The sequence below is a fragment of the Gossypium arboreum genome, chromosome 12, assembly GCF_025698485.1.
Source record: "Gossypium arboreum isolate Shixiya-1 chromosome 12, ASM2569848v2, whole genome shotgun sequence".
NCBI lineage: Eukaryota > Viridiplantae > Streptophyta > Magnoliopsida > Malvales > Malvaceae > Gossypium > Gossypium arboreum.
The window spans coordinates 117,746,658-117,818,746 of NC_069081.1; the positions used below are offsets into that span (position 1 = coordinate 117,746,658).

The 72,089-nt window shown below is 29.3% G+C and overlaps 7 protein-coding genes and 2 long non-coding RNA genes across 19 annotated transcripts in view; 3 read left to right on the forward strand and 6 right to left on the reverse strand.

The window, feature by feature from the left end:
- Positions 1-554: 554 nt before the first annotated feature.
- LOC108478418 (ethylene-responsive transcription factor CRF4) lies at positions 555-2,431 on the reverse strand. Its single transcript, XM_017780874.2, has one exon. The coding sequence runs from the start codon at positions 1,891-1,893 to the stop codon at positions 805-807; it is 1,089 nt and encodes a 362-aa protein (XP_017636363.1). The 5' UTR covers positions 1,894-2,431; the 3' UTR covers positions 555-804.
- Positions 2,432-16,911: 14,480 nt separating this feature from the next.
- On the reverse strand, positions 16,912-20,294 carry LOC108479982 (ubiquitin-conjugating enzyme E2 28). Its single transcript, XM_017782866.2, has 5 exons — positions 20,110-20,294; positions 19,946-20,023; positions 18,343-18,470; positions 17,610-17,714; positions 16,912-17,387 (listed from the first exon to the last, which is right to left on the reverse strand). Exons 2-5 carry the CDS (start codon positions 20,013-20,015, stop codon positions 17,244-17,246), a joined length of 447 nt encoding a protein of 148 aa, XP_017638355.1. The 5' UTR covers positions 20,016-20,023; positions 20,110-20,294; the 3' UTR covers positions 16,912-17,243.
- A 2,657-nt stretch (positions 20,295-22,951) lies between these two features.
- Positions 22,952-25,217, forward strand: LOC108480000 (uncharacterized). The gene is made up of 4 exons (XM_017782887.2): positions 22,952-23,372; positions 23,732-24,050; positions 24,724-24,782; positions 24,864-25,217. Exons 1-4 carry the CDS (start codon positions 23,159-23,161, stop codon positions 24,893-24,895), a joined length of 624 nt encoding a protein of 207 aa, XP_017638376.1. The 5' UTR covers positions 22,952-23,158; the 3' UTR covers positions 24,896-25,217.
- Positions 24,876-29,449, reverse strand: LOC108479999 (vicianin hydrolase-like). Of its 2 annotated transcripts, none has more exons than XM_017782886.2 (12): positions 29,270-29,449; positions 28,652-28,721; positions 27,868-27,926; positions 27,691-27,766; positions 27,442-27,607; positions 26,810-27,014; positions 26,602-26,717; positions 26,275-26,483; positions 26,141-26,172; positions 25,937-26,039; positions 25,452-25,560; positions 24,876-25,355 (listed from the first exon to the last, which is right to left on the reverse strand). In XM_017782886.2, the coding sequence occupies exons 1-12, from the start codon at positions 29,414-29,416 to the stop codon at positions 25,187-25,189; spliced, it is 1,461 nt and encodes a 486-aa protein (XP_017638375.1). In that variant the 5' UTR covers positions 29,417-29,449; the 3' UTR covers positions 24,876-25,186. The 2 variants fall into 2 exon arrangements, with proteins under 2 accessions (XP_017638375.1, XP_052878709.1); XM_053022749.1 differs by having other exon boundaries at positions 28,668-28,721; positions 29,270-29,401.
- Positions 29,450-32,275: 2,826 nt separating this feature from the next.
- Positions 32,276-36,094, reverse strand: LOC108479389 (beta-glucosidase 12-like). Its single transcript, XM_017781955.2, is given in 13 exon segments — positions 32,276-32,512; positions 32,612-32,720; positions 33,094-33,196; positions 33,298-33,329; positions 33,432-33,640; positions 33,759-33,874; positions 33,967-34,171; positions 34,602-34,767; positions 34,851-34,926; positions 35,028-35,044; positions 35,047-35,085; positions 35,498-35,567; positions 35,770-36,094. Coding segments are annotated over 13 exon segments (1,458 nt in total). The 5' UTR covers positions 35,917-36,094; the 3' UTR covers positions 32,276-32,343.
- LOC108479390 (uncharacterized) lies at positions 33,065-34,405 on the forward strand. The gene is made up of 3 exons (XR_001870461.2): positions 33,065-33,345; positions 33,736-33,845; positions 33,986-34,405. It is a non-coding gene; the product is annotated as an uncharacterized LOC108479390 (long non-coding RNA).
- Positions 36,095-38,315: 2,221 nt separating the features above from the next.
- On the reverse strand, positions 38,316-42,383 carry LOC108479406 (probable inactive receptor kinase At4g23740). Of its 9 annotated transcripts, none has more exons than XM_053022754.1 (4): positions 42,222-42,383; positions 41,759-41,805; positions 40,000-41,239; positions 38,316-39,905 (listed from the first exon to the last, which is right to left on the reverse strand). In XM_053022754.1, the coding sequence occupies exons 3-4, from the start codon at positions 41,228-41,230 to the stop codon at positions 39,232-39,234; spliced, it is 1,905 nt and encodes a 634-aa protein (XP_052878714.1). In that variant the 5' UTR covers positions 41,231-41,239; positions 41,759-41,805; positions 42,222-42,383; the 3' UTR covers positions 38,316-39,231. The 9 variants fall into 9 exon arrangements, with proteins under 9 accessions (XP_052878714.1, XP_052878710.1, XP_017637469.1 ...); XM_053022750.1 differs by having other exon boundaries at positions 40,000-41,242; XM_017781980.2 differs by lacking the exon at positions 42,222-42,383 and adding an exon at positions 41,973-42,202.
- A 7,068-nt stretch (positions 42,384-49,451) lies between these two features.
- Positions 49,452-52,712, reverse strand: LOC128285255 (uncharacterized). Its single transcript, XR_008275717.1, has 2 exons — positions 52,600-52,712; positions 49,452-49,682 (listed from the first exon to the last, which is right to left on the reverse strand). It is a non-coding gene; the product is annotated as an uncharacterized LOC128285255 (long non-coding RNA).
- A 13,169-nt stretch (positions 52,713-65,881) lies between these two features.
- Positions 65,882-72,089, forward strand: part of LOC108479686 (ABC transporter C family member 10-like) — a 6,842-nt gene continuing 634 nt past the window's right edge. The window contains exons 1-11 of one of the 2 annotated variants that reach the window (XM_017782419.2): positions 65,882-66,271; positions 66,806-68,882; positions 69,012-69,332; positions 69,409-69,495; positions 69,610-70,197; positions 70,287-70,451; positions 70,546-70,840; positions 70,981-71,195; positions 71,270-71,575; positions 71,668-71,731; positions 71,820-72,059. In XM_017782419.2, coding sequence (XP_017637908.1) covers positions 66,825-68,882; positions 69,012-69,332; positions 69,409-69,495; positions 69,610-70,197; positions 70,287-70,451; positions 70,546-70,840; positions 70,981-71,195; positions 71,270-71,575; positions 71,668-71,731; positions 71,820-72,059 — 4,339 coding nt within the window. In that variant the 5' untranslated portion in view covers positions 65,882-66,271; positions 66,806-66,824. Of the gene's footprint in view, positions 68,883-69,011; positions 69,333-69,408; positions 69,496-69,609; positions 70,198-70,286; positions 70,452-70,545; positions 70,841-70,980; positions 71,196-71,269; positions 71,576-71,667; positions 71,732-71,819; positions 72,060-72,089 lie in introns of both variants that reach the window. The other variant, XM_053022685.1, reaches the window with a different exon arrangement.

Sequence of the window (72,089 nt, forward strand, 5' to 3'; positions counted from 1 at the left end):
AACTTTAGACCATATCTAATTAATACTATATAGTAAATGAAATTTGCCCCCAAAATTAAAATAACAACTTTTATTTTATTTCTTTTGCTTTATAGGCTCTATTTTGCTGCAACATAACCATATAAAAAATCGTAAAAAGAAAATTCTCATGTCATGAGTCGATAATTAGAGTGTTCACTATTTTAAATATGACTTGAGTTTAAGTCACATTAATTGTGTTGTTGTTAACGTTTTGTCATCTTCTTATAATTTATTAAAAAATATATAAAACATCGAATTAATTTATGTTTAAAATTAATTAAAATATACAAAGGGAAAGTTTAAAGAACATATATTTCATTAAAAAAACATATGAAAAGTCGAGGGTGGTGGTTTTCAGAAATGAGCGGCCCGATCGGAGTCACATTGGACCGGCAATAACCGTAAATTGCGGCAGAGCGTATGGGGGAGGCAAAAAGAATGCCAGCGTGGCACTTTCAATTTTGCACACGTGACGCACTGCAAGATTTGCCACGTCATAATCAATTCCATTAAGTTAAAAAAAATACAAAATCTTTTAAACATTTTTTTTTATTTTCTCCTGAAAATTATAAGTACACTCTTTCACAACAGTCTATCTAATTATTTAAAATTAAAAAGAAAAAAATCTCAGCAAAACTCCACTCAAGTCTCCGTTTATTTCAACGGAGATATTAATTAAACAAATACTAAGTACTTAACGTTAAAACAAAAAAACTATGGTCGTCGCCGATCCAAAATCTGCCGGAAAATCAGCAAGCAAACGGAGACGACATTAGCCTCTTTTCATAATGCAACTAAAGGATCTGAAAAGAACAAATCGTCGATATCTTCGAAATAGTCGTCGACTTGACAAATAGTGGACGATGAGGAGCAGCCAAAATCTGGAGGACTATGAACTAATAAATCACCAAAACCATCACTGAAAACACTACTATCTGGTAAAACCATATCGGTATCATCGAAAACCGATAATACCGACACCGAGGTGTTGAAAAACTCGTCGACCGAAGGAAAATCGAGCGGCAAATCGTACCTTGAAATGTCGGGCAAGTTCGTTTCGGTTTCGCCTTGACATTCGGTTGGAACCAGATGCTCCTCCTCCTTAAGCGGCGGCAGTTTACTCACTTCTTCTTGGGATTCGTGGGGCTGTTTTTTGGGTTCCACAGCCGTTTCTTCACTTGATTGAGTTCGGAAGTTGAGAACTGAAGTTGGGGAAGAAAGATTGTGAGCAGACTCATCGCCGGACTCGTACCCGGAAACCGAACTGACGTTAAGGTTTTCGGGTTTCTCGTTGTTTTCTTTGGCAGGAGGGGTAACGAAGTTGGTCAAAGCATCGGGTCCTCGGAGTTTGATCGCTGCATTATCATAAACCATAGCCGCTTCTTCCGCAGTATCATAAGTCCCCAACCACAGCCGTACACGTCGAGCAGGATCACGAATCTCCGCCGCCCATTTCCCCCACGGTCTCTGCCGTACACCCCTAAACTTCCTCCCACTCCCGTTAGTCGAAGGGAGCTTAACCGGTCTCCGACACCCCGTCGCAGCTTCAGCAGCCGTCCTTTTCCGGTTACCGTTAACAGCACCGCTCGTAGTAGTAGCCGCCGCGGCGACGACTTCGATATTAATCTCATTGACATAACGCTTCACTCTCTGTCGACCAAAGAAATCAGCATCCTCATCACTAGAAGAATCTGTTGCGTCAGGATCAGTAACGGAAACACGAACTATCCTCCGTACATCACCAACTTCCCTACCGTATGTACGGTCGTAATCGGAACACACCTTCTTCGATTTCACCGCCGGTTTTCGAAATTTCCGAGTAACGTTTTTGTGCTCTGTATATTTGATCGGACATAGGATACTATGCTCCATTCTTTTTTTCTCTTTCTGTGGACTCAGATTCTACCAATAAGCATCGACCCAGAATAAAGTTGAACAAAAAAAAAAAAAGCCAAAAACAAAAAAACGTAAAAATGAAGCTTGAATCAACTCGAAAAGGGTATTAAAGGTCTTAAAAAGAAAAACACTATTGAAATCTTGAACTTGGCACAGGATGGAAAAGGACGACACTTTAAATGGAGAAATTGAAACAACACAAAAGGCAAGTAAATAACTGCTATTGCCTTGTCTGAAAAACACAAGTTCAGTAATTTCTTTTGGAGGACAACTAAGTACCACGAAGTTTCTATACTGGTCACTGGGAAAATTAAGGGAGGAAAATCTGGGTCTTTCACACTTGAGAAAATTGGAAAAAGCAAAAAAAACCACAAAAAGGCTGAGTTTTTTTTTATTTTGAACGAACTGTACGGAGAGGGAAAATATTTCAACAAGAGTAGGCAAGGGAAAAAGAAACGAGTTTGTAGTAACGTTAGTGAAAAAATGTTACGAGTTCTGTTTTTTTTTGGTCGCGGTGGAGTCCCGTACACTGATTTTGCTGTTTTATAGGATCCCAATAGCCGGAATTGGAAAAAAAATCTTCAATATATACTATACAATGTTTTTTGTTTTTATTTGTTTAATATTCGATTTCATCCTTTTGCTCTATGAAAATTTAAAAGTTAATTTTTTCTATGAAATAAATTTTAAAATTATACTCAAGCTTTGATTTAATGTACAATGTCATATATAAATTTTAATTTTGTGTAATTTTATATATGAAAAATAAATTTTATTTCATTTTATAAATAAATAACAATATTATCGAATTACCACCATTTTACGTTAATATATTGTATAAACAAACACTTATATTAATTCAATATGAAAGTAAATATATGTTTTCATTTCTTTAAATGTATACAATTGAATTGAAATGGGAGTTTCATGTATACGTGTGAATCACAGTTCAAGTTTCATATGTATAATTACACCAAATCAAAGTTCATATATCAAATTACATGTTGGATCAAAATTTATGTATAAATTTGATAATTATCATTTTTTATTTATCAAAGTTTAATACTAAAATGAATGTGTTACTTAAGTTTTCGAAAATAAAAAATCCTGAAAAGTGTCGAGTACAATAGAAATACACGTTGTACTCCTAATGAAATGATACGAGGAGATAACATTATTGAAACAACCACAAACCCTGAATAAAAATAAAGATTATACTCCTAATGGGAGAGAATACATACTCAAATATTAAAATATGTATTATTAAAAAATCATAAACCTCAAATAAATTAATTTTTATAAATTTAAAACGAACATGGAGAATACTTTTGTTCTAAAAAATATATGATTTATACTCTTTCACTTAATTGGAAAATTTTTAATACAATTTTTTAACAATGCCCCCAAATAAATTTTATAACTTTGTTACCGACCCCTTAATGTAAAATTTGTAACTCCCTCTTTTTGGTTTTTTTTTTAATAATTTTTCTTTTATTTTAAGCATGTATCTCTTTTATTTTTATTATCACATGCAAATTAAGACGGTAGGTGTAACGAAAATGCAGTTCGATACGGACACGTGGAGTTGTGGGTCCCAAATGTGGAGTTCCAGCCAATGGGATAACAGGGAATGCTGCTGACTCAGCGAGAGACTTTAGACTCTCGAACAGCGTGATGCCGGTCACGTGAGGCCCAAGATACCCGGCCTAGTTAAATCATTTTTAGTCGGTCAAATTGTTTTGATTAGGGCCAAAATACACCTATTCCTCCTATTCTGACCATTTAAAAGCCTCCCAACACGCTGTTAATTGCGCTTTCTAACCCTGATCTGTCACCTTAATTACTAATTAATCTTAGTTTAGCAAGTCAATGAAGTGAGGGTAGCCTAGTCATTTTCACTCATGTAACAACACTTCAGTTCTGGCTGGCTTAGAGTTAATTTTTTAACTATGTACAAAATGTTTCAACTTGAGGGTATTTAAATTTTTTAATTTTTTAAAATTATAGTAAAAAAATTACTATTTAACAGCTAGAATGAACGTGGCGGGCAACCTAGAATTCGCCGCCATTTTATAAAAATCGGTGTTGTACGTCTCTGGGTTCTTTTTCCTGTTCTCTTTGTTTCTACTATAAAGACATGGGATTCTCACACGTTTCTACGGCAGGTGTGTCTCACGCGCTAAAATTACTTACAAATGGTAGAACGGTAATTTTTTGAGTTTGAATTCTCAAAATAAAAATATCGGACAACCACAAAAAAAAGTTATTTTCTATAGAAGATACTTTTTTCTCTTTTACTAAAATTTCCATAAGTCTCTATTCTTTTCATTTGCTATAATTTTTTTTGTAAGTTTACAAGTAAAAATATAATAATAAATACATTTTCAAACAATTTAAAAATTAGAATCAAACTAATACAAATTAAAATTAATTTATCATACTAAAATACACGTGACAAGAAAAGATTCACACCAATATTATTTGAATCATACCAAAACTAATACAAACTTTTGAATTAAACAAAAAAATCAATTAAATCAGATTTTTAATGATTTATTTAATTTAATAAGATAAAACGATTCGACTTAGGGCTAGTTTGGTAACGCTTTTGAAAAATATTTTTATAAGGCGTTGTGAAAAAGTACTTTTGAGAAGTGCTTTTGAAAAATTTGGTTTAAAACTTGAGTGTTTAACATTCTTTGTCAAAAAGTACTTTTAAAAATAAAATGTCCATTTTAAACATGTTATTATCAAGTAATAAATATGCATTTAAATAATATTTAAATTAGTTAATATTATTATATTTTTATAAAAATATAAAAAATATTATAACTAGTTAATATTTTAATATATGAAATATAAATTTTAAATATTTTAAACAATAAATATTAATTATTTATAAAATTTAATTAGAATATATAAACTATATTTTAAATATTTAAATATAACCATTAAATATTTGTAATTAATATTTTTATTTTTAATTAATAATTTTAACACATTTGTAATTAAGTACAAAAAAGGGAAATTACAATGTTATTGTAGTGATGAAAAAGTAATTAAGCACTAAAAGTGCTTTTGGGAGAGAAAAATTAAAATTTTTAGGAAAAAACAGCTTATTTAGCATAGCTTTTCTTCCAAAAATGCTTTTAGAGCCACAAGTGCTTTTTTGAAGCACTACTAAACATGTCTTTATTAGACTAATGAACTAATAAACTAATCAGTTCAACCATAAATTCAATTTTAAAAACATTAATTTGTACATTAAATTTATAAACGATAGGACTCGAACCTGAATATTTAACAACTCAAAATGTAAGGGTTAAATCATTTTAATTAATTTTCTTTTTATATTCAATGCCAATGCAGTTCTTTCCTTCACGTAAAATTAAACCGACATGAGGATTTGATTTAACACAATTCTTGAAATAAGACTACATAGAGAAAAAAATATAAAATTGCATTTAAACATAATTTAAACAAAATTAGCATAAAATTGGACACCCTTTTTTTTTCATTTTTTTTTACCTTTTCCCTTTTAAACATTTTCATTTTCTTTTTTTTGTTTTCTTCTGTTATTACTGGATATAATTATAACGTGAAAATGAAATTGAAACACAAAGAATCGTATATATTCTCTTTGGAATATTAGGAGCAGCAAAGTAAGTCTACTTTTCCATTTTTTTTTGTTTTTATTTGCAGCATTCTATTTCTTTAACATAAAAAATATTTCGAAAAATAATTCAAAATATTCAAATATATATATTTAAATCGATTAAATATTATTCTTATAATGTTTTTTTTCGTGTCTAAATAAGACGGTTGACAATATTTTTTGTGGAAAAATGTTCGTTATAATAATTAAAAAAGCGAACATAAACTAATAAATGTTGGTTTCACAATTTTAGTCTTATTTTTGTGACTAAATAAAAATACAGCTTCCAAGTTACATCTAGTTCTCACCGAATGGCCCTCTCTACATCAACTTAACTTTTAGCATGGATATTTGACCACGAATGGATTGGTTAGGTTAAGTCGCGAATAAGTTGGAATATTGGTTCAAAAAAAGTTTTACACTAGTTTAGTCGCGAATTGGTATAGGATATTGAATGAATTTTTAATGATTTATTTAATTAAATCATTACATTAATAAATTAATGATATGATGGGCTTGACTATTAATTTAATAGGGAAACGTACTCAATTTAATCAGTCGTTTTATTTTTAAACTATTTTTAACATGAGAAAATCGACTCAACTGACCAAACTAAATTGATTTTGATTCGGTTGTTTCGAATTTTTTTCTGGTTAATTGACATTGAGTTATTGGGCTAGGTTTATATGACTTGATATTTATTATGTATATAAATATAAATATATTTCAAATAATTTAAAATTAATCGGTTTTCTATTGAATCGATTCTGAATTTAAAAATAAATAATTGATCGAATTAACCAATTAAACTAAGATAAAAATCAACCCATTTAAACTAAACGTGAAAATTTTAAATGGGTTAATTTTTTTTTGTTAAAATTGAAAATTATTCTCCTTATGATCTAATTTTAATTTAATTAGTGTTTTAGTAAAAGAAGTTTTAACCACGGTTCAAATAACAAATAATATATCTAACCAATTAGAAATAGTATCAGATTAATATAAAATACAATGGATTAAATCGTTTAAAAAATAAAGGATTAAAATTAAAATAAATTTGGATAAAATTATGCACTTAAAAAGCAGAATTTACAGATGATTGAAACCTAAAATAAATTTGGTTTGGTAAAACTATTTTCCTAGTTGCTCCTAAAAAAAGTCAACAAAGTAGAATGTTGCAAGGGATCAAAAGTCAAAATTTGTTTCCAGTCCATGAACAATTGTAAAGTTTGAGATCTTAGTCTATGTTAAAAATTAATTAATTTGTCTTACATTTTGCCATTAAAGAAAAAGTAGTCAATTTGTTGACCATGTTAATATTTTCTTTCTAAATTTGTTTACTATCATTTATATCTACTGGATTCAAGATGATTTAATTCTGAAAAACGTATAATTGCATGGAAGCGTTGCAATTAGTCAACAATAAATTAATCACAGTGGATGGTGGCTCCTCACATCACTGTAGAAGTACGAGCCCACTTACAGTACCTTTTGCCGTATTATTAGCCATTTCATTCAAAGATCTCGGAATGTGATGAATCCTTACTTTCCAATTCATGCTTAGAAGCTAATGTACTAAGTGTAACTCTACCAATCTACTATCAGGATGCCATCCAGCTAAAAGCAACTCGAACAGAAGTGCATTATCACATTCCAATTCAATCTGCTTGGACCCTTGTCCTATGCAATGCACAGACAAAGTAATGTTGATTGTGATAAAATCAACCCTAGGTTTGAATATGAGCTTCTAAAGTTTTATCATTAACATCTAAGCTTATAAAGAAATCAAAAAATTTAGAGGGACTTATTTAGCAATTTATCCGTGACAAAAGCTTTCTAACAAATCCTACTTAATCAAATTCGATCCTTGCATGCACTAAATTGAAAGTCAAAACTTAAATTTAGACACTTAAAGTCCCAAGATCAAGGCTTCATTTGCAAAATATCGATTTTTTTAGAGCTTACAAATACAATATTGTACAATAATAATAGATATAGAATTAAACTACTATAAAGTACAAAACAAAATAAAAACCAGAATAATCTAAATTCATAATTTTAGACAACAATAAATTAAAAAACTTGCAATCTGCGTGAGCTAGAAAAAATAAAACAGCTAAATTTAAAGACAGAAAAATTCAGAATAATTATTCATCGCATTTAAAAAAAAAAAATCTGAAATAATAATAAAAAAAAAAACATAAAATTGCGGTTGAAGGAACATGTTCTTGAATTTGATTGAATGCTTGTTACTGTTACATTACATCAAAATGGATCGATTGTTCCCATAATTCCAGCAATTTGTCACCATCAATTTAACATTTAATTAAAATCCAAAAAAAAAAACCTCCAAATATTGAGGAAGTACCTAACTAAAATTAAATACCAAATGCAAAAAAAAAAAAAAACCATAAGTTTCGATATTATTCTTGTCTTAATATTAAATATAAAGAAGACTAAGATGTTTTACTATTGAAACCTGCTCTAAAATTTGACCTTCAAATAAATATGATAAAGTGATGGACCGTCTAAGCCTTCAAATTGAAGCAAAATACTATTATTGTAAAATTTAAAAAACAATCCCACACCGACCGTTATATATTACATGCAACAAAAAAGCCGACTGTGTTTTGTTTTTTGTTGTATGTTTTATCCAAAACTTTTCTCGCATGGCTTTTCTTCTCTCTTTCTTTTTCTAATATAAATATTCTAACCATTTTAATTCATGAAATTCAAAGAAAATCATATGTAAATTATTATTTTAGATTAATTATGGGAATTTGCCGCTTTGCTTAAATAAATATATATACGTGTGTAATTTTTTTTTGGATTATATATTATCTGTTTGTGGTTAGATATATATAATTTGTAATATTGTAAGAGATTAGCTATGATTTTATTTTATTTTTATTTTTTTGGGGGGTTGTCAGTCAATGTAGTAAAAATCTATGGATATTTTCACGCGTATGGAAGAAAGGGGAAAAAAAAAAACTGAGAAAATTAATGGAGGTCATGATATAGGAAGGTGGGTGATTATGTTTGTTTCAAAGTACACAATTAATGTTACCATTGCTTGTCACATGAAACTTTTGTAACATCATATATATTCATACTTATTGCTAATGTGATGGATGAAATGAAAATATAAGTAATAAAATGAATGAAAGAGTAGAATTTGTTAAAATAATTTTTTTTTTCATGATTCAAGAGTATTCTACAATAACTTAAAAATGTCGATTTAAATGTTGCTTTTATTTTAAGAATAGACCATTTCAACGTAGGTTTAGAATGGGATGGAGTTTGATATGTCCTGCACTTGCTCTTTAATAAATATATAGTAGGTATTTTGTATATATTTAAATGGTCTATTTATTGAAACTAATAAAATGAAATGAATCTTAACCAATATTTTTTGTTATTTAAGTTTGATTTATTCTTTTCATTTGGTCTAATATAAAATTAATGTCTTTATTTCGTTATTTTAAGTATTTACAATACCAAAAATTTTGATCTAATCCAAGAATAAATATGTTAGTTTTCCATTTAAAAGCCGCTCCTATAAATGAATATTCTATTATTCACGTTAAAATTATACATATAAATTTTAATTTAACATATTAATTTTTTAAATTATCAATAATATAAAGAAATTGATATTATTTTATGTTAATATGTTATATACAAAAATAATTATGTTAATATGATATGAAAATATATATTTATTTTTAAATAAATACATTTTATTTAAAATCAAAATTTTATATATATAGGTGTAAACAAGTTTTCTATCACTGAAATCCATGATTCCAATAACGATTTGTGCCATACTCACCGCGACCAAACCCATAGGACCCCCACCACTGCAACAGGGAGGACGCTCCCACACAACATTGAAATTCAATTTTTAATATATCTTCAACCATTTTTTTAATTACAAGATATGACTTAAAAAATAAAGAAAATGAAAAATATAAGTAGAATTATTATTGAGATTTTTGTATTAAGAGTTAGATTAAATTTTGTCTCTTTTACTTAAAAATTGATAAATTAGTCACTGTATATTAGATTAAAAATAAACTAGACATTCTTTTAAAATTTTTATCTAATTTTATTATTAAAATTGATTTCTAGACGTCACATGCAATTGTTTGGTTATTTTGTCAGAACGTTAATTTTAACAGTGAAAATTTTAATTTAATATAAATAGACTAATTTGATATTTTTAAAATAAAGAGAATAAAATATAATCTAATTTTTAAGACATGAGCTTCTATTGTATTTTTATGAAAAAATAATCTGTTAAATATAATTTTTCCTCACCCGAGAGAGAAAAAAACTTGTTTAAAGATCCCATGTTTTTAGAGCAATCGAGATCACACAAAATCTCACACGTATATTTATGGATTAGCAAAGACATCATTCAAAAAAAAAAAGAAGCAAAAATGGAGCTGATTCCTTGGGTTTTGCCCCTCGTTCCTCCCCACACATTTCAATTGATCAGTTCAGTTGAACCAACCCCCAAAAAAATGGCTAATACACAGACACCATAATCGAGACATGAGCAGCAATTTCTGCAATATCAGACCAAAATGTTGTTTGTTTGTGTTTCTTGTGTAGTGTTTCGTGACATAATATGTTCGGGGGGCATTTTTGTTTAGAGACTTAAGGTGGGGGAAAAGTCACTGCAAGGTCATGCCATAGGATCCAGCGTTACCAACTTAACCTACTCATTGACCCCTCCTTATTGTTTGCACCACCAACTCCATTTCTGTATGTTTTCAATCATAGCTCATTGGTAAGTTTAGTATGGTGGGTTTAAAAATTGATTGGATATTAATTTGAAATAAGAGATTAGATCGATTAATTCATAAATTAGTTAAATTTATTAATTGAATTATTTTTTCAATAATTTATTCAATCAAATTTGACAAACTGGTGATCTAATCAATTTGACCACTAGTTTGATTCTAAAATCCTTGATACTTGTTTTGATGCTTAAACCATTAGAAATTAATATTAATTTTAAAAAAAGGGAAAAAAAACTAACATTAGGTATGTCTAGTTGTTTAATGTTGCATTTTAGGGTTTTAGATAACTTATGATTTGTTGATGGAGTATGCTTTGTTTTTTGATATGTTTCATATTTGTTTTATGGTCTTGTTATACATCAAGAATCACAGATTTGAGCCCTACTAGGGATCCAGGTCTCTAACCCATGATCCGGATAGGTCCTACCAAATGATTAAGTGATAAGCGAGCCACGAGAGAGCAGCAAGGCTAGTTCGCAGACTCAGCTCGTAACGCAAGGCTACAGATCCAGGGAAGGCTACTGTCCCAGCTCGCATACACCCAGGGAGCTTGCAGAAAGGGCCGTGTGCTCTGTAGACACATGCCTAACAAACCTAGAGTTTACAGAGGATGCTAGTACTAGAAGCAACAAAATCAAGACAAAATAGTGAGGGCTCTATCCTGAGTTGTAATAGCATTTGTAACAACATGTATAAATACCCGAACACTCCTATCAATAATATACGAGAAAATATTACTCAACATGCCTATATTTGAGATTCGTTACTGTTCTTTTCAATAATATTATCTTCAAATTTTGATCCGATTTTTTCATTCAAATATAATGTATGGAGTACGCGGATTAACGTAAATCATCTTAAGAGATCAATAGAGATAAAGGTCATTAATTTTCCATTTTAATTAGCTGCATTCTTTAATTAATTAATTGTTTTTATTATCCTGCTGCAGAGACAGAAATTAAACAGATTGTCCGTATTCATTTTTTTTAATCCATATATTCAGTGCTTTGAACAATGGCTAGTTCCACAAGCTTGAGAACTTGTGTTGATCAATTAGAACAACAAATCATAATTAATAAATTCACATTTATTAATTCTTTCCTAATTCTCTTACACATATTATAAATGAAAAAATATATTATTACATCCTTTTGTAAGAATTACTACTTTTTTTTTCGTTTACAATTTTAAATAAATACTAGCAATTCAAAAAAAAATACAAAACCAAAATATCTTCTTCTTCTTCTTTTAATGGCAAGAACATGCTTGCAAACAGGTAGCTAGTCTAAATAAAAACTTTTAATGCCCAATTGATTGCCAGAAAAGAATTAATTGCAGAAGATTTAATCTTTTCATGCATTTTTTTTTAATTACCTTACCGAACAATACCTAATGTATTAACATTTTGGTAAAGGTACTATAGTGATTTTTGTATTTAATTTTAAATTATAATTTATCTTTTTACTTAAAAGATAAGTAACTTAATCCTTGCACATTACATCAAAGATTAAACTTATTTTTCTATTAAAAGATCCATTCATTTTTACTATTAAAAGTTGATCCCTGTATATCAACATTAGGTATACGTGTACGCCATGTGTCACTGTCTGGTTATTTCATCGGCCACGCCTGTTTTTAATAGTATAAATGGATGAAATTTTTAATAAAAAATAACCGCTTTTACTCTTTAATATAACATATAAAGACTAATTTGTCAAATTTATAAATAAAAATAGTAAAATACAATTTGACTCGTAATACAAAGATCTCATAATTTTTACCTTAACATTTCCTATTAATTAATGTTATGAGGTGGGGAATAAATGGGTTTTACAACTTGAAAAAGAAAAAGAAAATATTTGAATACCATATAGTAGAACAAGGTAGGGTAAAAAAAAGGGTATTAACAAAGGGATGAAGTGATGATCAATATGTAAATCATAATTTGTTGTACCAATACCCTAAATGACATTGATAAAACTCATGATTTATTAAAAATAATTTTAATGAAAAAATCAAATTTTGAAATATATGATTTTATTATATAGTAGTGTATCAAGAATTCATTATTTGATTTTTTTTGGTGAACTAATGTAGGGTAAAGTCCTACCAAGAATAAAATTAGCGTAATTTAAACTCAAAGCACACTTAAAACGATAAACACTCTAACCATCAAGTCAACGAAATTCATTCACCATCTAATTTAAAACTAGCCAATAAATTTTGAATTTAGTTATAAGTAGAATATTGATAAAACATCAGTTAAAAATCCTAAAATAATGAATACACACCAAAATATAATATTTTATTCATTTAATTAAATGTTTAAAGTTTTATATTATTGAAGATTTTGACTTATGATTGATGTATTTTTATTATTATTTATAAATTAATATATATTTGTTGGATAATTATAGTTAATATAAATTAATGATAGTGTAGTTGAAATGTGAGTGTTTTTGGGGAAGTCGCCAGTTTGTGATTCTCAGTCTTTTGTGTCTTTGTCTTCAGTGAAGACAATGCGGACTTCATTCAAACTAAGATTTTCTTTTCTTTTTTTGAGTTAATTTTTTTAAAAAAATAATTGAAGCTGATTCTCAGGGACCATGCTGGCCTCCACTCGTGGTCACGACCCATCTGCCACAGCTAGGCAACTAGCAACTACATTTATATATATATATATATTTGGAATATCCAAATTTTTTATATTTAATGTTTTTGTAATTAAGAGTGAATTTAGACTGAGATTTTGTGTCAAGTTGATGGGTTAGACATGTGTTGATTTAAATAATAGTAGATAGAAAATATCGGTCCAATGTTAAGAAATTTCGACAAGGACTTCAATCAATATAGTTGATTGCGTGATTAATTTATATTATTGATTCTATAATATTTTTTTATTTAAATGTATAAAGATATTCATTCCATAAAAAAAGTTGATAACAAGAGTGGGATAAGTTTAAAGGTAAACAACATTTAATCAATCGGGCAGATTATAAGTCGAGTGGCTTTAGCTACCCAATATGTAAAATGATTTGTTGAAGGCAACATGCAGAAAGAGATCAATGCCTTGGTTTTCAAAAAAAAAAAAAAAAAAATTCAGTTCAATTTTTTTAAAAATATAAATTAATTCATAATAAAATTATATTTTAATCACTCAAAAGTTTCATAATTTGATTTTGTCCACCTAAAAAATGTATTCCTTCCACTGTGGATGATTGCATTTCCTCCCAATTCCTCTGATTAATTCCCCATAATCTAATTTGAAATTAAAAATGTTTCCTACTCTAAGAGAATTTCAATAATGTTGATTAAGGGTGGATTTGAATGAGCGATTAGTTACGGTGTGGTGCATTTAGTTTACTTTTTGTTTTACGTTATAATATCATTATAATATCTAATTTCACCGTCACTGTTATTTTTACATTAACCGCAAGTAAATACACCACCCATCCAACCCCACCTAAGACTCATTGGATGCAATGGGATAGTTGCACTTGTGTCAAACATCTCATATTTAGGATAAGAACTATATTAGTGCCATTGGAGTTAACTTTTAAAAATTTTAAAAATTTCAATTAGATTTTAAAAATTTTGAAAATTCTCAATAAAATCCTCAAAAATTTTAAAAGTTTTACTTAAGCCACTCAAGACTTTAATGTCAATATCCACCATTGTCCTTAGTGATCATTGGTTCGATGATCGCTAAAACAGGTTGATCGAAAAAAGTGAGTTTAGATGATTTTTTTTTTGATTTTTATCTTTTTTACTATAATACATTCTCTTCATATTAATGAAAGTTCTACAAGTTTGTTAGAATCGGATTAGTTGTTGAACCAGTCAAGTCATTGATTTTTCGGTCCAATCAACCAACCCATTTTGATCAATCAGGATGATTTAATTAAATAAATTAATTAAAATTAATTTTTTAATCTAGTTAAACTGATTTTCAATTCAATCGATTTAAAACTTTATCAGACCGATACTCTAACCAGTTCTCAATTCAATCAAATTGATTACTTAATTCGATCTGATTCAAATAACATTTATTTCCCAAATATCTTGACGGAGTTGTTAAATGATAGAATCAAATCCATACTTTTATACATACTACAAAATTGAATGAGAGAACAAATCACAATTTTTAATGTAATCAAATCCGACCCTAAGATTTTTAAACGATGCACGTAAAGTTCAATGAATTGATTTTTATTTTTAAATTTTGAATAAGAATTGTAATTTTTAAAAAAATTATTTTTAATATTAAAAGATGGGTGCATTCCCAGGCAACACTACTTTCCCCAAGGTTACTTAGAATCTTTCTGGGTGTTGTTGGCTCGCTGACTTGGTGAATTGTGATAGAACCGTTACTGAAAATGTTCACTCCACTCAATAAATAGGCTAGGCCTCCTTTTCATTATTTTCAATACATATTTCATCATTAATAAGTATAAATTAGAGTCAATAAATTAATTCTATATAAAATAATGATGAGTCTATTAACTAAAAGACAATGACAGATAAAATATTAACAATTTTAATTTTTAAAATGAAAGAAAAATTACACCTACTATACAAATTAGAATATATTTTGATTTTTAGTTTTATTTTTCGTTAAAAATAATAAATTTAATATCAAAATGTATTCAAAGTAATTTAAGAGAGAACACATAAGTGATATATATAGATGATTAAACTCAAACGTAAATATTCAAACATCTCAAAACCTCAATTTTTACTAATAATATTAATGCCAGGAACTTTAAAGAACCTCCCTTTGGTGTAAATCAAAACCTCATGTAATCACATTGAATTTTTATTAATATCAAAAATTGAGTTGAGTTGATTTTGAAATAGAAAATAAAATCTTTTCAACGTTCTTCGTTTTCATCTACAAAACTAGAATCCAAAATTTTATGTAAAAACTCTAATTTTAGGTATTAGGATTAGCAGACTTGTGGAACGTCCCATGAATGCAAAAAGTGGGGATAGCATGGGACATGTTTATGCCGATGCGGTGTTGAGAGGTGTTATTTTAAACCTGGAGGAAGGAGGAAGAGGGGTGGGAATTTTAAAGGCTGAGTCATGGCATGAGGTGTTCAACAGACAAAGGCAGCTTCATTTAATGATCTGCCGATATATTTGACTTGGTTTTTTTTTCGTTCCTATGGTCACTTGCTAAACACTACACCCACCACACTAGTATTTTATTTTATTTTTCTTCTCGGTGAAAGTGGGAAGGATGAAGGATCCACGTTAATTCCATAGTAGTATGGTATTTGTGGATGGTGTACGACATAATAAATGAAATTGGATCGGTTTCTATTTATTACACGATTTAATTGCGAGAAAGATATGGTATTTTATTAAGAATTTTAATCATCTATTTAATAAGTATTGAATATAGTAATTTCAAAAGAAAATAAATTTTAAATTTTCAAACGATATTATTAAAAAGAGTAATTATAAATTATAAACAAAAATTATAAAACGGACATAAAAATTATCAAAAAAACCTAAATGACATAAAATAAAAAGAAACGTTAATTTATTCATAAAGTTATGATTTTAAGTGTTAAATTTATGTCTTAACTCGCATGAATTTTACGTTTATTATGTCCAAATTTATGTCTAACTTCAATTACGACATATGTAAATTTTTTAAAATTATTCTAATATAAGATAAACTATGTCTAAATTAAATTTTCCGTATTGAGATAAAAGTATAAAAATTCAACTTAAAACATATTCATTGGGATAGATAATTCAGATGTATAAATATAATTGTCAATCAATTTGATTTGTACGTGGCCTCCCTTCAATACACGTATATACAGTGTTGGGCCAATACCTACAGAGCACTCAATACAACGATGCAAATATTGCAACGAGAATTGCACAATGAACAGTGGACGGAGGAATCGGCCCTACAATGGGCTGGGCTTAGTGGCAAGACAGGCCTATTATCTATTTTGGATTTAGTCGAAATCTTTAACCACGTCTACCTTACATTATTGGCCTGTTTGAAGGAAGAAAATCCAAACGATATTTAACTAGACCGGAAAAAAAGGAAATCATAGAAAATCGAAAACTGATTTAAATCATGATGTTGATTTTGATTTTATTGAATTCAATTTACGTTAGATATTGGATTCAAAACTTCAAAAGTTAATAATTTTTGAACTTTTTTTTTAATTTTCTATTTAAGTAGTAATTTTTTTAAAAAAAATGCTACACATAATTACAATTTTTTTTAAATTTAAAAACCAATGAACTAAACCAGGCAAATTTTAATTTCAGTCATGATACTTCTCATAGTGTATTGGTTAATGAGGTTACAAGTAGAGAAAAATGCATCACAATTCACGACCCCGTATATTGTAAATGGCAAAGAAAATCTGAAAACAAAAAAAAAAATTGGCAGAAATAAAACTTATATAGGCTTGAAGCAGCCATCTTCAGTCGACTATGGTGGCCCTTTACATTCTATTTTTATTCAAGTCACATTTGAATATAAAAACTAAATAAAAATTTGGTATAACATTATTTAATTGTATTGTAAATGCCAAGATTAGGATTTTGAATGTCGATTATAAGGGAGAATAGTGGACATTTTCAGATTCAGGGGCACAACAAGCTTCTTCGTTCCAAGGTTGCATTATCCATACAACAATAGCAAAAGCAGCTTTTTTGCGTTTTCTTCTTTAAGGCCGCTTTATGGACAAGCTTAGTCCAATTTTTAGCCTTAGAAATTGAAGTGACAGAACAGATTTTTTTTTCCAGATTGAACTGATAAACCAAAATAAATATATATACTATATAAGAAAAACATAGGGCCTACCCCCACGTACGGTGAGCTTGTTTCAGCCCATAGCATACTTCTGGGTCCAGCTCCTTGCAGTTGTCTCGTACTTGCTTTTGTCGGTCTTGTACATGTGAGCAATCTCCGGCACCAATGGATCATCGGGATTTGGGTCCGTAAGCAAAGAGCAGATTGATAGCAATACCTGAGAGAACATAATAATGAAGGAAAAAAGTTTAACCAGTTGAAAAGATGAAACATAATACTCAGACTAATAAATTGTGTGCCAAACGACCGGGTTTGTGTTCGGGCGGTTAACTTTTCAATTCAGTAGGTCTTATGATTTGATCATCACTGAGGTTGGAACTGTTTTTATCAACGGTTGATAAACCGAACATGAATATGAGGTGTTCAGAAAATAGATTACCTTGGAAATTGTTAGTGCAGGACTCCATTGCTCCTTCAAGATGTCTAGGCAAATGCTTCCGTTGCTGTTAATATTGGGGTGGAATACCTTTGTTCTAAATGCCACCTGCAAATTCATTATCATTTTGGAAAAACCCTTTAAGAGAGATGGAAATAAGAGAGAAAAGGAAGCAATAAACAACCTGTATAACTTTTAGCCTTGATAATTTTGGGTTAAACCACTTCTTACATTAAGAACGGTCAGACAAATAAAAAAGGGATTGTACCAATGCAGAGCAACATCAATTTTCATTTTACATATATTTTATACCGTTTCAAGCTTATGGGAATATTTATGGCCTCTCAACAGCACTCCAATTTTGTTATGTATTGTATTTTTCATTCTCTGCAGTCAAGCCATTAGGCAGACCAGCATTTGGCAAGTAAAATGACAATGAAGATTTCTATTATGCCTCCATGTGCAATTTAATCTAGTATGAAACAAGTAATGCAAGGAGTATCTACAAAAAAGCAATCGTTAATTTCTTCCAATATTGATAAAAATGGAATGAGAGATGAATGTGGGCAGGATATTTTAAATAAACTGGACCGTAAAGGTTGCTACCCAACACAGAATAGAAGTAAATGATCAGTGTTTTAAAGCATTGAAACAACAGAGAAATTACGTGCCCTTGCAAATGTCAAGAGTAAACACCTGCATCTAATGGTAAACAAAATTTACATATAAAAAGTACCTTGGGAGGCTTAAAGGGATAATCCGGAGGAAAATGAATAGTCACTAGGAAAACACCCCCAGAATAGGGACTGTCTGGTGGACCCATGATTGTGGCCTGCCAATGAAACATGTCTTCAGCAACAGGACCTGCAAATTGTCATATAATCAATGATCGATATATAAGTAATAAAGCTCAACGATACTCCTTGAGCACTTGTAGATACTACAACCAATTACCGAAAAACATCAGCATAAGCAGCATACGAGAGCAATAAGAAATATCATGAACATGCAGATGAGGGACTCAATGTCAAATATGTAATTACAAGCAAAATGGTGATAAGTGCATACCTAGAAAACTGTATAAATTCATAAAATCAGAAAGAAAAAAAAATGCTACTTTGAAGGCACGTAACAAATCAGTCAAAAAACCTTGGGATTCCTCAGGAAGGATAGTCCCAATCAATTAGACAACAGACCTGGTTTCGGAACTACAGTTCATCAAATTGATTTACAGTCCAAAAATTAAAACATTTGCACTCGAATATGATCATATACTACATTTAAATGAAGTAAGGGTCTCCTTCATCGTTTACCCCGTCATGCCTATCTTGCACAGATAGGGTCAAGAATTAGCTGACACAATAATGAATATTATGGTTTTCATGTTCGTTCCTCTTAATCTCTTAATATACCAAAAGGAGAAAAATACCAAACATGGAAAAACCGAATGAAGTCTTTTTCCTTCTTTCCACTACTGAACTCCAAAGTAAAAGACTTTAATTAATAATGCCACCGCATGATGAAATGCTATCTTTGTACAAGTTTCGAACAAAACCATAGATTAGACATGTTATAAACAATGACTCTTAAGACCGAATATAAAAAATGAGCAATTCCAAGTTTAACACATTTAATTCATGAAAAGTTTCATTTGAGCATACTGTAATGTAAACTATTTTTTATCAATGCTTAACATTTTACAATTATTTTGGTTCTTTTTCGATGCTACAATTTATTGGTTCTAAAAAGAATACAAATTGACAAATAGAAGCCACTACGAGGCAGAATACAAACTTAACTCAGCCGTCCAAATCCATATGTTGGCTGACAAAGTTACAACCATTTTCTAAATAATCACCAGTAAACGTAACTAATAATATAACATTTTGTTGCAAAAAAAAAAATCACTAAAAATTATATCAAAAAATGAAATTACAATCATTTCCAATAATCACAAATAAACATTATAGATAATTTAACATCTTTTGAATAAAAATTACTGATAATTATAGAATTTGAATCCTATTTTAAATCCCAAAACATAAATACCAAGAACTGTCTTCTCACACGAGCATTATAACAACAAGACATCAAAATTAGATCCTTTCAATATAATCACAAACAAACATTACTAATAATCTATCATTTTCCGCTGCAAAAATAACTGATAATTACATCAAACCGGTCATTTGTAATCACCCATTCAAATAAAAAATATATATACCTCTAGAAATCTATCGTCTTACACAAAGATTAAATACATCAATACAAGAAAAAAGATAATAAAAAGACACAACGAAAAGAATGAGTTTATAGGCGTATATATATATATTTTATACCAGCACTGCATGATGTAGGAGGGTCCTTCTGCAAATCTTTCAATTCCTTCAAGATCCGCTTTGATGCCATCTCAAAACCTACGATCCATTCACCATTGACAAAAAAAAAATCAAAACAACGCAAAAAATGAACAATCAAATGCAAGAAATCGAACAGATCGAACCTCAAAAAGGTGCTTTTAGTTATTCTGTTTTTAAATATATTGTGTTTTTCGAAAACTTGAAGGAGCTTCAGGTGGATTAGAGAAGAGAAATATTAATCGAAGAAGAAGAAGGCAGGCTTTTAATATGGGGAAGAGCAGAAAAACAAAAACAAATGAGAGGAGAATTTATAATAAGGTGTACTGGCGGTATATTATAAACGGGTGGACCGACCTCTATTGATAGTCTCTGATTGGCTTTGTGTGTGGGTCCCATACTTTTAAAAATGAAAGATCACACCATCTTAGCCGAAAGTTGCCAGTGACTTAAGTCCGTTTATTTATTATTCTGGTTTTCTGTGTTTCCTTTTTCTTTTATTCCTTTTCCTCTATCTTTATTTTTTTTACGTTGGAAAATGAGATTCTTTAAACTGACTAAACGCGTTGCCCGTGGTCGTTCGGGGAAAATACGAAACAGGCACGAGTCTTTTTTAAACATGAGTGTCGCTTTCGGGTTCCTCGATTTGTGATTGGATCCGGTGTCGAACGCGTTTTGTCGATTGAGTTGGCTTGGTCTGGCCGTCTGGGTCAAAACCCGTGAGTTTTGTGTGGGAAAAGACTAAGACCCCGTGGCCCAAGGGATAACTATCAATGAAGTCAATAATTACAACACTACTTACAAAATGATTGTTTTTTTTATGGGTAAACTACATCCAAAGTCACTATACTATTAGTAAATTTATGTTTTGGTCACTTATTTTTAAAAAGTTACAAAATGATTATTAAACTATCCGAAAGTTTTTATTTAAGTTATTGGGTTGTAAAAATCGTTATTGTATGACATTCTCTATTCGTATCGTCTCCACTAATCGAAATCTCTCATTCCCTCCTCTTCTATAGTTTATTTTTTTCATAAAATAACTTTGAATGTCACGAATTTTTAAACCAAAATCCAAACGACTTTCTTTTCTAATCTCTGACACTGATGGTTCCATCAACTTAGATCTAAGATATATTATTCTACTCGTCAATGAGTACTAATCTATTGTATTAATTATCGAATCATTGCTTGGAGCTCGTTAGCTAAACTTTAAAAAAAAAATTACAACATACTTAAATAAAAACTTTTGAATAGTCCAATAAGTATTTTATAACTTTTTTAAGTTCGATAATCAAAATGCAAACTTATTAATAGTTTAGTGACATTAAATGTAATTTACCTTTTTTATTTATACAATGCTTATTTTATAGATAACTCTCTTATAATTTAAAGACGGTTGAACCCACATTCTTATAATTTATTACAATTACAACAACATGAGCTTAGCCAAGATTTAATCAACTTTGCTATTTCTATTCATTATATTTTTATTTATTTAATAAATTTATTCTACTCTTTATGCTTTTTAAAGTTATTTATATTACTTTACTATTTACAAAATCACTAATCGAGTTTGAGAGTACGAGTTAAATTACTCAATTCAACATATTTATTGTTTAGAAAAGAAAAGAAAAAGAAAAGCATTTTTTATAGCAAAGAAAATACCAAAAGTAGAATTGGAAGAATATTGGATTTCGACTTAAAAAAGAAGAAGAATATATCCATGTATTTATATTGGACCGTTTTTATTTAGAAATGGAGATATTGGACCATTAGGAACTTGGAATCATTTTTTTTTCCCGTTGAAAATGCTTGATAGAAATTACAAAAGATCTTCGAGAACAATGCAAGTCCCACCAGACGAATTCAGGGGGCAGCCGGGAAAATGGAAAATTTTAAATTTAAATAAATAATGAAATTATAAATTAATATAAAATAAAATTATACTTATCAATGTCATAATATTAAAAAAGTGAGTGATGAGAGAATAAAGCCTCATTGTAGTATTTATCGTATGATCAAAACAATCTCGTGAATAGATTATCAGTTCATATCAAATAGTTAATAGAGTGTTTTGTTTTTGTCTTAATTAATAAAATTATTCACAATTTTATTATTTTTAAGATAAATTTATTTCTTAAATATTTTTATTATATTTTTATTACACCCAAATGTTGGTGCATGTCATAATATAGACAATAAAAATATTATAGAGATCCTTATACTAGAAGTTAGATTGCATTTAGTCCCTTTTACTAAAAAAATAGACAAATTAGTCCATACACGTTAGATTAGACAGTAAATTAGTTATTTTGTTAAAAAATAATTCATTTCTACAATTAAAAATTAGTCTCTATATATCAGCACGAAGTACATGTGATATCCCATGTGTCACTGTTTGATTATTCCTTTGGACATAACAATTTTTAATAATATAATTAAATGAATTTTTTAAAGTAACATTTGAGAAGTAAGATTTTAGAATTAGAATTTAGTTTTTTAAAATAGTGTAAATTAAGTACTGAACGGGTTGAAAATGCCACAATAATAATTTCTCAAATCCTAGGATTTAATAAATATCTATTTAATAATAAATTTGAAATTCTTAAAAAAATTAGATTTGACAAATTCATGTTTTTATACTTTTTATGATATACATTATGTTGAATCTCAAGAATTTTATCTACATGCATTTTATTTCTACAATTTACCCAATAAATAAAATCTAAATCCATATTCCTAAACGGAACATATAGCTATTGTAGAGTCAGTAAATTGATATATTTTAGTAGAGTAAACAAACCGGAATATAGATAAATGATGAATTTATTTTTAATATAATTTATAGAAATTAATTTACCTATTTTTAAATAAAATAAATGAAATACAATCAGATAATTAAGTATTTTTACCAACGTAGGACTAATAATTTTAAGATTTATTCATTAAAAGTAAAATTAGACCGTCGATAATAAAGAATCTGAACATCCGACGGCTCTGATTCAATGCCATTTCTACCGAGACATTCCCTCAAATGCGGAATCGGTAATATGCACACCCGAACAAAGCTAGCCTCTAGCTCCGCCAGGACCGCCACCACTTCTCTCCCTTTCCCAAAAGCCAAACATTGCTCCGGATTTGGACTCGCCCTGACCGAAAAAGAATCACCACAACCTGCAACGGCGAGTCCAAATGAACGATTCCGATGCCCCCAAGTTCGACGACGATGAACGACAAGAAGACATCAGGATGCGATTGAGGCCGTCGGATAGCAACGTGACGGAAGATCAGGAGCCCTTTATGGGAGTTAAAGTCCGACGAAAAGCCTCCCGCCGTCATGAATATAAAGGAGACTACATGGATATCCCCTCCCGTCCTTACTTAATGAAGATTTTGCAAAAACAAGGTTATTTAACTCTTTTTGTTACTTGCAGCGTTAAATATCATATCAATCAGGTGCTATTGTTCAATATAAGCGTTAAATCTCAGTTCGTATTTGATATGATCAGATTGTGAATGCCTGTTCTTGCTTGAAAAACATTGTTAATACTTTCTTTCTTTTTTAATATGTAAGATCTACGCTAAGGCACACAGGAATTTAGTCTAATAGCTTGACTGAATTGATAGGATCTTTTAGGATTTTATTGGTCTGTGTTGAAGTTCGAATCAATTTAAAATCTAGATCATAATTTGAGGAAGGTTGTTTCTTATTCTTATTTGATTTTAGCGCTTCGATCTAATAATAAAATGATATAAAACCTGCAGGTGACAAGCAAGTTTTCTTTGCTGATAAAGTTCTGAAGTTCACTTCAACGGGAAAGATGAAACGGCGGATTCTTATGGTGACTGATTTTGCGGTTTACTTGGTTGACCCTGACACCGGTACGCTTAAGCGTCGGATAGCTTTAGCCGCTGTAGATAAGATATGTTTGAGTGAACTAAGCGATAATTTCTTTGCAATTATCGTTCCGACGGAATATGATTTACTAATGGCTAGTACTCGCAAAACTGAAATTGTTACCGTCTTGGTCGATGCTACCAAGAATGCTTCTGAATATGAACTCGAGGTGGATTTTTCAAATAGGTATTAGTTATCGATTCAACTGCTATTGGCGTGTTTCAATTTGTTTGTTGCTTTGATTCAATCGTTAAGCTTTGTTTTGAACTAACATGATTGTGCTCAATGTAGATAAAATTTATTAACATTATGCAAACACCTTTGTATTCTAGTATAACTGGTTGATTGGGGCCTTCAATTCGGGGTCTTTTATTTGTTATTTCATTCATTTCTTGATATGTGCATTGGTATCTCCAAAGCTTCCATGTCTGTGAATCATGTTGAAAATGGTTAAATATTAGTTGTTGAGATCATTCACCGACAAGAATCAATGTTCTTGTTGAAGAGGAAATAGAGAAGATAGAGCATATCTGCTTTAGAAGCAAAGAGGCACCCAGAACTTTACTAACAAAGAGAGGGATGTTTTACCTCTACAAGATATAATTTAGCCTAAGACCCTTTATAGTTGTTAGATATCTGCTATATTTTTGCTTATAGATGCCATTTCTAGGATGGCATGAGTTAGTGGCCTAAATTTCATTTACATCAAGCTTCTAGTTGGCGAAAAATATCCTGCATAATAATAGTTGGTTTAGTTGTTAAGAAGGGACATCTTTCCTTTTTTGCAATTTGATCTTTTAATCTTCCATTTGAAGGTAACATTTCCCTGGTTTTATTAAATGTTATATTCTTTTGTTAGGTTTGAATATAATGCTTCAGCTGACCTCGTTAAGGAAGTTCAGTTTGAGGAAGCCGAAGGTACGTGACATGATGCACTTAACACTTGTAGAATACTGGTTTTATGTGTCACTGAAACATGCACATTTATGCAAATCTCAGGGAGTGTTAGGACAAGAATTGTGAAGAAATAAGTAGAAATTGCACTCGTCAAAATCTAAAGGTGAAATGGACTCATCGCACTTTGTGGAAGGTTCTGCTCAGCTTGGAGGCCACCCCCAAAAGTATGTACCATATTCTTGTCCACTTTAATGTATTGTTTTGTAATTTTTATGTGAGAAAAATGGTTGTATAAACTCTTTGCATGTGTGATATCTCCATACTAGGTAGAAATTGTCACAATAGAAGATGGTCTCCTTTGCGTAGCATTAATGAAGTAATACTATTATTCTGTTGTGTTGCAATCCATTGTGACATTGTTGTTGTTAATTAAGGAGAAACTTCTTGAACCAATAAGCTGAATATTTAAGGTATCTTCTCAAGTTGTTCTTGTAATCAGTGTATGTGAACCCGAACCTAAGAGTATATCCAGAAGTCCATTCGAAGTCATCCAAAAACGCCCACATGTAGTGACCCTTCATGTTAACACCCTCCCTGCCAAAAAGTTAAAAAAACATTGAATTCAGCAATAAGTTAAGGTAAAGCTAAAGTTGATTTATGAATTGAGTAAATTTTGTTCTAAGTACTCACTGAATTGCTTTTAGAAGGCACTTTAAGTGGCCGTCAAGGTATCTAATCCTGGTGCTATCTTTGAGTGCCTCTTTTACCGTCAATGAAGCATTTTTTGCTTCAGCCACCCCTGCACCGAATAATCAATAAATAAAATAGCTTATTGGTTCAAATGCATGAAAAAAAAATAGGTTAAAATGTACTCCAAGTCCCTGTACTCAAACATTTGGAATTTAGTCCCTCTTCTTTTCAGATCTCAAATTTTGTGTTCAATTGTTACCACTGTTAAAATTCTTTTGTTAAATTCATGTTCATTGTAATGTCTTTTTATTTTATTTCAAAACATCATACCAATGAATTTAACATAAGAATTTTAATGATGTTAATAATCAAACTTGCATTTTAAAATCCAAAAAGTAGAGGGATTAAATTCCAAATGTATAAAAAGTATAGGGACTTAGAGCATATCTTAACTCAAGATTAAAGACTCAGGCAATGTGGCTAACCATTCTCTGTAATGTAAATGGTCGGACTGTTATATTTCTTCTTTAAATATAGCAGAAGGTCTCTCAAACCCTTTGGATAATTGAAAAGCCAGCTCACATCAGTCTGCAAAATTATTGACACCAATATTTTGGTCATCAAAATGGCTGTTTGAAGAAGGCAGAAACAGGGGGAAAAGTTTTTTTTTCTCGGCTGCAAGAACTTACGGGTGTGCCGATCGGAACTCCATTCTTCTCAGCTGCAAGAACCAAAAGGTATGTTAATGATGATGGAAGTGTTCTATTTTACGGTTCAAATATAATAAGATAATAAGCTGTGGATTGGAAAGTCATTAGCATACTTGTGAGATTTACTCCGGCATCAGTAGGTAGGAAGGGAGTATTCGATGGACCATTTTCTGCATAGTTAGTGGTGTAGTAATTTGCACCAAGGAAATCAATTGACCCTTTTAACAGCTTGGACTCTGCTTCAGTGAATTTGGGCAGTCTATTTCCTACCAATGATTGCATGCTCTTTGGATACTCACCATATATTACTGGATCCATAAACCTACACAAAATTTGGCACGAGTTATCAGCGAGTCGAAATTTTCATTTGCAACACCTTAAATACGATTATAACACGAAAAGTAACATGAATAACGGATCTAGTATTCTTTTCGATTCACCATCCAAAATGGAAATCCCGAGCCCTGGAAGCTGCCTTGCGGTCCGCGGTTGTATCAAATTTTGGTTCAAACCAAGTGGTTACTAAGGTGATTCCAATTTTTCCCTTTTGAGATGCCTGCACTTTCGATCACTATTAGGGGGGTTCTATTATATGTAGATGATTCACTTTTGCCCTTCATTTTTATTTATTTTAAATCGGATTCGAACCTGGTATTTCTTTCTATAGAGATTGGCGGCAGCTGCATGGGAAAGAAGAAAATGATGGGCTAAGATATAAGACTGGGTTGAAGAGGGAGGTAAGCCAGTGGCAAGGCCTAAGCTCCACCCATTGGGTTCATTCATAGTCACCCAGTGCTTGACTCGATCCCCAAATGTTTTAAAGCAAAAATCAGCATAATCTACAAAGTCATCCCTGTCAAGGAAAGAAAAACAAATTAATCTCTCTTTTTAATATATAGATGTTTGAACTAAAATATTTTAGATTAAATGAAAAATCCACCATTTTATTTGAAATGATTAAGAGAATACATATTGTTAAGGGATTTTGACTTTTGTTTGGAGCCGATAGGCTTCTTAACATATATGATATTGTTTTCGGAGTTTTGTTTTTTCAACTTTGTTGAGAATTTGAGAGCCCAAGTGTATAAAAAAGTAGCCTAAAGCGGTTTTAGTTGGTGGGTTTAAAAAGTGAGAGCACCTTATTGAGTGTGAGATAAGACAAATAGTGTGTTGTGTGCTCATGTCTATCCACAAAAAAATATAATATTTGTGCTTTGTGAACTTTAAAAAAAAAAATCTATCAATTCTCGATATATTTTGAAGGAGATTAAAGAACTTACACAATTTTGGGACTTGAAAATCCACCATATTCATCTTCAAGAGCTTGGGGATGATCAAAATGGAGTAAAGTGACAAAGGGCTTTAAACCATTGGCAAGAAGATCATCTATGAGATTGTTGTAAAATTGGACACCCAATCGGTTTATCCCGCCACTAAGTTTCCCCGCTGCAAAATAAAGACCATAAATTTCAATTTTAATATTAAAATAATTAAAATCAAAATGGGTAGATTAAAAAGAATGATCTTACTGGGTAAAATTCTAGTCCATGAAATGGAGAATCTGAAGGAATCCAAACCAATTTTTTTCATAAGCATAATATCTTCCTGTAGAGCATTAAATTAAGTGATTTTTGTTAGATGATATAATGGCCAAAAATGTTAATATAAATCTAAATAATTAAATAATATTTTATTGGACAACAAACCTTGTAACGATGATAAAAATCAACTGCAACATCTCCTGTACTTCTATCAACAATTCTTTCTGTCATAATTAGCCAAATTTAGAATTTTCAATAAAATAAATTGTAATTAATTATAATGGAAATTTATTTTTGAAAATTATTTAGCATATATTATTATTATTATCATTTTGGATATAAATACCGAGAGTTTTATTTTCAATAAAGAAAAACCAAATACAGAGTGAGGGCAAAACAGGAAAGTAAATATCCACCCTTAGCTGTAACACACAAAAGAAAACATAAAGCAAAGCAATAACTCTCGGCAGCTTTGTGGGTAAATGAAAAGACATAAAGCAAACCCACTATCAATTCAAAACACTAAACAGCAGCAGAGAAATTTAAAATTTTCTCTAAAAATTTTGATAAAATTTGGCATATATTATTCCCGTAAAAACAAAGGACATATTTTATAGATAGTTTTTTTTTAAATCATCATATTTTATAGATAGTTATTTGGTAATGAAAGGGATATTATTATTGAAAATCTTGATAGTGTTTTCAATGTCATTGCGCATATATATATTTTCAATTGAATTTTATTAATTTATTATTTTCATGCTTAAATTGTTATTTTCAATATAAAAACTTGAACTTTGGTCTAAAAAACCTCACCTCAAATTTCTGCTTTTGAACTTTTATCGCATTCTATATTTGGTATTGAATATGGAGTATTAATTTGAATTTATTTCAAATAATTAATAATTTATTTTAAGTTTTTAAGTCGTAACATGAAAAATTAGTGAACCTGGATGTTTTCTAACCAGAATGTCCCATACACTTGGTCCTTTTCCATCTTCAAGAGCTGCTCCTTCGATCTGCAATAACGAAATGAGCAAGGAATTAATAATAATAATCATCCCTGTACCACTTTTTCAACTTAGGTATCTAATTTTTTTTTTTAAAAATTAAACACCAGTTTAACAAATTATAACAAAATTAAATATTTAAATTAACATAAATTAAGTTCAAAGTGTTTTTAACTCGCTTTTTACTTGGTTCAATCGATTTTATACCGGTTTATTCTTCCTTTAATTTTATTGTATCGAGTTTCAATTTAACCAGTGAGTTCGGTTCTAACAACCATATGATTAATTTGTTATACAAACTCAATTAAAGATTAAAATTAAGGTTTTTAAAATCTGATTGATGATCAAACCGGTCAGATATCAATTCTCAATCTGATTGGTCTGTCCAGTTTTATTAAATAAGTTATTTAAAAAATATATAGAAAGCCATCTATTCAACTAGTTCAACCCCTTATTTTGAACAATTATTTTTAGATCTAATCATTCCAATCCACTGATCCAATTTAATTCTTAGTCTTAATATATAACTAATTAACTAATAGGGGTTGGAAAGGTACCTGGTAAGCAGCCGACCCAGCACCGAAAATAAAACCAGGTGGAAAACAGCTTCGGTTAAATGGCCTCCATTTATGACTTGCTATTGCACCATCCATGGCTACCATTAGCACCAGCAAGCACAGCAACAACGCCCCCTTCTTTCCCATTTGTCGTATCCCTCTCAACTACTAAATACTGCTAATCATATAAATATATATATATATGGCAACATGATATTAAAAAAGGAAATAAATAATAATGTTCCATTAAAGTTTTTGACACATGGTACTATACATTTGAAGTAATTATTGATAATTTGGATAAATTACTCTTTTACTCCTTGTCTTTTAATTTTAAGTTATTCATGCATTTTGTTTAAATTTTTCCTTTAAAATTTTTATATATCAAATATAAAGTTGATTTTAAATAAATTATCTTTTTATTTTAATATTTTACTTAATCGAATCAACTTTTAATGTTATAATATTAAATTGTTAAGCTTAAAATATAGTTAAAACACATATTAATAACATTTATCAAATTAAATTTATAGATTTTAAATATAATAAAAAATAATTATATTCATTGATTAAAGTAGAGCAAAGATAAATATAAAATTACTAAAAATATATAATATTAGCAGTACTAACATTAAAAATAAATTAACTTAAAAATATATAAAATAAAAACATGTAATAAATTATTAATAATATAATATATTAATATTAATATTGAAACCATGATAAATTTTGTATTATTTTAATATTAAATATTTTAAAATAAATTAACATTAATATAAATTATTCTAAAATAATTAATATTTTAAAAAATTAATATCAAAATATAAAATATAAACATAGTTTTATACATTTTCAAATTTATTTTACTTTTATAAAAAAATTACTTTACAAAACAAAAAGCATTTATTAATGGATAAAATATTATCACCATAAATATAAAAATCGTCAATATAAAACAATATATATATATATGTTGTCAAATGGGATATTGTGACGAAGTATACGTCAATGCTATAATAGTGTGCCGATATAAAATTTTAGCACGGTAAATTTTCACCGGTATGCATCTTCTGATTTATACTAACGGTCTTTTGGATAGTAAAACTCTTGCCGGCAATTTTCTATTCATTATTTTAATACCTTTTACTGATGATTTTTTCACCGTGAATCATTTACCGATGTACTTTTTCATCCTAAAATTTATGATAGAAAATTTAAATTTTATATTTTAAAAATTATAAAAATTATGCATTAATTTAACTAATTTCATGGAATTATCAATTTATAAATATTATTCCAAATAATATAAAAAATCACGCAACAAAATTAAACAATTAATTTACTCCCTTTTGTCGTAATCAAAGACTAAAGAACACTTTAATCAAAGAAGAGGCCATGATCATGTTATAATTCTCTCGGATAGCCTGGATGTCATTCGGGATATCCAATGAAGCAATTCTGCCACCTCAAACTTTACTTTAATCAGGCGAATTCAGAGTATGCTATCTCAGGAGAGTTTATGGTGTCTGTGCTATATTCCTAGAGAACAAAATGAAGCTGCTGATTGCATGACAAAAGAAGCACTATCGTCTAGAACGGATTTGCAATTTTTTGATACTTTTTCTCTTAAGATTCGGAATCTGTTAGATTTAGAACAGTCAAAAGGATTTTTCTCTAGTCCGTTGGATGTAACTAATTAATTTTTTCTTTTTTATTCTTAAAAAAAAAAAAAAAGACCAAAGAACACTTTTTGTAGCTATAGAATAATTCTTGGTTCAACTGTTACCTTAAAGCAAGCATCATGGTGATAAATTATTACCCTTCCTTTGTCAACCATATATAAAAGCAAGCATCATGGTGATAAATTATTACCCTTCCTTTGTCAACCATATATAAAATTATCATATGAAAAACACGTTTTAAAGCCTGTGAGAAAAATAAATTAATAAAGTTAAAAGGAGAAAAAAATGAAATTATTAAAATATGATCGCTTTGAGGTGTGTAGGGTAAGCATTCAATAACTGTACCTTTCTATAAAATATCCTTTCACACAGACGTATCTTTTGATGGGATATTCTTTCATAATATTTTGTTATTTTATAAGATAATTCTACATAAAGTTATAACTTTATAAAATAATTTTGCGTATAAAAGTTACATCTTTACAACACAACTATTCATTAATAATTATAATTTATTAGGCTTTTGTAGATAATAAAATATTATTACCTACCAACGAGACTTGATCATTGGCTGAGTCACTTGCTTAGACCTGAAGGCTCGTTCGAAAAGTGGGAGGGTTTGAGCAAAAACATAGGCCCAAAAATTAAGTTATGATAAAAAAAATAAGATCTGATCTCTAAATGGGCCAGGCCCCAAGTAAGATTTTTTAATTCGGGCCCAGCTCAAATCTAGCTAAATTTTTTTTCTACTACTATTTTGTTGTTGTTTTAATGTTATTTTATTATTATATTACTACTATTTTATTGTTATTGTTTGGATATTGTATAACTCTTATTTTATTATTAATTTTGTTACTATTTTAGTGGCATTTAATTGCTAAGTTGCAACTATTTAAGTATAAAGATTCTTTTTTATGTATTTTTAACTTGTTGGGAAACATTTATTTTAATGTTTTTCGTGTAATTTATGTATTATATTTTTTAAAAATTTTGTATAAAAAATAATACCGATCGACTGGGTTGAGCTCGAGTTTAACATTTTTTTTATTTGAGATGAGCTTACACAAAATTTTAAGCCTATTTTTCGGGTCGAGCAGGGACTAGACCTAAAAAAGGGGCCTAAAATTTTGTATCAGCTCGACCCATAATCAAGTCTACTACCAACATTATAAACTATTAACAATATATGCATTAGAAGTTTAGAGGCACCTAGAACTTTAATGTATGTTTTGTAATTTTTATGTGAGAAAACGGTTTTTATAAACTCTTGCATATGTGACATCTCCGTACGATGTAGAAATTGTCACAATAGAAGATGGTATCCTTTGTGTAACATTAATGAAGTAATATTATTATTCTATTGTGTTGTAATCCATTGTGACATTGTTGTTGTTAATCAAGGAGGAATTTCTTGAACCAATAAGCTGAATACTTAAGGTATCTTCTCAAGTTGTTCTTGTAATCAATGTATGTGAACCCGAACCTAAGTGTATATCCAGAATTCCATTCGAAGTCATCCAAAAAGGCCCACATGTAGTAACCCTTTATGTTAACACCTTCCCTGCCAAAGAGTTAAAAAAAACATTGATTTCAGCAATAAGTTGAAGCTAAAAGCTAAAGTTGATCTATGAATTCAGTAACTTTTGTTCTAAGTACTCACTGGATTGCTTTTAGAAGGTACTTTAAGTGGCCGTCAAGGTATCTAATCCTGGTGCTATCTTTGAGTGCCTCTTTTACCGTCAATGAAGCATTATTTGCTTCAGCCACCCCTGCACCGAATAATCAATAAACAAAATAGCTTATTGGTTCAAATGCATGAAAAAAAAATTAGGTTAAAATATACTCCAAGTCCCTGTATTCAAACGTTTGGAATTTAGTCCCTCTTCTTTTCAGATTTCAGAATTTGAGTTCAATTGTTACCATTGTTAAATTTTTTTTGTTAAATTCATGTCCATTATAATATTTTTTTTATTTCAAAACACCATACTAACGAATTTAACATAAGAATTTTAATGATGTTAATAATCAAACTTGCATTTTAAAATCTAAAAAGTAGAGAGATTAAATTTTAAATGTATAAAAAGTATAGAGACTTAGAGCATATCTTAACTCAAGATTAAAGACTCAGGCAATGTGGCTAACCATTCTCTGTAATGTAAATGGTCGGACTGTTATATTTCTTCTTTAAATATAACAGAAGGTCTCTCAAACCTTTTGGATAATTAAAAAGCCAGCTCACATCAGTCTGTAAAATTATTGACACCAATATTTTGGTCATCAAAATGGCTGTTTGAAGAAGGCAGAAACAGAGGAAAAGTTTTTTTTTTCTCGGCTGCAAGAACTTACGGGTGTGCCGATCGGAACTCCATTCTTCTCAGCTGCAAGAACCAAAAGGTATGTTAATGATGATGGAAGTGTTTTATTTTAGGGTTCAAATATAATAAGATAATAAGCTGTGGATTGGAAAGTCATTAGCATACTTGTGAGATTTACTCTGGCATCAGTGGGTAGGAAGGGACTATTCGATGGACCATTTTCTGCATAGTTAGTGGTGTAGTAATTTGCACCAAGGAAATCAATTGACCCTTTTAACAGCTTGGACTCTGCTTCAGTGAATTTGAACAGTCTATTTCCTACCAATGATTGCATGCTCTTTGGATACTCACCATATATTATTGGATCCATAAACCTACACAAAATTTGCCACGAGTTATCAGTGAGTCGAAATTTTCATATGCAACACCTTAAATACGATTATAACACGAAAAGTAACATGAATAACAGGTCTGGTATTCTTTTCGACTCACCATCCAAAAAGGAAATCCCGAGCCCTGGAAGCTGCCTTGCGGTCCGCGGTTGTATCAAATTTTGGTTCAAACCAAGTGGTTACTAAGGTGATTCCAATTTTTCCCTTTTGAAATGCCTGCACTTTCTATCACTATTAGGGTTGTTCTATTATATGTTGATGATTCACTTTTGTCCTTCATGTTTATTTATTTAAAATCGGATGCGAACCTGGTATTTCTCCCTGTAGAGATTGACGGCGGCTGCATGGGAAAGAAGAAAATGATGGGCTAAGATATAAGGCCGGGTTGAAGAGGGGGGTAAGCCCTGGCCGAAGCCTAAGCTCCACCCATTAGGTTCATTCATGGTCACCCAACGCTTGACTCGATCCCCAAATGTTTTAAAGCAAAAATCAGCATAATCTACAAAGTCATCCCTGTCAAGGAAAAAAAAACAATTTAATCATTCTTTTTAATATATAGATGTTGAACTAAAATATTTTAGATTAAATGAAAAATCCACCATTTTATTTGAAATGACTAAGAGAATACATTTTGTTAAGGGATTTTGACTTCAAAAAATGTTGATTGTTGGGAGCCGATAGGCTTCTTAACATATATGATATTATTTTCGGAGTTTTGTTTTTTTAACTTTGTTGAGAATTTGAGAACCCAAGTGTATAAAAAAGTAGCCTAAAGAGGTGGTGGGTTTGAAAAGTAAGAGCACCTTGTTGAATGTGAGATAAGATAAATAGTGTATTGCTTGCTCATGTTTATCCACAAAAAAATACAATAATTGTGCTTTATGGACTTTAAAAAAAAAATCATCAATGCTCGATATATTTTGAAGGAGATTAAAGAACTTACACAATTTTGGGACTTGCAAATCCACCATATTCATCTTCAAGAGCTTGGGGATGATCAAAATGGAGTAAAGTGACAAAGGGCTTTAAACCATTGGCAAGAAGATCATCTATGAGATTGTTGTAAAATTGGACACCCAATCGGTTTACCCCGCCACTAAGTTTCCCCTCTGCAAAATAAAGACCATAAATTTCAATTTTAATATTAAAATAATTAAAATCAAAATGGGTAGATTAAAAAGAATGATCTTACTGGGTAAAATTCTAGTCCATGAAATGGAGAATCTGAAGGAATCCAAACCAATTTTTTTCATAAGCATAATATCTTCCTGTAGAGCATTAAATTAAGTGATTTTTGTTAGATGATATAATGGCCAAAAATGTTAATATAAATCTAAATAATTAAATAATATTTTATTGGACAACAAACCTTGTAACGATGATAAAATCAACTGCAACATCTCCTGTACTTCTATCAACAATTCTTTCTGTCATAATTAGTTAAATTTAGAATTTTCAATAAAATAAATTGTAATTAATTATAATGGACATTTATTTTATGAAAATTATTTTGGCATATATTATTCCTGTAAAAACAAAGGACATATTTTATATATAATTATTTGGTAATGAAAGGGATATTATTATTGAAAATCTTGATAGTGGTTTCAATGTCATTGTCCATACTTTTTCTTCTATTGAATTTTATTAATTTGTTATTTTCATGCTTAAATTGTTATTTTCAATACAAAAACTTGAACTTTGGTCTCACCTCAATTTTCTCCTTTTTGAATTTTTATCCCATTCTTTCTTTGGTATTGAACGTTTTAATTTGAATTTATTTCAATAAATTAATAATTTTTTTAAGTTTTGAAGTCCTAATATGAAAAATTAGTGAACCTGGATGTTGTCTAACGAGAATGTCCCATATACTTGGTCCTTTTCCATCTTCAAAAGCTGCTCCTTCAATCTGCAATAACGAAATGAGCAAGGAATTAATAATAATAATAATAATAATATAGTTTAATTACAATATCAAAGCCTGAATTAACTTACCTTATATCTCAATTAATTTCTGGTCTAATTTTCAATCTAATCAATCTAACTAACTTAACTTATCCGATTTTAAATCTTAAATATAGTGTACATATTAATAGGAGTAGGTAAGCTACCTGGTAAGCGGCTGATCCGGCACCGAAAATAAAACCAGGTGGAAAACAGCTTCGGTTAAATGGCCTCCATTTATGACTTGCTATTGCACCATCCATGGCTACCATTAGTACCAGCAAGCACAACAGCAAAGCCCTCTTGTTTCCCATTTGCCTTATCCCTCTCAGCTCCTTATCTCTCTATCTATACCTCTGTATATATATATATATCCCACTGTTATAGAGAACGGCAAAAATGGCCGTCCAGGTTTAAAGAAAGATTAATAAAAAACTTGGCATTAAATTAAAGTGTGCGGTCAAGTATGATGAGCACTTGATATTGACTCCCACATTATATTTTATGGGGTTAATATAGTAAAGGTATTATGAAAATTTTGAATTGTATTTTGTCTTTTCTATTAAAAAGATAAATAAATTAGTTCACGAAAGTTAGATTAAAGTACAGATCGGTTTTTATATTTAAAATTTTGTTCATTTTTTACGTTAAAAATTGGTTCTATAAGCTTAAGGTACACATGGCATGCCACGTCTCGTTATATGACTATTTTATTAGTTGCGCCAATTTTTAACAGTACATATAAACGAAAATTTTAACAAAAAAAACCAATTTTCTCTTTGATTTATTGTATAGGACTAATTTGCCAATTTTTTAGTATAGAGGGCAAAATGCAATTTAACCCCTAGTATAGGGGCCTCCATGGTACTTTTACTTATTAATATATTATTTGGTACCTAATTTTAGTTTCAATATTCAATTTGATATTTAAGCTTTTTTTTTTCTTGTTTAGTTTCAATGTTCAATTTGACATTTAGACTAAATGGCAACATGTGATCCAATGAATCGAATGAATGTTTAACACCTATACTCTAATAGAAAAAATATTGATGCTTAATTAGAAAAAAATATTGAATTACTAAATTGAAAATTAAAGTCGAACTTAGATACGTACTTAGGACAGTGTCAAATAGAAAAACTCTAGTATCATTAATATTGAAACTAAATTCAGATATTAAATAAAAAAATTAAATATCAAATTCATCATTAAAGTAAAAATTAAATACCAAATAATATATTAATTTTTGACCTGGTCAACGTAAAAATAAAGGCAGAAAACTTGGAAAAGTAAAATAAATATATTAAATTTGCAGTAAAATTGATAAAAGACAAAAGAAATTGCCAGCCTTTTTTCTTTTTGTTGGTCAAAGTACATGGCTGAAAATGTCCAACAACATACTTCATCCATTTTCCGCCACTATTTCTCCAGAAGGCATTTAAATTAGATAAATTCGCGCGAAAAAATATTTGAAAAAATTCCAGACGAGACGCATTATTATTTAAGAATAATTCATTATTTTACTTGCAATTTTTTTGTATTTTTCAACAAATATATTAAATAAAGGAATTATATAATTTTAAATCCTAAATTTGGTAATTAGGGTCATTTTGATAATTATATTTTTTGGTCTGTCTCAGTCCTTAAATTTAGTAATTAGATTAATTTTGATCTCAAAATTTGGATTCTATTAAGATTTGATGATGTAACATATGTTACTAAAACAAGATAGGATCAAATGGACTGAAAATTGATCGATATAATGGTTCAAATAAAAATGTTGAATTGATTAACTTGAAAACTAGTAAAAGAAAGTTTTTTTTGTTTTTATTTCTAATGTTCTGATCTAGTTATTAAACCATTGAATGTAACTTTGAGATTTTACCACACCATCACTTGAAATTTAAAAAATTGTCACAAAATTAATTTTTATATTTTTAAATTTAGAGACCAAAATAAATCTAATTATCATGTTTAAGTGCCAAAGTGGATAAAAAATTATAAATATCAAAGTGAACCAGTAACAGTAAGGGGTAAGAAATATTAAATTCAAATATTTTTAAAAACTCAAACATCCTAAAGGTATGATTTTTTATTATTATGTTTTGTTTTTCAGAAATATAAAATGTTTGCTAAAATATTTGAATGGGGTAAAACTGGAAAACTTGTAACAAACTCTTAAGTGCTTATATCAAACTAGTAGAAGTAAAATATATTACATGTTTTGTTTGAATATAAATCTTATAAAATCTCCTTAAAATTTTCCTAAAAAATCTGGACACCTTCCTTGTTATTAAAAGTCAATTTCACAATCCCATCAATTACTTGTTGAGAACATACCTGTAAAAATTGGAATGCGTCCAAGTTTTAAGAGAGTCGGCAGGACAATTCGGCTAGATGCTGAAGTTCATTTGCGAGAGAAAACACGCTTAGAAGCAAAATAAATGGTGCTGTGCTGGCCTGCTTGCCGGGCCATAAGATTCTGAAACTTATATTTGGTTATGTTTTCTAGTACATTGGTTGGACATGAAATAAATCTTCCAAGTAATGGCAATTCTCGAGTGGAGGTGTTTATAGGTTTCAGTCAAAGTTTAAATATGATATATATATATAATATTAGTACATATAAGTTTAAGCTTGATTTTAAGTCTGTTCATATTAATTTTAATTTGTTTATATTTAATATTCAGTCATTTTATATATTAAAATATAACATTTTAATATGTTTATATTATAGTATTATATATTACTAAAATTTAATTTCTTTTACATGTTAAAATTACATAATATATATAATAACAAAATATAATATATTACAAATTTAAAAAATAAGTCGAGCTGAGTTGAGATTGGACCTTGAATGCTTGATGTTAAACTAGGCTGAGCTTCCTCTCGTTGTTCTTCTTGCAGCCTTATCCCTTTTCAAAATGATTCTTCCCTTAGGATCGCCTTTGGAAGCCGGAACGTAGGGGTCATGATGATCCAGTGGGAGTTCCTCACAAAGCCAGATAGTAAAAATAACATTCATTGTAGTGATGGTAAGCTTGGACAAGTAGCCCAACTCTTAAACAAGTGTACTTGGAAGAGAACAATATTCTATTTGAGTGCAAAACATCGCTCTCAAAGTTGTCTCTCGACACTAAACCGCACCTCTTGATACATGAACATACTAAACCATGACCGTTAAAAAGTGCTTTGCGCAAGTAGGACAATGCATGACCTCTATGTTCATACACAAAGCTCTATATGTAGAGCCGGAGAACAAAACTCTGTGAGTGCTCCACTCCTCAATGATCGTTTTTCAATGCAATGATATTCAAAGAGAACAATACTCGATTTGTGTGGTGTTCCGCACCATCAAAACCCCATAATGGTTGATTCTGGGTTCTGTAAAAACAGTGTGAAACTACAAACCACGAGATAAAAGAGATCGAATAAGACATTCAGTGAGCAAAACCATACTGTTTAAATGATACAGTAGCCAAAGTATTGGCCTTTGATCATAGCTATATCAGAGGCTAGCTAAACTAATTCATTAACTTAAATAATCAAAACCCCTTTTCCCTTCTCCCTGTTTCATAAGCAAATGATAATTTCTCTTCTTTATTGTGATTCATAAGCCAAAAGAATCTCACAGTGGAACAGTAGAAGAGGAAGTTGTTTCAGCTACTGCATGTGGGATTGATGTTGAGGCAGAGGCTTCTGATTTAGTTTCGAAAGACAATTGGTTTCCATTGTTAACTCGCCGAATTTCCTCCACCATTTTCACTAGTCCGGCCATTTTCGGTCTCTGCTCCACTACCCTCGCCACACAACTCATTGCAATTTGTAGCATCTCCACCATTTCCTCCTCTATATTCGGATACCGTAGGAGTTCTACATCAAACACTTCAGCGGTCCACTCTTCTCGAACTACCGAATGCACCCATCTCACCAAATGAACGATCTCCTCCCCACCGGTGGCATGTATTGGAGATTTCCCGGTTAATAGCTCGAGTAAAAAGACCCCGAAACTGTATACATCAGATGCTTGAGTTGCTTTCCTTGTATCAGTTACCTCCGGGGCACGGTAACCTGCAGCACGCATTACAGGCAGAGGCATCGGGCTCATCACTGCTGCTAAACCAATATCTGAGACACAACCGTACCGTTCTGAGTTAAGGAAAATGTTGGAGGCTTTTATGTTTCCATGAACAAGCTTGCCATTGTTTTGTGTGTGGATAAAGGCAATGCCTCTAGCAGCACCAATAGCAATTTTAAGCCTAGTTTCCCAGTCCAACGGTGTCCGGTCTTCGCCCCTTTTACCTGAAATTGAGGATCAAAAAACAAATTACAGTAAACAAAACGGACCCAAATTCATCATTGTGCAGCTCAACTGTATACAAGGTAAGCATATTACCATGTAGCAAAGCAGAGATACTTCCAAGTTCATAGTAATCATGAACCACAAGCTTCTCATCTTTTGAATAATAATATGCTCTAAGTGCAGACACATTCTCATGCCTAATATGACCGATCACCTCCATGTGTTGCTCAAACTCCCGTTTAGCTGAGGTTACTTCTTTCAACCTCTTCACTGCCACAGTGGTAGCATCCTCCAAGGCTGCTTTGTATGTTACACCAAATGTACCTTTCCCAAGCACCTCAGCTGATGCACTCAACAAATCCTCAAGATCAAATGCAAGATTACAACCCTCGAAAAAGATAAGCCTGTTGTTGTTATCGTGATTCGCAGAAGCCTTTCTCTTCAAAGGGATTTCTTTCTTTGGGGTATTTTCAGGGACTCCTTGTTCCTTTTGTTTCTTGGATTGACAACAAATGATCAAAAGGGCAACTAATATGAACAGCACACAGCAACTTCCTATTATTATCCCCAACAATGCAGGTTCACTGAGGTTTTTTCCTTTCTTTGATGGTTGACCATTAGGTGGCTGGCTTGGAATAGGAGAAAGGCTACTATTTGCTGATGAAAGGTTGGTATTACCAGAAAATGCCCAACTTGGGAATCTTTCGAGGGAGTTTGGGATGACCCCAGTGAGATTATTATTGGATAAATCAAGCTGTTGTAAGCTAGGGATATTGATATCCGGAATATCACCTGAAAGTGAGTTATAAGAAAGATTCAAAGCTGTAAGGTGACTGGATTTTGACACTGAAGGATTAATGCTTCCATTGAAGCCATTGTTTGAAAGGTTTACAATTGTAAGATTATTCCAAATGGAAAAATCAGGTAATGGACCAGAAAAATTGTTGAATTGAAGGTAAAGTGTGGTTAAGTTCTTGAGTTGGGCAAAATCAGAAGGGAATGAACCTGAAATAACATTGGATCTAAGGCTCAACACCTCAAGAGCTGATAACCTACTCAAAGTGTTACGTGGGATAGGACCATGAAACCCCATTCCTGGTAAATGCAGACCTATAACCCTGGAATGATCATTGTTACATGCCACACCAACCCAAGTGTTGCAAACAGAGTCTTGTTTGCTCCATTTGAGAGACCTTGAATGATGAATATGTTGAATGAAATCTAACAATGCTTGTTTGTCTTTAACTGGTTCAGCAACTATGGATGTGAAAATTGTCCCCAATAAGAATATGAACAATGGGTTCATTTTCATTTTCTTGCCCATTTTTCCCAGCTGCTTCAAAATCCCAATAATTCAAACCAAAAGATTCTCAGTAAAAAAAGGGTATATATATCCATATGAACTTGAGTAATTAACCTAGAGTGTAAAAGTATAATCATTAAAAGAATCTGTTGGTGGGCTATAATCAGTAGTTAAACAATAGAGACGTTTGTTTTCAAAACTTGTATAAAAAAAGATTGACTTAAATCACTTGATTTTAGGCGGAATTGCTTCAAAAGCAGTAGTTTTAGGTGAGTTAGGTCTGTTTATTTGTTGACTTTTCATTCTTTGTAACTTTTTCCCCTATTTGGTTACTGAGAAAAAAATGTCTAAAAAAAAAACCTAACAAGATAAGGAATCTAATTTAGCCAATCTAAAATTTAAAACTTAAAAGAAATTGAAACCCATTAACTGTTGTCCACTTAGCAACCCAAACATGACTGAAAGTTCAATACTACCATTCAAAATTTTCTCGGCAACCAAACAGCTAATATGAAAACACCAAAGAAGAAAAAAGGACCAAGAACTTACTTGCAGAGAAAAGCCCAGAAAAATTGAAGAATTTGGCAGATTAATCCCTGTGAAACAATTAAAAGGAAGCAAAGCACATTATACAATAATCAAATGAAACTAATCCATTAGATAATCATTTGAGAGATATTTATGAATTATGAGCTGTTCTTGCTTGAGAAAACAGCATCACATGCAAAAAAAAAATGATAATAATAATTATAAAATAAGCTACCATCCATTAGATAATCATTCGAGAAAGAGAAAAAAAAAAAAGAAACAAAAACCACAGTCCCCACATGCAAATATTAAGTACTCTTTTAAATAAATACCGCAGGACCAGGAAAAACCATGTGAAGCCAAAAAAAAGGGTAAGAAAATCTGATACAAAACAGAAGCTTATTTTTAAATTTTTGTATTCATTTGAGCTAAGAAGAAAAAAAAGATTAAAGGAGATGCTGTGAGTGTGGGGCAGAGTACGTACCAAAAAATGAAATATTAGACCATTTGTCATTTACTTTTATTTTCTTGACAAATGATGATGATGACTTCCTTTTTTTTTAATTTATTGTGAAGAATATGATATAAACTTAGTGAATTTGAGCAAATCAATCAAATTAATTCCATTCTTTGAAACTGTTTTTAACTTGACATTAGTAAATTCTTACGAAAGCCTTTTTTATGAGGGAAATTAAAAACATTTAATTACGGTTTTAGTCCCTTAACTATTTTAAAAGTTTGGATTTAATTTTTATTTTTATTTGATATAACTTAGTCCCTCTAATTTTATTTTGTTGTCATTAAAGTGAGGAGTTGAAAAAAAATCTGTAAAATAGTTTTAAGCATTATTTTCAAAATCGAATCGATGGTCAAATTGATGAAATCATCTATTTTCAGTATTCATTGTTAAAAATAAAAATATTAAAATAAATATTTCAGGGAAAAAATTGAAAAAAAAAGCAATAAAACATTAAAAATTATAAACATATTTAAATAAAAATAATGACATAAACATCAATTTTTATAATTTTTTTTTTAATTTGGGATGGGCTTTGATCGGTTGGCTAGTATGTTTAGGGTTGATTTTTCTTGGGCCAACAACATTAAAAAAAAATCAAAATTTCGGTTTTCTTATCGGTTCAATCAGTTTTCGATTTACAATTCAAAGCGGTTCGTGGTTCAACTAATCTAATTTATCTCTTAATGTCCAAAACCAATTGGTTCTCAATTTGACCAACTAGGTCAATCTAGTTTAAACAACAATATATTTAAGCATTTGGCAAACATAAATTTATTTTTGATTGAATTTTATTATTATTTGGTCATGTGATTGAATAATGATAAAAAAATGTATTATTACTTTAATTTTTGAACTAACGGCGTTAACAATTTTAATTTCATAATAATAACATCATAAAAATAGAAAATAACATGTTAAAATAGAAAACATGGGCATAAATTAGACCTAAAAAGCAAAAAGGTAAACAATCTAACTAATTAATAATTTTTATTGTGATTCTGTTTTAGTCACCTAATTATGAATATTTTTAATTTAATTATTAAATTATCTAAATTCAATTTTATAGTCACTACACAAGTATGTCTAGAACGGTTAGATGATGTGGCTTTTTATTCCATAGATAAATTACCCCGTATCTCAAGATATCCAAATATTGAAACTAAAATAGGAAAATAAAGAAGGTTTGTCTCGAAACATAAAATTATAGTCAAGTGACCAAAAAATAAACTCTTATAGACAATTCATGTAATTTATCCGATAAATAAACAGCCAGATCATTGAACCATCTCAGACTTAATGGCATAGTAACTTAAAAAGCCAAATTTGGATAATTTAGTAATTAAATTGAAAATTTTCATAGATGAATAGCCAAAAACAAAAATATGGTAAAAGTTTAGTGACTAATTAGGTTATTTACCCAAAGAAAAAAAATAAAGACAGAAGGTGGGAATTTAAAACACACACGCGCCGGTGACCTAACAATAAACATAATATAAAATTATTAGAGAAAGGGACGTTAGCGGCACGCTCTAGATAATAGACTTTGACTTTAAAGATTCGGTGTTGTGGGCTATGCCTCTTATTTACTATTTATTATTATTAAAAGCGGACAAAGCGGGAACCATTTAAGGGCGGGCAATGCCCAATGAGTTTGCCGACGGTGACGCAGCTGAGATGACAGCACTACCAACTACACGCCTGCTCTTAAATATTTATTATTTTGCTTTGTTGGCCTTTCTAAGTTATATAGTTTAATTTATTTTTAAAATATTTTAAAATTAAATTATGAAAATCTATAATTAATAAAATCATAACTATTAAACTTTGTTGTTCTTAATATAAAATTAAACAAAATCATAAAAATTTAAATTTAATCATATTTTTATAATAATTACATAAATTTTTTACCCACGTTATTTAACATGCCGTAATCTTATATATTTTATAAAAATTTAAAGATATATTGAAGAAATTAAACGCGCTTGGATTAATCATTTATGTACAATGATGAGTTTGAATAGAAATTTTAAACTTTTTATCAAACTAAATATGAATAACAATATATAATAGGGTAAACTACATTAATAGAGACTTAACTCTTTTTTTGTCATCCAACTATGAAAAGTTTTAAAATAGTCACTCAATTATTTAATTTTATATTTTTTAGCCACCCAACTATCTTGGATCTTTTGGTGTTTACATTTTTACATTAGCCAACGGATGACAGAAAAGATAAAATTGAATAGTTGAATAATTTATTTTGTAAATTTTTATAATTAAGTGACTAATAAAGATCATAATTTAATGATTATTTTGTAATCTTTTATAATTTAATAAAAAAAATCATAGTAAAATGACCTCTACTATAACTTATTGTTGTTAGTACCATATATAAACTCGGCCCAATTTGGCCCATAGATACCTCAATCACCTGCGGCATTACCTTTTAACAAAAAGAATGTATGGGGGAATAGAGCCCAATTACTCATTCATTTGCCTCCCATCAATATCTATATTGGGTTCTGAATTTGACGATGAACATTCTAATAGAAATTATTTGAGTTAGGGCTGATAAAAAAAATCAGAGAAAATAAAAATAGATTCAAAGTATAATCTTTGATTTGATTTCAGTTTGATTAGATTATTATTTAAATTTATTCCATTTTATTTTAAATTTATAAGTTAAAAATTTCAAGTATTTGGATTGAACTTAATTTAAAAATTAATTTATAACAAATATAAAATATATTATATATTTAAATTAATGAAAACAAGTTAGAATTTTATATACTTAAAAAATTGATTGGGAGGAACCTTTGATCTTTTGTTTAATTTATTGAGTTAATTGCACCAAATAACTTCAAATTATAATTTTATTTTAAATTGGTCCTCAAATTTTAAAATATTCTAATTATATCTTTAAATTATTGATGTTACATCAATAGGGTCCTCTTGTTATTAAAATCGTTAATTTAATTGATATACCAAATCTTATGTGACATGATTCAAAATGAAAATTTTAGAGAATATAGTAAAGATGGATGTTGTGAAAGTCTTGGTTATGAAATTCTTGAAACTTTTACAAAAAAACTATCATTCTCACTCCTTTTTTTCGGTTTTACTTTAATTTTAAAAGTTATGTGGCAACATTTTATTCTTCTTTAAAGTTTTTATTTTAAATTATATTTCATAAAATTTTACATGACATTTAATGGTTGAATTATTAGTTTCAATAATAGAAAGACTTGATTAATATAACATCGAAAATTTGATTATAATTAAAACTTTTTAAAGTTTGAGGATCAATTTTAAATAAGGATCATAATTTAGGATTTTTCAAGAATTAACTCTGTTTTTTAATCAAAATATAATATAATATTTTTCTTTCAAAATCGATGTGAATTGAATCATTATCACCCTAAATAATTGGTTTCGCATGGCTGAAGAGCCGGGCTGGGTAATTAGACCACCTTGGTCCTAAAAGCCCATGCTAAATATCTGAGAAATATAGGAATTTGGGTCATCAAACTCTTTATTGAAGACTCGTGTAATGGGTTCAATACAACTAATTTTATTGGATCTTGGTGATTATATTATATGTGAATAATTCATTATGATTTTTAATGAAAAATATTAAAGGTATGTTTGATAAATTATTAAAAAATTTAATATTTTATATTTTAACTGTGTTTCACAATTATTTTAATTATTTTCAAAAATATTAAATAAGATAAATAGGTAGGCTTATAATTTAATGTAGAAAATTTTAAATTAATTTTATTCTATTAAAAATTGAATTAAATTATTTTAAAACAATATTATTGAATTTCATATTTATCTTTCATCCAAAGCTATCCAAAATAATATAATATTAATATTAATATTAATAAGATTAAAATTAATAATTAATAATCTTTTTAAATTAATATTCATTTTATTAAACAACATAATTATATTCAATACTTATGTTAACAAATTTATCAAATATTTTACTAATATAAATTCAACATTTATAAAATTTTAGCATTTAAAATTCAGTACTTAGTTTTTCAATTTGTAAAACACACCCTAAATATCATCTATATTATTATTTAAACCCCTAACCGAGTTTGTGTCACGAGTCGTGAGGCACCAATTCAACTAGAAAAATTACAAAAAGTATCATACTGTATTTAAAATAAGTTATATTATCCAAAGATATTTTAGTCTTTTCATTTTAAAAACAATAAATAATTTCTACATATAATGATATTTGAACTCATGCTATTTGGGTCAATAAAATTTAATTTTTCCATCAAACTAAATATTTATTGTAATATATTTTTATACATTTTAATTTTATTATCCATACTGTATCACCTCTATCTTTTTCTTTTTTGTGAATAATTATATCACCTCTATCAATTGTATATATATTAATAATATTATTAATTGAGTTAGTATCACAAATTAAGTCGACATCAACTTAAGATTGATGATAATACCATAATAAACCATTGTAGTTCATTTAATATATTATTAATCTAATGTATTTATGTGTTTAATTTTGTTTCACTTCCAATTTAATCTATTTCTTTTCATTTTAATATTGTACATGTTGCATGTATTTTTTTTATTAATTAATTTTAAACCATACATTTTATTAATTTATTAATATTAGTTTTTCAACACATATTTATATTATAAATATATAATTTTCATACATATGTATATGATAAAATTACTAGTGGTCTTTTAAGACAAAATAAGACTGGTTTCTCTTTATTACCATTTACCAAGCAGGTTAAATGCCAGAAAAATTTCAGATTTAAATTACTTTCCTCATGAGTTTTTTTTTTTTTTTTTTGACTATTTTACTAAATTAATCCGAAAAAATTTAATATTTATAAAAATAACTCAGATTCAAAAACAATCACCAAAATGACTTGAAATGAACAGTAGAATGGAGTTGTGGCCTGTCAATGGCCGGCACCAACTCGTATTTTGCACCCATGATTGCCTGATAATTGTGTCAGGCTTTAAAAAATTGATTTTTTTAGTTTTGGCCTGTCAATGGCCGGCACCAGAGTATTTTTTTAAGTTGTATCATACTAGTATACAAAAAAATAAGTTTTTTAAAAAAAAAATTTGGTGCTAGCCTGTCAATGGCATGCACCAGTATTAAAAAAAATTCAATTTTTTTTTGTGCTGGTTTATCAATGGCCAGCACCAAAATACGAGTTTTCAAAAAAAATTTGGTGTTGGCGTGTCAATGGCCGGCATCAAAATACAAGTTTTAAAAAAAAAAATTGGTGCTGGCATGTCAATGGTCGGCACCAAAATACGTGTCGGCCATTGACAGGCCAATATCAATTTTTTTTTTTAAAAACTCGTATTTTTGTATACCAGTATGATACAAATTTAAAAAAAAATACCCTAGTGCCGGCCATTGACAGGCCAAAACTAAAAAAATCAATTTTTTAAAGCCTGACACAATCATCAGGCAATCATGGGTGCAAAATACGAGTTGGTGCTAGCCATTGACAGGCCACAACCCCATTCTACTGTTCATTTCAAGTCATTTTGGTGATTGTTTTTTAACCTAAATCATTTTTGTAAATATCAGAATTTTTTGGGTTAATTTAGTAAAATAGCCTTATTTTTTAGTTGTTGTAGTGGGTGGTAGGTAATGATAATACAGGCTGTATTTGTGATACCACGAAAATTTTTACAGTAAGATATTATCCTTGATATAGTAAAATAAGGAAATAAAGTGACAAAAAGGGAAATTCTGAGTTATGTCAAAATTGAGAAGTATATTATGATATATTAATTTATGAAAGGACTAAATTGTAAAAGTGAGAAAAATTTTGTTGCACAAGAGTAAATACTCAATATTTGAGGGGTTAAAGTGTACATATGAAAAAGTTGAAGGACCAATAGTATAAATATTTTAAGATTGGAATAATCTAGAAATTAACGAAAATGGATGAATTAGGACCAAATTGAATAGATGAAGAACTATGAGGGACTAAATTGTAATTTTATCAAATTAAATGATGACTCAAGGATGGAATTTTAAAAGATAATGAAGGGCAAAATGGTCAATTGGAAGAGAGAGAAATCTAGAAAGCAATGATGATGTTGGAGATATTTTAGATTAAATAAATAAATATTAGTTTATTAATATTTTAATTTAATTTTTAAATTGTATTTTATTATTTTATTATTATTTTATTTAGTATATATAAGGAAAGAAAGATGAAGAATCATTATCTTTTTTCCCATGCACCCAACGTATGGAGAGAAAAGGAAGAAAGAAACTTTATTTTCTTTACAATTTGGTCCTTCAATCAAAAATTCACCATTTTCACCCAAAAATCAAAAGAATTCCCATAGCTACCAAGAGAAAAAAATGTTAAAGAGGCTATGGAAGTTAAAATATCAAGTTGGATTCAAGAAATAGAAGCTGAAGGAGAGAGAAAATCAATATGAAGATTGAAATCAATAGAACAAGGGGATTTAGCCTGGACTGGTAATCCCGCTATAAAGATGAGATTCGCGGGAGTGTGCTCTCTGAAATGAAATGTGTAAGACCATGGTTGAAAGATACCATGGCAACATGATATGAAATGTGTAAAACTATGGTTGAAAGATACCATGACAACATGATATGAAATGTGTAAGACCATGGTTGAAAGATACCATGGCAGCGTGACATGAAATGAATAAGACTATGGTTGAAAGATACCATGGCAACATGACAAAAAATGAGTAAGACCATAGTTGAAAGACACTACGGCATCATGTCAAAGATAAATAAGACCGTGGATGGGAGACGCTATGACATTTATTGAACAATTGATATTTAGGTAATATGTATCAGATGATGAATGGTTATATGAAATGGTTGTGTGAAATGTTTACAAGAACTGGTCATATGGAAATATATGTACAAAATAGTTGTATGAAATAATTATGAAGATAGATAAACGAAATAAGTATAAGTACATGGAATATAATTTATGTTAAGTTTGATATAAGCTGTTATCGGAATAAATATACATAAAATATATGGAAATGATGGAGCATGAAATATTGCTATTGTAACACCCCTATCCCGTAACCGTCGCCGGAATAGGACGAGACGTTACCATAAATTAGGAATCGGATCAGAACAGTAAAATTTTGAACATTTTCTTAAATAAAAGATCATTTATTTATATAACTAATAGACACAAACAAAGATCGAATTTAAAAATTATAAAAGTAAACTTCCATAAGATGCCATATTCGCATGGCTTATATACAATAGTCAAAATATCATTCTACTTATAGTCTATCCTATACATGCCATAAGCTAAGTCCAAATCACATGATTACCACAATAGTAGATAGTGTGACGAAGTGTTGACGATCCTCGAGCTAATAGTAAGAGTAAACGATCTACAAAAATAAACAGAGAAACATAATATTCAAAGTAAGCTTTCATAAGCTTAGTAAGTCTTAAGCAATTTAAACAGTTGAACTTTAAAAAAAACAAACCAAATGTTCGAAATCACATAACACTTTCTGAGTACAATACTATTTGGCTGATTATGCACAAACACATATCATTTTACTCCGTTTATATTCAAACTCATATAAACATAGTATTTACAAGCTTCTGGATTAACTTTAATTCTTTCAAATTTCACTAGTGTATCATTTCTTACCCACACTTACTTTCAACATTCATAGTTAAATGGCATATCAAAAACTATCTTGTAAGTTTGCATAATAACTGAATGCACACATATACAAATATACATATGAATTTACAACATCTTTTCATATGCTTCTCATTACACATTCTTAATTCTCGTCAGATCAATCTCACATATATAATATATATATCACATACCTGAATCACTTAATGTGTAATACAACTTCAATTTATCATCTTAGCATAGGATCTCGTAGTCATATACTTTATCAAATTCACTAGCACTTGGCCTGCAAGGTACAAAACCCGAACATAACACCAGCACGAAGCCTACGGGACTTTAAACTCGGATCTGATCTCAAAGACAATTTATTTTATATACTTTTTACTAACTTTGGCCTCATCAAATATCTAATAATACACACTTTTCACAATTGGTCATTCGGCCACATTATATACACATAAACATATGTACATTTCACACTTGCCCGTTCGGTCACACCACATACACAAGCACATATATAAGATAATGTTTTTATCATTACTTGTTAATACATCATATACTTTGCTTTCATTTAAATAACCACTCAGCCATATTACATTTCTAAGTAACCATTCGGCTTCACTATACAAATAAGATAGCACACATTTTCATAAAGGCCATTCAGATAACTTGCACACATTTAATATTAGCCATTTCGGCCTCACCATATATACATATCTTATACATCAATTTCATAATATCAAAATCGACTAGGTATACTAGTCATTCATGGCTTATAGCCTCATTTTAATATGGATTCGGTACCTTGATTACCAATATTTAATCAAACATGTTCTTAAATACAATTATTTAACATTTTATTTTACATTCGGCAATGACATGTTCATCTCTAATAATTCAATACTTATAAACTTATAATTTCACAAATTTTAACATCAAAGATCCATCTAACACTCATATATCATTTCCTAACGTCACAATTCAAAAATCACATATGGTTTTAATCAATATCTTATAAGCAACTCAAACAGTTTTATCAATGTTTACAACATAATCACAAATTCACTACAAGCTGTCTTCCTGAGCAACAGTTATTAAATTATTTGTAACTGGAGCTACGAAACTCCAAATCAAGTGCCGTTAATTTTCCCTAGAAATAGACTCAAGCTTTAATTACATAATTTATTAAGCCTCTAACTCAACTCCAACAATTTATACGTTATTGATGCTGTCCCAAGCAGATCTATTACAATTTACTCTTAAATTTCCAAAAGTTCAAACACTTAAGAACTTACTAAGATCTCAATTTCCCTTCTTCAATTTCCTAATCACATTAATAGTTTCACTTACTTTGTAACATTAATCCACAATTCATCTCATACTTCATTTGGTAATTTCATCACATAATTTATTAAAATACCATTTCCTTATATTGATTTCAAATACATTCAAGAATTTAAAGCATAATTTCATAGCCAAATGTATTCACTATTCGACATTTACAAGAAATTCATAGTATTTTATTCACGTCTTAACTCATGATGCTTTCGGTTATTCCATCTTATCTCATGTATTCAAAATACCATTCACACATATTAGTTCATAAGACATTTGGCTATCACACATAGTCCTCATTAAATTCATACTCATTCTATTTACCATTACTTAACCGAAACACAGAGATCATATATGCACAATTCAATCGAGTAAGCTAGCCATTTTCGGCTCATATTATGAACATTATTAATCATTCGAAAATATATATATTTATATATCACATATACTAAAACTTTATTCTATATTCATTTAATCTTTAAACACATAAATTTAACTTAATCGTTTAAGAGCTTACCTCAAAAGTTATCGTACGACTATATCGACTACACGACTACGTTTATTTTTTCCTCGATCCGAGTTTGTCCCCTTAAGCTCTTGATGCTCAATCAACAATTTTAACTACTCAATTTACAAATGGTAATGCCATTACTTTACATAACAGAAATTAAATTTCATTACTTAAATTATCCACGGAAATCACCTTCCGAGCACCTTAATTTTCTTTAAGCTAAACCACCTCATAGCATACATATACACATTCGGCTAATTATATATTTAATAACATCTAAAACTAATTTGCTTGAGGTGCCATGAATTATTCAAATTGGCCGAATATCATTGAATTTCTAAAATCATGCTTATAACCACTTGGCCGAATTTCACATATCAAAGCCATTTATATATATTATTCAAAGTATTTAACAACACTTAAAAGTCCAAAACCAAATGCTCATCTTACCACCAACATGCATATTTAATTATCTCAAGCCTCTCTTAATCAATTTTATTCATAATAGCATGAACTCAACGATCCATTACTCATACAAAACAAACATAACCGAAAATCCCTTCATGAACTAATCACTAACATGTAACATACTTTTAAAAAACAAGCTCATAAACATATGAATTTTGGTATCAAATTGTCCATTGAACATTTGTTTACTATCTTCTATCCTCAACTCAAATATCCTCACTCATTTTCACTAAGGCCGAATCTAAAATGCCTCATAAACTAAATTTATCAAGTGGGTTTCGGCTAGAAAAAGAAGAGAAACACAAATTCATCAACAATTTACAAAAACACATCAAATTACCTTCAAATTTGCCTCCAATTGACCGAACGGTCCCAAAACCATCTTTCACTCTTCTTCTTTTTATGAATTTCAGCTAGGTGAAGAAACAAAGATGAGTTCTTGTTTACTTCACCAAATTCTTATTTTATTTTTATCAATAAACTATATAATAATGACTATATCAATAAACTACTTAAAAAAATATCAATTCATTATTATACATATAAAATATGCTTATTTTGCTCACCAAAACCATCATGGTCGGCCACTAACATTAAAAGTGGCAAATTGATATGCAAACCCACTTATTTGCACCATTCAATAATTAATCACTTAAAATAAGCCACACATATATTCAAAGCTTCTCACATAAGTCCTTTTTATTTAGAAACACATTCAAATTGAAAAAAATCAAAGCATTCAAATTTCACACATGCATAATCACATATTTTAGACATAAAATATTATATTCAATTATTTCTACGACTCGGTTTAGCGGTCCCGAAATCACTTCCCGACTAAGGTCAGAATAGGGCTGTCACAGATATAATGAAATGAATGATATATACTTATGAAGAAACGGTAAGAGAATGATATGTTTCATGACATGTACATATATGATTATCTTTGGTATGTTGATATAAGGAAATTATGTAAGTAAAGACAATTATTAAACTCAAGGGTGATATGTCGAGAAAATAGGTATATCAATGTTGAATTTATATGAAATATGTGCAAAACAATGATGTTGTTTGACGCTTAGACAAGTGTCAACTATTGATTGAATGGTAACACATTTAATTATAAGGAGCATTGAAATGGTAAGTACTTAGATGAAAATATAATTTAAGATTTTGCAAAAAAAAAAATTCTATTATCCCGATTTAATTCCGGTTGGTTTCTAATGTATGTTTGGGGCTTCGAGGGCCCAATAGAGAGACGTTATGATTATTTTCAAAATAAGAATAATAAATGACTCAGAATTATCTGAAAATGTTCAGTAAACTACGGTAATGCCTCGTACCTTATTCCGACAATAGATACGGGTAGGGGGTGTTACAGTACTACAGTTTTTTTCTTAAAATTATTTATAGTTTCTCTTTAACATATAAATTAGAAAATAATACGTTTTAGCGTATTTGAACTCACGTTCTCTTACATTGGCAACAATACCTATGTTAATTAAGTTAAGACTTAATCAGTATCAATTTAGTTTATATTTGTTTATTAAATTAAATAAAATAAATATAAACAAAATTTTAATATCCTTTTATTAAATAAATCAGATATGATCTAAACTTATTCAATTTATTATATTCATGAGAAGCTTGTTTAAAGCTTGTTTATTGTTCGATTATTATATATTACTAAAATTATCATTGTTTGCGTGCATGCTTTATTTATTTATAATATAATTATTAATATTTATATTTTACAAAAATATATATTTATTATTTGTTTGTTTATTTATTATTCATTAACATTATTTGTAAACATGTTTATTTAACTTAAATGAATAAACATAAACACGTATAATTTAAATAAACAAATGCAATTTTAAATTTTTAATAAATAGAAATAAACTTAAAATAAATAAACATAAATAAATGGAGATGTTACATGTATATCAGCCCGATCACATTCACATGACATGACCCTACACTATGAATAGGCTATCATTACATGATTTCACGAAAAAAATCCACTCTCAAGAACAGGGAAAAAACGCTCTCTTTAACCGAGATGGATGCCACCTTCCATAAACTATCTATTATACGATTATTTTCAGCAAAGTGTAAACCACCGTTGAACTAGCCCTTTTAGCTTAGGCCAATCCCGAAAGGAAAAAGAAAATTTTGAATTGCATCTCGAGGTGGGTAAATTTCACTTAAGTACAAGTTTATATTTTAATTAATTTAATTTTAAAAATTATAAAATAGTTATTATGTTGTTAAATTTTTTAAATTTAATTAGCGAGTTTTAAATAATGATTTAAAAGTTGATACATTACATACAATGTAAACAAGAAAGACTATATAGTAAATATTTTAACAAATTTTAATAACTTAAATAAAATTTTCTAATAATTTAATAATTAATTTTAAATTTTTAAAGTGGAATGATTAAGATATAGACTTCAATTTATTCATCATTGCTAAATTTACCTAATAATTATTACCAACAGCCAAAACCAATGGATATCCCAGGGAATCTTTTAGGCTCAAATAAACAGTGTTTACTGTTCAAACCTCGTGATATCTAAAATTTCAACATAACGAGTGAAAAACAATTTTAATATTAAAATTATATCTACAAAAAAATTATTCAACAATTGAGTTAAAGTAATTTGTTTTAAGTTTAAGTTGAATATTTAAACATTCAATTTGTTAAATGTTTGAAACAAACATTTTACATGAAAATAATAAAAAATGAAAACGTCGTTATTTTAATCTTTATTACTTTGTTTAAAAGTTTAATGTACAATTTAGTATTCGAGTTTGACATTTGTGTAGTATTTGTATTATTTCTTGTTTCATATGGCACATGTATTTGATAAAAATATATACATTTTAGTATATGATGATAATAATGTTAATTTTAATATTTAATTTAGATTTTGGGGTTGATTTATGAAAATTCATAATGAGCTAATGATATTAACAATTAACTTTCATAAACTCAATTCTAAAACCGAATCAAATCACATCTATCAGACAATTTTGACAAATTAAACAAATTTCTAATTTTAACCTTAAATTTATTCTATTAACAATATCATGAAAAATTTAAACTTAATAACATTAGCAATTAATTTTATCAAATTAACTCTAAAATTTAAATAAACACTAAAAATTAACTTTATACTTTTAAATATTTAAATATATAATTATTATCAAATACAAATATCAAATTACACTGAAAATGATCACAAATACAATATTAAAAAAATCAAAATCGAGTACTAAATAATATATTAAATATTATTGCATTATTAATGGGCATTTCATTTAATGACGGAACCAGGCTGTCAAATCCTGCCATTATTCCAGTTTTTACGTAGAAAGCAGCTGCAAGGTCTTTATATAGAGAGTTTTATATTTTCCTCTTTCAATGACTTAATTTTGGGGTAATATATATTTACTTGAAAATTTTATAAATATTTTATATTTGAAATTATTTGGATTAACTTATAGTTAAATTTGAAAATTATAAGTCAATTTAGTTATTTTATAACGCCTCGATATATGAGGTCACCACATATCATCGTGTTATTGATTATAAGTGTCACGTTAATATATTTTAATAGTATCAATCAAATACCTAAAAAAGTATCGAGTTAACTTATGGTTTCTAAATTTAAATAATAATTAAGTAAAAAATTAAATACTAAATAAATACAAATTATCAAGTTCAAATAACTCTCTATATATTAACCCTTTAATCCTCTATAATTTGATGGTTTTTAACTTTTACTTTTTACTATAAAATGTAAAATATTTATGACACCTTTTTTCGTAAATTGGTGAAATTAAAAATACATTTTAGATTCAACTAAATTGTTAAAACATCTATATCATATTAATTAGGAATTTTTATCGTCAAATTTGATCTTAAACCTTTTTTTTTTTTAAGTTAGACTTTGAACTTAACAATTATTTTCACATTGAAACTTAAACTAAATAATTGTTCTCATATTGGGACTTAAATTTTTTTTGTCGGCATTTAAACTTGACATTTGTTACCATATTGGAGTACGAACTTGACAAATTTTCTAACGTTGAGGCTTGAATTTTAGAGTTTTCAATGACTAACTTGAAAAAAAAAAGATTAAATCCTAATGTGGGAATAGTTGTAACGTCCCCCCTACCCGAGACCGTTGCCGGAGTCAAGCAGGAGACATTACAAAACTTATCTTAGCACTTAAACAGTTTTCGTAGTAAACTATCCATCTGCGTCACAGTCGCTAAAAAAATCATATCTCGAGTTACGAAACTAGAAATCCAATTCCGTAAATTTTCCTGAAACTAGACTCATATATCTACTTACTAATTTTTTCTAGAATTTTGGTCAGGCCAATTAGTACAGTTTATTATAAGAAGTCTCCCTGTTTCAGGGTTCAGCTACTCTGACCCTTGTGCACTTCGAATCAAATTTCTTCCTGTACAGAAATCCAATGACTATGCCATTTGTTTCAATTAAAAATAGACTCAATAATGAATCCATACATATAAAGTTTGAGTCCTAATTCTTAATACACAATTTATGGTGAATTTCTAAAGTCAGAATAGGGAATCCAGAAATTGTTCTAACCCTGTTTCACCAAGACGTAAATATCTCATAAAATACAACTCTTTTACCAATTTTGTTTCTTCCATATAAAATAGATTCATTAAGCTTCAATTACATATTTTATTCATCATCTAATTCACTTTATACTATTTTTGGTATATTTTCAAAGTTGGACTACTGTTACTGTCCAAATCTGTTTTAGTATAAAATGTTGATAACTAAGTTTATAACATCTTCATTTCTTCTTTCTACAACATTTACCAACAATTCCTCTTATTACTCTTCACTAACATATCAAAACATACCATTCTTAAGGTTTTGGTAACATTTACAAAACATACCAAAATATCATTTAACAACTTAGATACTTTCAATATAACCAAAAGACATCCTAGGTACAATGCCATTTTCCAAAAGATAGAAACTTCACCAATTTGAGTTTGGGGATCGGCTTGTATCCTTGAGTCCTTATACTTTCGTACCTAGCCTGCGCACCGAAACAAACCGTACGCTGAGAATACTCTCATGGTATTTCCATAAACAATAGCTTAATCAACTTTAAAACATGGTAATTCAAACACATTATTGCTATTATTCAATATCAATCAGTACTTTAATAACCTTTACTTTATTTACCCTTATTAACATAACTCGGACACTAACGGATACACGGATCCAACCCACACTCCGGGATAAGCACATAGTGCTTCATCGAACAAATCCGAACTTTAACATTATAGTACACAAAGTACTTCATCGGAACAAATCCGAACTTTAACAAAGAGTCGACACATAGTGTCTCATCGACTCAATGTCGGAATATCCCAATACTTCCAATTCCTATGACATGTCAACTATATCCGACTAGCCCGACACTGTTAATAGGGTATTCAAAATCACATTCATTTCAATATGGTAAAATACTTACCTCATTCACATTTTCATACAATATAAATATCAAATATAGCAATAACGATTAAGCTCGGTTTATAGAAATACAAACCACTATTTATCGAATTTAATCGATATCTTCGTTCACTTTCTCTTTTCCTTCTTTGATGACGTATCCGTGCTACGTTTGCTACTAACAATCGTACAATTAAAATTCATCAATATACTAATTCATAAAACACATTTTCACTTTCTATCAAACTTTTACAAAAATTCCAATTTCGTCCTTTTTCCATTACTAATCTTTTTCTTTAACTTAAGCTTCATATTCTCTTTTAATCAACTCATTAACAATTTCTAACTCATAAAATTCATTATAAAACATAAATTTTGAGCTCTATTCAACTTAATCCCTATTTAAACCTAACTTAGAATTCTTTTAATAAATCACTCAATTTTCACTTCTAACTTCAATTCCTATCAATTTAACCCATAAAACCTCAATTTATTCAACTAAATCAATATCTAAAAATTTTCTATTTTCTTCATTTTAACCTCATACATGTAGAACTTTGAATTAGGCATCCATAAACATAAAAATCATAAGAAAATGAGCTAAAACAACTTACCAATTAAACTTTAGGGCCTTAATCCTCAAATTTCCCTTTTCTTTTCTTTCTTTCTTTCCTTCTTTCTTTCTCACGTTTGCTCTCTGTAACTCTTTCTATGTTTCTTTACTCATTATTATTTATTCATTATACTATATTATATTATTATTAACCTATAAAAATATAATTAACATGTGTAATAGCTATAACATAAAATATCTTATAGCTATTACACATATATACCAACTATTACACATGTTATATCATACATTCACACACATGGCACTTAGGGTCTAATTGCTAGATTAGTCCCTTTTACTTCTTTAATCTATAATTAAACTTTTATTCCTTATGCAATTTAATCCTTTAAACTAAATTCAAGCTACTTCACTTAATTAAACACTAAATAACCATTCAACTATAATTCATAAATATTTCTAATAAATATTCATGAATAAATTTCACGAAACAAGACTCAAGACTCAATTTCCGATACCGTAACTTTCGGTTCATTACAATAGTCGCCAAGTTTATAGCCTAATTTAGATTAAAAAGAACTTAAACTTTAATGTGAGAACAATTATCAAATTCAGAGTCTAACTTGAACCCAAAAAAGATTCATATACTAATATGAAAAAAAAATTAACAAATTAATGCACCAAAAAATAATTTAACCCTTTTAGATTTGATCGGGACAATAATTACATAATTACAACAAATTTGTTTGTCCCATCCTTTTTTTTTATCATTTCTTTTTAGAGTTCACTTCACAAATTTTTTAAAGTTTTATTGTGGTGAAATTTTATTTTGTTACAGAATCAATTTTTATTTATTTTTATGTTTAATGAAAAAAATAGAAATTAAAGTTTTACAACATGGTAGAACAATCAAAATTTCAATAATTTTATTGTAAGAATAAATTAATCCAAATATTTTGGACCAGTTAAAGGTTTTTCCTCTCAAGTAATTTAATTTAATAAATAAAAAATTTAAAATTCAATTAGCTTAAATATAATTTTAATCAAATTAAGTGCACTAATCAGATTGTGAGGATTGTAGCTACTGCTGGCCAGACCGTAAACCACGTGTCATGTCGTATCTAATTAATTCTAAATATTATTACCATTTAAGAAAAAACACAATAGAACATGACTGGTCATATCAATTGGTTTAATTTATAAATTTTGATTTTTAATTTCTAAAATCGAATTTAAAATTCAACTATGGATGAATTTATGTTATATTGTAATAATAATTTATGTTCAAAAGGAAATTTTCAATAATTTTTTCATTAGAAAGATAGGGAATGATTATGTATTTTTTTAGAAATAATTATTTCATTAATGAATTATTGAGTTTTTTAAATTTTGCAAATAAAATTGATAAATTATCAGATTTAAAAAAAAATTAAACTCATAATTAAATTTTAAGTATTGTCACATATTTCATTTTTTATTATTTTACAGACAGTAATTATTTTTTAAATCCTAACACCGGTGAAAGATAATAGAAAATTAGAAATTAAAAAATTGAAAATTAAAGAATCAAAATCCATAGTTCATTATATTTCGTAGACATGCATATCAAATTTTGATTAAATTAAAAATATTTAATTATTAATTGATATAAAAACTTTTATCATTAAATATATAGAATAATATTTGTTATTGATAAAATAAAAAATAAAATTTATATGCATAAAAATATAGTTGTATTATTAAATCTAATTATCGAGTTTGAACTTTTATATATGTTTAAGATACTAAATATTTTTTATTCAAAAATATATTAAATATTTTATACATTAATTATTTATATTATACATGTGAGAAAAAATTCATATCACAATTTCTATTTAACTTGTTTAAATATTTCTGATAGTGTTATTTTCTATGGTTAAATATGTTATAGGTCCATTTACTCTTCATAAATTAAAATTTTAGTCTCTATATTTTTGTTTCCAATAATTTAGTCTTTCTAATTTTCAAATTTTAAAATTCAATTCCAATTATTAACATTGTTAATTTATTTTTAGATTTGTTGGTGCAACATTTTGAAAAAAAACTCACTTTGTAGCATTTTAACAAAAAAATGACATTATAATGAACATGAGTTTAACAAAATAATCTTAATAACATTAACAATTGGACATGAATTTTGAAATATGAAAAGTAGATGGACTAAATTCCTAGAAATAAAAGTAGGAGGATTAAATTCTAAATTTACGAAATATATAGGAATTTATGGTATATTTTAATTTCGAGTAAACTACTCCCAATATCACTAAATTATTAGTAAGTTAATGTTTTGGTCACTTAACTTCAAAAAGTTAGAAAGTGATCACTGAACTATTTGAAAATTTTCATTTAAGTCACTAGGCTACTTAGTTTTTTTTTCCCCCAAAGTCCAACTAGTAAGCTTCAAATGAATCATTCGATTATTGGTACAATAGATCAATACCTATTGACAAGTAGAATAACAAGTCGACCTAACGATCAATGTTGGAGATCGAAGAAGAAAACTGTTTGGACTTTGGTTCACAGACTCGTGTCGTTCAAAGTTGTTTAATAAGAAAAAACCTAACTATAGAAGAGAATGAGAATGAGAGTTTTCGATTGGTGTAAGAGATGCAAACAGAAAATACCATACATAAACTATTTTAACAATTTAGTGACTTAAATAAAAACTTTTAAATGATTTAATGACTATTTTATACCTTTTTAAAATTAAGTGATCAAAACATAAACTTATCAATAATTCAGTGAGATTAAGTATAGTTACCTTTTAATTTTTATCCTCCGGTACTTTTTATTATATATTATATATTGCATTTTATAATTATAAGTTATCCATTGTCGTTCGATCTACCTACTAAATTAATTAAGTTTTAATACCTATATTTTGTCGGCTTACAAAAGGACAATGATGTTGATAGTTTGTGGTTTCTTTATATTTATAATAAAGTTGAAATAGTACAGCGAATATTTGATAGATTTTATGAGTACTTTCTTTAATGTACTAAAATTTATTTATATTACATTAAAATCAAATTGACCTTTCATTGCTGTTTTTGTGTTAGGCTCTACTGAATAACTTATTTAAATATTATAAAAATGTTAATATGGACATTTTTAAAAAAGGTTGTAAAATATGTAAGTAAATATATGGAGTCGACCTACTTGGTGCAATCTTTCAGATTAATTTCTTTCAATATAATTCATATAAAAATGAATTTATTTATTTTTTTGCCAATTTGAAAAACGTAGGAAAAAAGCATTAGAAAAATATATATACGTATAAATATTTGTTTATTTTTGCCAATTTATTTCAAAGTTAATATATAATATTTAATTGAAGCAAACCTGAGTTTATAACACTTAATTTTACTTCAACCATAATTTAATTCTATTGTGTTTAAAATGTTTTTTGAATAAATAAAATTTTCGTTAATTTGTAATTAAAAATAAAATAAAAAGTCACAAAATGATCATTGATTTATTCAAAAGTTTTTATTTAAGTTTTATAAAAACAACTTAGTGACTTAAGTAAAACATTTGAATAGTTTTGGGACTTAAATAAAAACTTTCAAATAGTTTAACGATAATTTTATAATTTTTAAAATTGACCAACCAAAACATAAACTTATTAATAATTTTAATGACCTTAAGTGTAATTTACCCTAAAATAAAATTTACAATCAAATCCTACTCGTTTTTAATCGTTTGAAATTCATAATTGCCTTCCAAACCTATCAATCTAACCAAACTCCACCTTATCTGATTTTACGAAAATTAAAAGTTTATATTCTTCTTCATAAAAGTATACACAAAAAAATTAGGGCAAAAATTAATGTTTGATACTAGAAATATTGTTGAAAAGGAATTTGAATGCACTCTCAAATTCCAAATGAAAAGTTAAAATTTTATTTTAAAATAATTATAATTAAATTAAAATATTTAGTGATCAGAAATGATTCAATATTTAGTAAGTTATGGTGAAGTGATACGGACGAGAATGTACAACATGTTTTTTATTCTCGATAACGTGAATACTCCATCCTTTTGTATTTTAATATTTAAATTTATGATTGAATTAATATTGAGAGATGATTAAAAGTTGATTAATTTTATAAAATAAAAATATTAGTTTTATTTACATTTTAAATATTTTTATAAAAATATATTATCTTTTTAGTATTATAGAGTGGCTTTTGGGTGCTTTATGTAGCCAATTGAGAGCAGAATAATTTGTAATTTTTCTGATGAAAGCAGGAGGGAATTGAAACAAGCAAAGGATAAAAGAAATCATAAATGGGAGGTGGAATTATTTTATCTTAGTAAAAGGGCACCTTGCATATTTGAAAATTTAAAAAATATATATTATTTTTTTAAAAAATCACATATAAATTATTTTTCTTAAGGTATTTACTTGGGCGAGCCCATTAATTAATCATTCACATTTTGTAGGCCCATTAAGGGGTAAATACTGACTACAAATTTTAAAGCTGCTCCATACTCAAGGTGAGAATCAAACCCTCGACCACTAAGTAAAATAGGAGAGATCCTATGTATGTGTATTTATTTGAATATCATATATATATATATATATATAATTTCTCAAAATAGGGATTTTCAATATTATTTATTGAAAATTATTAATTTTTAATTCTTTGAGAGTTATAGATGTCGAGATTAAAAAAACACACACTAAGTATTAAAATAATATGTTATGGGTGTCTAATTTTAAATTTATTGTGAATTATCTGATTTGTTAAAATTTACAATTTAACTTCTATACTTTAAATTATTATAACTTTATCATTATATTTTATAATATTATTAGTTAAATTGATTTATTAATACAATTAATTATTTTAATTAAAATGAGATAATATAACATTTTAAAAGGGAAATTAATCAATCAAACAACTTAAATTCGACAAATTTACCATATCAACACTATAATACAGACAATTACTCATGTTAAAAGTTTAAAATAGTTAAATATTAAATTATGCTAATTAAATATATAAATTATAATTTAGACGACCAGACTGTATTTAAAAAGAACAAGGTCAATTCGAGGTCCTTGAATTTAGGTGGCTACCAGGTCTCTGGCCTTAAAATAGAATTTTTTATTTAGATTATTTATAATTTATAAAATTTTAAATTAGTAAAGATAAAATTATATTTTATCTTTTAAAAATAATAAAATTTTAATTTAATTATTTAAAATTATAAAGATATAAATTATTAAAATAATGTAATTATATTTTTACTATTATAAAATATATAATTTAATTTGTCTCCAAAAAAGTGTGACTTTACCCTATTTCTCTAAGTCTTATTTCTAGATCTAAGGGCAAAGCCAAAATAAATTTTTAGGGAGCCGAATGAATTTTTAATTTTTATAATTTATATTTTATAATTTTAAAAGGATTAAATTTAATTTTTATAATTTTAAGGGTCAAAGTACAATTTTATTTTTACTAATTTAAAATTTTTAAAAAAATTCAAATGTCTAAATAAAAAATTTTCATTTAGAGGGTCAGAGCACCTACCAGTCTCCTATACCCGCCTCTGAAATTTGCTACGGCTTGAATTTTAAAATTAAACTATTAATTCAAGATATAAAAAATAATGATTAAATAAAAAACTCCAAAAAATGTAAATTTTATAATGTTGAAAAGCATATGTGGTGTAATGATGAGTTAATTACCTAATATATATTTTAATAAAGAAAAGCGGGTTTCACTTGTGTAAGAGACCTAATTATCTAATCTTAGCTACTCGACAAGAAAAGTAAATCAAAAAGTTGGTCGGTTTTTTCTTATAAAAATATTCCACAGACGTAACCAAAATATAGAGGTAAGTAACAATGTTTCGAAGTAAAATTAAATTAATAAAAAATATAGCAAACGAAAAATAAAATTTACGGATAGCATATGGGACAAAATTTTACAATTTTTAATCATATAAAGAAGTTTATAAAAATTAACATTTAGTCTCCAATTTTGACAATTTTTATTATATTGCTTTAAATTTTTTTCTCATATTAATTTCGAAATTTGATAGCTCTTTTAAGTTATTACATGACACTATGAAAAAAAAAAAGTCAATTTTCAAAAAGAATATGGACGAGAAAGAAAAACAAAAATCAAGCTGGGAAAAGCCGATAAGTTCAATGATTAAATATTGTTTTATCCTTAAAAAATATGATTTAGATCTTGAAGCCACGGAGGACTTGGTTCAATATCAAGATTGAGGTATTGAGAACTTTAAAATCTCAAGTTCAAGTCTCGTATTTTAAAATTTATTATTATATTTTCTTGAAAATTATATTTTTTATTTTTATATATTTTTAAAAATATTTATATATTTTATATGGTTCTTTTAATTTTTAGAATTAAGATTAGATTGAGAATATTTATAAGTTTTGAAGATTAATTTTTAAAATTATGACTAAATTGATATAATTTATAAAAATTGATAACTAAATTTATTATTATACAGTTTTTAAACTTAAAATGTAAATTTTTATTTTGAATGCCAAAAATAAAAAAAATTTAATAGTTGGAATTTGTATAGTTTATAAAAAAGTAAACAGTAAAAAAGTACAAATTTCTGAACGTGATAGAAAGACAAAGCCACACGCACCCAAATTCCGAAGAGACGTGAGCCATGACGTCATCAAAATTCGATTTATCTCACTCATATGTACCTGAACATCATATCATAAACATATTAAAATATTTATAAAAATATATAAAATTTAAATGAAATAATGAAATTTAAAAATACATCATATGAAAACTAAATTATGTGTATTTATTTTTTCTTAAATTATAATAACAGAATAAATTCAAAACAATAAACATGATTAACGTAACTTAAACTTAAGTCATATCTAATATGTGGTAAACACTTGGATCATTAGGTCATCATATTTGTGTTCATTATGTCAGGAGCGAATCTAGAGGGCCGATAGGATCCCGACCCCTAAAATTTATTTTGCTCTTTCAAATTTTTAAAATTTTAAATTAATAAAAATAAAATATACTTTTACCCTAAAAATAAAAAAATTAATTAAAACTTTTAAAAATTATAATTTAATTTTATTCCCTAAAAATCTTTTTAACTTCGGGCCTACATTTTGTGTATTTATTTTGTAGTATAATGTATTTATTTTAATAATTTTTACAAGTCAATCGAATTACATATGAAGTGACGTAAAATTCTATCGGGATTATATTAATTCCACGATTCATTTTGGTATAATTCTTATGATTATAAAAACGTTTCTTAATAAAATAAATTGATGGAAGAAGTGGTTGAAACTTGATATCTAAATTTTGAATTAAAATATTATCCACGGAGGAAATAAGGAAATTAGTTTTCATGGCTCACGTTATAAACTTTTTATGTAAATATACTTAAATTATATTATTTTTTCAAACTGATATCTAAATTATACTTTATTATTTACTCAATCATTAAAAAATAATTGTTGGGATCTCAAATTCGTTTAAATTATCTGAAAATAATTTCATAAATCCTTTTCATAAACAGAAGACACGGAAACAACTTTTTCTGTGTCAATATATATTGACATGATGTCTTGATGTTCTTTAATGTTCTTTAACAAAGATTCTGATTTGCGCCTCTCTTTCCTTTACTGTTAATGCTTGCTATTTGTTCGATCCTAACACGTACCCTTCAAACAGCAAGTCAAATGCAAATAAACTAGTCAACAATTTTAGTCTTTCTTTTCTTCTTCGTCTGCCTTTTCTAGGGAGAAAAACGAAGTTTAGAAACCAAATCCTAAATAAACTTGTTCTGCAGTTCGACAAGGCATTTTTTGTGACTAGATTCTGGGTTTCTACTGATCACTTCACCAGTTCACTGGTTAGTTTTTTTTTTTTTTTAAATGTTTTATGTTTATATCATTGGGAAGACAAAAATGGGGTTTTTTTTGGGTGCATTTACTTCATTCATCAGTTGTTTTTACTTATCCCACGTTGAATATTTGCCTTACATTTGTTTTAACAAACAGTTTTATGTTCTTTTAGATGTCTTGGGTGTTTTTTTTATAAGGGGTCGTGGTGTTTTTTTTATAAGGGGTCGTGTAGGTTTTTACTTTAAATTAAATTATTTTTTAATGTCCTTCAAACCTCTTTCTACTGCTAATGATTGCTCACAAGTTCATGTTCTCTTGAAACTTTATAGACCCTTTATTTTTTTTCCCTTCACTTTCTGCTTTAGTGGGACAGTTGGACTGAATTGCTTGTTTAACTTTTTAGAATTTTATTTGACAAAGTAATTAACCTTTTATATGGATTAAAGTTTTGTTTTTTCCCTTTTATATGATTGATGTTTTAATGATCTTATGTATTGTTATAGTGCTGATAATAACATATGGAGTTTTTGAGCAATATTCAGGTTTGAATGCAAGAGCAAGATGGAGGATTTATGGACTATGTTTTGTGGGGAATCTGCTTGTTCAGATAGATATGGAAAGCCCTGTGATTCGGCTTTGTGGCATCTCATTAATCCTTCTTCCTGCATTAATCAGTCCATGATAATTTGTTTCGATATCCTCCTATTAGTAATGCTCTTGTTCAACATGATTCAGAAACCATCACCGAAAACAGTTGGCATCCCTGCGCGCTTTCGAAACCGTTCTGCTTTGCAAATAGCTTCTGCTATTGTTAATGGTGGTATTGGATTGGTGTACTTGTGCTTTGGCGTTTGGATTGTGGAAGAGAAGTTGAGGAAAACACAAACTGTTTTGCCTTTGAATTGGTGGGTGCTGGCACTGTTTCAGGGTTCCACATGGTTATTGGTGGGTTTAACTGTGAGCCTCAGGGGTAACCAGTTTCGTAGGACACCGATTCGATTACTGTCAATTCTCGCTATCATATATGCAGTAATAGTTTGTGTGCTGTCCCTTTTTGCTGTTATTCTGAACGGAATAGTGAAGACAAAAATATTTTTGGATGCTCTGTCATTACCTGGAGCCATATTGTTGCTGTTTTGTGCTTACAAGGGATATAAGTATGGAGATGGTGATCAGAAAACAGATGAAAGTGGCCTTTATGACCATTTAGTTGCTGAGGCCAATGGTAGTACCAAAGATGATAAAACCGTTCAGGTTACCCCTTTTGCTACGGCTGGATGCTTTAGCAAATTCTCCTTTTGGTGGTTGAATCCTTTGATGAAGAAAGGTAGGGAGAAGACTTTGACCGAAGAAGATATGCCCAAGTTAAGTGTGGCGGAGAGAGCTGAAAGCTGCTACTTCTTGTTCTTGGAGCTATTGAACAAGCAAAAGCAAGCCAACCCATCATCACAGCCATCCATTTTGAAGACCATAATAATATGCCACTGGAGAGAGATTCTTATGTCTGGATTTTTTGCTTTGCTTAAGATACTCACGCTGTCCTCAGGTCCTCTGATCCTTAACTCTTTCATTTTGGTAGCTGAGGGACATGGAAGTTTTGAATATGAAGGCTATGTATTGGCCATATCACTCTTCTGTGCAAAATGTATAGAATCCCTGTCACAAAGACAGTGGTATTTTCGAGTCAGACTAATTGGTCTAAAAATAAGGTCTTTACTCACAGCAGCTATATATAAGAAGCAACTGAGATTATCCAATGCTGCAAGGTCAATGCACTCGAGTGGTGAGATAACAAATTATGTTACTGTGGATGCTTATCGGATCGGTGAATTTCCTTTCTGGTTCCATCAGACATGGACAACAAGCCTTCAGCTGTGCATCGCTCTAGTGATTCTCTTCCGTGCAGTGGGACTAGCCACGTTTGCAGCCCTAGTTGTTATCATCCTCACTGTCATATGCAATGCTCCACTGGCCAAGTTACAGCACAAGTTTCAAAGAAACTTGATGGTTTCACAAGATGAGAGACTTAAGGCTAGTTCTGAGGCTCTTATAAACATGAAGGTGCTGAAGCTATATGCATGGGAGAGCCATTTTAAGAAAGTTATAGAAAAATTAAGGGCTGTGGAATACAAGTGGTTACAAGCAGTGCAGTTGCGAAAAGCATATAATAGTTTTCTGTTTTGGTCTTCCCCAGTTTTGGTCTCTGCTGCTACCTTTGGGGCATGTTATTTCTTGAATATTCCTCTGCATGCTAGTAATGTCTTCACTTTTGTGGCCACACTTCGTCTTGTCCAGGATCCTATTAGAGCTATACCTGATGTTATTGGGATAGTTATTCAAGCAAAGGTGGCATTTGCTCGTGTTTTGAAGTTCCTTGAGGCACCAGAGCTGCAGAGTGGAAATGTCCGGAAAAAACGCCATATGGAGAATGGCGACTTAGCCATTTCTATTAAATCAGGAGGGTTTTCCTGGGAAGAGAATGTTTCAAAACCCACTCTAAGGGACATAACTTTAGAGGTTAGGATGGGGGAAAAAGTGGCTGTATGTGGAGAAGTTGGCTCCGGTAAATCAACCTTGTTGGCCGCAATACTTGGAGAAGTTCCTAACGTCCAAGGATCTGTAAGTCATAAAACTTGATAAAGGGCTGAATGAATTTAGCCTTTTCTCGTAGAATATCATTTCTTTTCGTTGTAGCTTAAGAGTATATAGTTTTTCTGCTTGTAATTTGCTCCATTGTCCGACGTACAGATTCAAGTATTTGGAAAGATAGCCTATGTTTCTCAAACAGCCTGGATCCAGACAGGAACGATACAAGATAACATATTATTTGGATCTGCCATGGATAAGCAACGATATGAAGAAACGCTTGAAAGGTGTTCCTTGGTGAAGGACCTTGAATTATTTCCTTATGGTGATCAAACTGAAATTGGTGAAAGAGGAGTCAATCTTAGTGGTGGCCAGAAGCAACGAATTCAACTTGCTCGCGCTCTCTATCAGGATGCTGATATATATCTCTTGGATGATCCATTCAGTGCTGTGGATGCTCACACTGCTACAAGTTTATTTAATGTAACCAAAATCTACCATCACCTAGCAATTCTTTTTTGTTATCAACTTATGTCAAAGCTGACTTAGACTGTTGCAGGAATATGTTATGGAAGCACTTGCGTCAAAGGCAGTTTTACTTGTGACTCATCAAGTTGATTTCCTACCAGCTTTTGATTCTGTTTTGGTTAGTATATATTCCTAGAGTATGTAGGATTATCTTTTCTGTGCTCTCTGTGAACATCCTATCATCTCTTTTTTTCAACAATCTTTTTTGTTCTAATTTTGATTTTGTTCGCAGTTAATGTCAGACGGGGAGATCCTTCAAGCAGCTTCTTATCACCATTTATTAGCTTCTAGTCAAGAATTTCAGGACCTTGTTAATGCACACAAAGAAACTGCTGGAGGTGGAAGAGCTGCTGAAGTTAACCCTGCCAAGGGACATGGAACGTCCACTGCAGAGATCAAGAAGAGTTATGTGGAAAAAGAGTTTAAAGAACCGGTGGGCGACCAACTGATCAAGCAAGAAGAAAGGGAAAAAGGAGATACGGGACTTAAGCCGTACTTACAGTACCTCAATCAAAACAAAGGCTTTGTGTTCTTCTTCCTTTCTACTTTCTTTCACCTTTTGTTTGTGTGTGGTCAAATAGCACAGAACTCTTGGATGGCTGCTAATGTTGATAATCCTAATGTTAGCTCGTTGAATTTGATCACGGTTTACTTGGCAATTGGAGTTTTCTCAACTTTATTGTTGCTATCTAGATCTCTTTCCACAGTTACCTTGGGTATGAGATCTTCAAGATCTCTATTTTCGCAGCTACTAAATTCCCTTTTCCGTGCTCCTATGTCATTTTATGACTCCACTCCTCTAGGAAGACTATTAAGTCGGGTAAGCTTCTCACTTGCTGAATATTGATATAACAGTTAACTGAAAATGATAGGTGTTACTCATATTTATACCTTTTGATTTTCAATCAGGTTTCTGTTGATCTGAGCATTGTTGATCTTGATGTACCATTCAGCTTAATATTTGCTTTTGTGGCTACCTTAAATACTTACAGCAATCTTGGAGTCCTGGCTGTTGTTACCTGGCAAGTCCTATTTGTTTCGGTACCAATGATCTATTTAGCGATTCGCTTACAGGTAACACGACAAATATCTGTGTTGGAATATGACAAATTCAAGTCGTTGTCGCTTAAATTTGACTAACTTCAAAAAGTTTCATGGTTGTATGTAGAACTATTACTTTTCCACTGCAAAAGAGTTGATGAGGATAAATGGCACAACTAAATCCTTGGTTGCAAACCATCTGGCTGAGTCAATAGCAGGAGCCGTCACAATAAGGGCTTTCGAAGAGGAAGAACGGTTCTTTACTACGAGCCTTGACCTCATTGACACTAATGCTAGTCCTTTCTTCCACAGTTTTACAGCAAATGAATGGTTGATTCAGCGGTTAGAGACACTTAGTGCTTTTGTTTTGGCCTCTGCTGCACTCTGCATGGTTTTGCTTCCTCCTGGGACTTTCAGTTCCGGTTAGTATAAGGAACTCTTACTTGCTTATACTGATTCAAGAATCTCATAAGATAAATACTTTTAGGAGAAACATTCATTTGGTAATATTAAGCTACTGTTTTTCCATAAAAACCAGTGAAAGATACTCGTGTTATTGCAGGATTCATCGGCATGGCTCTTTCTTATGGCCTTTCATTGAATATGTCCCTTGTGTTTTCAATTCAAAACCAATGCACCATAGCGAATTATATCATTTCTGTAGAAAGGCTTAACCAATACATGGATATACCGAGTGAAGCCCCTGAAGTGATAGAGGAGAATCGTCCTCCATCCAATTGGCCTGCTGTGGGTAAAGTTGAGATCCGTGATTTGCAGGTATAATTTTTCTTTGCATATACATAATATCATCTACTTGCACCAGTAATACTTAGAAAAATTAATTTGAACAGATCAGATATCGACCGGATGCACCATTAGTTCTTCGAGGAATCAGTTGCACATTTCAAGGAGGGCACAAAATCGGTATTGTTGGTCGAACTGGCAGTGGGAAGACAACTCTAATCAGTGCTTTATTCCGTCTGGTTGAGCCTACCGGAGGGAAGATTTTAGTTGATGGCATTGACATCTGTACTATTGGCCTACACGATCTGAGGTCACGTTTTGGAATAATACCTCAGGATCCTACCCTATTTAATGGAACTGTGAGATACAATTTGGATCCTCTATCCCAACATACTGACCAGGAGATATGGGAGGTAAATTTCGTCCCCTGTTCTTTTTGTCAAGAATTCCTTCCTGTTGATGCAAAAGTATTCTGGATTAACTGATTTTTCATCTGCATTTGAAGGTTCTTGACAAGTGCCAACTTCGAGAAGCCGTTCAGGAAAAAGAAGATGGACTGGACTCCTTAGGTAAACCATCTGAAACCTGATTATTGTTGTATGCTTATTCACTTTATAGCGATACTGTTTACTGAAAAAAAATCAATTGGTCATTCAGTTGTGGAAGATGGATCGAATTGGAGCATGGGGCAAAGGCAATTATTTTGTTTGGGGCGTGCTCTCTTGAGGAGAAGTCGAGTATTGGTGCTCGATGAAGCAACTGCGTCAATTGATAACGCAACGGACTTGATTTTACAGAAAACCATTCGCACCGAATTCGCAGATTGTACTGTCATTACAGTTGCACACAGGATACCGACAGTTATGGATTGCACAATGGTACTGGCTATCAGCGATGGTGAGTTTCATTAAAATGCTGACTTGAGAA

What these genes read in the sequence shown, in the direction of transcription:
- LOC108478418 (XM_017780874.2), bottom strand. Translation starts at nt 1,893, where the DNA reads ATGGAGCATAGTATCCTATGTCCGATCAAATATACAGAGCACAAAAAC.
- LOC108479982 (XM_017782866.2), bottom strand. Translation starts at nt 20,015, where the DNA reads ATGGCATCAAAGCGGATCTTGAAGGAATTGAAAGATTTGCAGAAGGAC. An exon ending in TCCTACATCATGCAGTGCTG is followed by an intron (nt 18,471 to 19,945) that starts GTATAAAATATA and finishes GACAATTTGCAG; the next exon opens with GTCCTGTTGCTGAAGACATG. An exon ending in ATCCCTTTAAGCCTCCCAAG is followed by an intron (nt 17,715 to 18,342) that starts GTACTTTTTATA and finishes ATGAATTTGCAG; the next exon opens with GTGGCATTTAGAACAAAGGT.
- LOC108480000 (XM_017782887.2), top strand. Translation starts at nt 23,159, where the DNA reads ATGAACGATTCCGATGCCCCCAAGTTCGACGACGATGAACGACAAGAA. An exon ending in GAAGATTTTGCAAAAACAAG is followed by an intron (nt 23,373 to 23,731) that starts GTTATTTAACTC and finishes TAAAACCTGCAG; the next exon opens with GTGACAAGCAAGTTTTCTTT. An exon ending in TCAGTTTGAGGAAGCCGAAG is followed by an intron (nt 24,783 to 24,863) that starts GTACGTGACATG and finishes TGCAAATCTCAG; the next exon opens with GGAGTGTTAGGACAAGAATT.
- LOC108479999 (XM_017782886.2), bottom strand. Translation starts at nt 29,416, where the DNA reads ATGGGAAAGAAGGGGGCGTTGTTGCTGTGCTTGCTGGTGCTAATGGTA. An exon ending in GAGTTCCGATCGGCACACCC is followed by an intron (nt 26,040 to 26,140) that starts GTAAGTTCTTGC and finishes ATAATTTTGCAG; the next exon opens with ACTGATGTGAGCTGGCTTTT. An exon ending in TGCCTTCTAAAAGCAATTCA is followed by an intron (nt 25,356 to 25,451) that starts GTGAGTACTTAG and finishes ACTTTTTGGCAG; the next exon opens with GGAGGGTGTTAACATGAAGG.
- LOC108479406 (XM_017781979.2), bottom strand. An exon ending in TTCTGGGCTTTTCTCTGCAA is followed by an intron (nt 41,243 to 41,758) that starts GTAAGTTCTTGG and finishes GGGATTTTGAAG; the next exon opens with CAGCTGGGAAAAATGGGCAA. An exon ending in TATCTCTGCTTTGCTACATG is followed by an intron (nt 39,906 to 39,999) that starts GTAATATGCTTA and finishes CCTCAATTTCAG; the next exon opens with GTAAAAGGGGCGAAGACCGG.